This window comes from Dendrobates tinctorius, unplaced genomic scaffold, assembly GCF_039654945.1.
Source record: "Dendrobates tinctorius isolate UK_male_01 unplaced genomic scaffold, ASM3965494v1 ptg000203l, whole genome shotgun sequence".
In the NCBI taxonomy this organism is placed as follows: Eukaryota; Metazoa; Chordata; class Amphibia; order Anura; family Dendrobatidae; genus Dendrobates; species Dendrobates tinctorius.
In genome coordinates, this window is record NW_027361870.1 from 8,452,881 (window position 1) to 8,511,772 (window position 58,892).

General features: G+C 43.7%; 1 protein-coding gene and 1 long non-coding RNA gene across 2 annotated transcripts; one reads left to right on the forward strand and one right to left on the reverse strand.

The window, feature by feature from the left end:
* Window positions 1-10,926: 10,926 nt before the first annotated feature.
* LOC141057208 (uncharacterized) lies at window positions 10,927-30,025 on the forward strand. The gene is made up of 4 exons (XR_012222004.1): window positions 10,927-11,025; window positions 25,893-25,951; window positions 27,391-27,492; window positions 29,844-30,025. It is a non-coding gene; the product is annotated as an uncharacterized lncRNA (long non-coding RNA).
* Window positions 30,026-32,598: 2,573 nt separating this feature from the next.
* On the reverse strand, window positions 32,599-49,303 carry OTOR (otoraplin). Its single transcript, XM_073553749.1, has 4 exons — window positions 49,062-49,303; window positions 48,316-48,458; window positions 44,297-44,407; window positions 32,599-32,779 (listed from the first exon to the last, which is right to left on the reverse strand). The coding sequence occupies exons 1-4, from the start codon at window positions 49,183-49,185 to the stop codon at window positions 32,756-32,758; spliced, it is 402 nt and encodes a 133-aa protein (XP_073409850.1). The 5' UTR covers window positions 49,186-49,303; the 3' UTR covers window positions 32,599-32,755.
* Between the last annotated feature and the right edge of the window lie 9,589 nt (window positions 49,304-58,892).

Here is a 58,892-nt window from a genome sequence, read left to right on the forward strand (position 1 = left end):
AGAAGTGGAGTTTTTCCAAGCGATATCGGTGGGACTTTGGACAGTTCGAGGGGTGGAGGTGGGGCTGGAGTGGAGCCTTGGCGGAGTCTCAAGGGGGCCCTGAAAATTTTACCAGTATGGGGCCCCGAAATTCCTAGTGGCAGCCCTGGTCCTAAAGACTCCTGTGGGCACCAGGGCCCGGGGTGACTGCTACCTCTACACCTCTATAACTGCATTTATAGAGGTGAATAGTAAAGGGTATTGATGACTTTTTATATGAATGTTCACATGAAGAGTAACAGATAGCAGAACATAGATGAGGATGTACAACCGAGGGGTTATAATATTTTACCTTCTTATCAAACACGGTTCGGTTGCAGAGTTTGAACATCCATGTTACCAACTCATGTTTTGCCTCCTGGAAATCCATCATGAAGGAGATGTGGACAATGTAATATCTTTTAGGAAGCAGCCGTGGATGTTACACAAGGTCTGCAAATAGTGTAAGATCATATAGCAAGCCTGGAATAATGTCTCAGAACACACAGAACATGTGCGGGTGCAGGACGTGTGCAGTGTGAATTAGGCTAATGGCTGAGGGTGTGTACCAGCAAACTTCATAGCTATGTGTCATGGTCCAGTCCGGAGTTTATCTTCTGCTGTCTTCACTCCGGACTGGTCATGCGGGGGATAATCTCATCAGCCTCGTTCTGGAGCTAGCTGGGCTATTTCAATCCCTCACAGCCTGCTGACCAGTGTTAGTGATAGCTCAAGCTTGCAGTTTAGAGCCGCAGACCCTTGTACCCTGGTGATCCTCCTGCCTTGGACTGATATTCACGTGTATGACCCGGACTGATTTCTGACCCCGTCTCTTGGTATTCGTTTCTGCTGTTACGTTCCCTCTCTGGCATCTGACTCCCTGGCTTGTGTCATGATCTCAGTGCGGGTTTGACTCGCACACGTGGGGTTAATGTTTGGAACCAGTGCTGATGACTGGCATTTCTGGGGTTAAAGGTTGTGATCCCGATGCAGGCTTACCTGCACACCTGGGGCTATGATTGTGGCCTCTCCCTGGTTCTGGGGGAGGCTTCTTATAGCCTCAGGACGCTCCCATCCCTGTCAGTTATACTCTTGCCCTTGGCATTGTGTGGTGACCCCTGAGTGTGTTTGTGCTGTGTTCTTGTTACTTGATTCTCTGTGTATGACTCGGTCTGTTCCCTGGATATCGCTTTGGATTCTGCCTGGTACCTCCTATGTCTGTTTGGTTTTGATCTCTGCTTGGCCCTGATTATCCGCTCTGTCTCATCCCTGGTACTGTACTGTGATCCTGTGTATGACCTTTGGCTTTGTCTGACCTCCCGTCTGTTTATTCCTCCTGTACCTCGTTTAGCACTGCTTCTGTACTCGGGACACGCGCACTGGCTCTATGAGCAAGTGTAGTGCGGTGTCTGTGACATTATAACTGACCCTTTCAGTTTTTTTTGTTGTTTTTTTCTGAAGGAAAAAAAAAAAAAAAGTGTGTTATCCTCATGGATCCCATGCAAGCCTTGGCTGATCAGGTCAAGCACCTGACCCAAATGTTCCATAAGCTCAATGTGGAACAACGCACGATGGCCCATACCCAGCAACAGTTAGTGGTTACTGTGCAGGGGGCTGTCGATGCAGGGGCTTCTGGTTCTGGGGGTAGGGATGTGTCATTAGCGTCCCCCGAATCTCCGGTCAAATTACCAGACCTTTTCTCAGGGGATAAAAAGGAGTTCAGGTCTTTCAGAGAAGGATGCAAGCTTTTTTTTTCTCCAAGGCCCCGCTCCTCCGGGGATAAGTTTCAGAGGGTGGGGGTCATTATTTCCCTACTTCGGGGGGCTCCGCAAGCATGGGCTTTCTCTCTGTCTTCCTCTGCTCCTGAACGTATGTCAGTGAACGCATTCTTTGAGGCCCTCGGGCACATTTATGATGAACCTGACCGAGTGCGATTGGCAGAGGACATGGTGATGAGTGTCTGTCAGGGGAAACACACAGCTGAGTGGTTTTGTTCTGAGTTCCGCCGCTGGGCGGCAGAGGTCTCTTGGAGCGACGCCGCACTCCGAGGACTCTTTCGCAGAGGCTTGTCCGAGCGGCTGCAGGATGCCTTGGCGTTACATCCCCCACCTAACTCTCTCGAGGACGCCATGACCCAGGCCGTCCGGATGGACCGCAGGCTGCGGGCCAGAGGGGTGATGCAGGTGGATACTCCATTATTCCCCAGTGGAAAAGAGACTGCCCCTGAGCCCATGGATGTAGGCGCCCTCTCCCTGAAGGATACGGAGAGGAAACGCCGGAAGGACAAGCAGTTATGCTTTTACTGCGGTAAAACGGGACATTGGAAAAGGGAGTGCCCGAATTGCCCGTCTTCAAACCCGATCGGCGGGAAACGACTAGGTCTGGGTAGTCAACGGGGAGGCTGCTCAGACCCTCAGGTACCATTTTCCTCGTTTTCTAAAGTAGTACTGCCTGTGGAACTGTTTGTGGATGGTAGTTCTTTTTCCTCTACAGCCTTTGTGGACTGCGGATCATCTATTAATCTTATTGACTCCCAATTGGTCACACACCGCAAGATAGGGACAGTTAGGCTCAAGGTTCCGATCAAGGTGATGGCCATTGACTCATCTCCCCTCACTAAGGAGGGAATTCGCTTTATGTCTGATGTGTTTTCGCTCAGAGTGGGCGCTACTAATGTGGAAAACATAAGTTGTTTTGTGCTGGACAATCTACCTGCAGGGTTGGTGTTGGGCATGCCCTGGTTACAACACCATAACCCAGTTATTAACTGGAAAATGGGGGAGATTGTACAATGGGGGTTAAATGATTTTGAGTTATATGATAAAGCCGCACTGCTGGTTGAACCTGTTAAATCTGTGTCTGTATCATCTGTCGAGCTGGAAGGTATTCCGGAATGCCTGAAGGACTTCGAAGATGTATTCTCCGAAAGCGAGGCCGAGACGTTACCGCCACATAGACCCTTTGACTGCGCTATTGAGCTGGTCCCGGGGGCTAAATTACCCAAAGCCCGTCTGTTTAATTTGTCCGGTCCTGAGCGCTTGGCTATGAAGGAGTACATTACTGAAAGTCTGCGCAAAGGACACATACGTCCTTCAGTCTCACCTGTGGCGGCAGGTTTCTTTTTTGTAAAGAAAAAAGATGGCGGGTTACGTCCCTGTCTCGACTTCCGGGAGCTTAATCAAATTACTGTACGGAATACGTACCCCCTTCCGTTGATTCCCGATTTATGTAACCAACTCTCAGGGGCAAAGTGGTTTTCTAAACTGGACCTTCGGGGGGCATATAATTTGATAAGGGTCCGAGAGGGGGATGAATGGAAAATCGCGTTCCTCACGACCGAGGGACTATTTGAAAATTTAGTCATGCCGTTTGGTCTTACCAACGCCCCTGCCATATTTCAGAATTTCATCAACGTGGTATTCTCGGATCTCATTGGTCGTTTTGTCGTTATCTACTTAGATGATATTTTGATATATTCCCCCCGACAAGTATTCTCATTTGGAACATGTACGAACTGTGCTCCAAAGGCTGAGAGAAAATCATTTGTATGCCAAATTGGAAAAATGTGTATTCTGTGTACAAGAGTTGTCCTTTTTGGGGTTAATTGTATCCGGTGAGGGTTTTCGCATGGACCCCAAGAAGGTGCAGGCCATTGCGGATTGGGTGCAACCCCGAGATCTTAAGGGTCTTCAGCGCTTCTTGGGGTTTGCCAATTATTACCGCAAATTTATCCTGGGGTTTTCGCAAGTGGTCAAACCTCTCACGGATCTAACATGCAAAGGTGCGGATGTGAGAAATTGGTCCTCGCTCGCAAAAGCGGCCTTTGCGACGCTGAAAAAATGTTTTATGTCTGCTCCTGTGTTAGTGCAGCCAGATCCGTCCAAACCATTTGTCGTGGAAGTGGATGCCTCTGAGGTGGGGGTGGTGTTGTCCCAAGGGCCTGCCACTCTAACCAACCTCAGGCCATGTGCTTTCTTTTCCAAGAAGTTCTCTGCTGCGGAAAGAAATTACGACGTAGGCAATAGAGAGCTTCTTGCGGTCAAATTGGCGTTTGAAGAATGGAGGCACTTTTTGGAGGGGGCCAGTCACCCGGTTACGGTGATCACGGATCACAAAAATTTGTCGTACATTGAGTCTGCTAAAAGACTAACGCCCAGACAAGCCCGTTGGTCACTTTTTTTTTTCCCGTTTTCAGTTTACAATTACATTTTGTCCAGGGTCTAAGAATGTCAAGGCTGACGCCTTATCACGCAGTTTTCAGCCGGTGTCGCCCCCTGAGCCACCGTCCTCCATTCTTCACCCTGGGGTTGTGATAGCAGAGGTCTCATCTGAATTGGAACGGGAGATTCAGGGGGCACAGTCGCAGGCCTCGGCGGCCAAGCCGGAGGGGAAGTTGTTTGTCCCAGAGCAACTTCGCCTGAAACTCTTGCAGGAGTTCCATGAATCCAAGCTGAGTGCTCACCCTGGTATTTCAGCCACACGTCTGGCGGTGGCTAGGATCTTTTGGTGGCCTACCCTTGGTTCGGACATAAAAAAATTCATTGCTGGTTGTGGGGTCTGCGCTCGTTCTAAAAGCTCTCATAGCCGGCCGGCAGGGGAGCTGATACCCTTGGCAGTGCCCGAAAGGCCATGGACTCACTTATCCATGGATTTTGTTACCAATCTCCCTCCATCTAAGGGTAATACAGTGGTATGGGTAGTGGTGGACAGGTTTTCTAAGCAGGCTCATTTCGTACCCCTGTCCGCACTACCGTCAGCTGAGACGTTGTCCAGGTTGTTTGTGCAGCATGTGATCCGGTTGCATGGGGTACCCCTGAATGTGGTGTCTGATCGTGGTGTGCAGTTTGTGGCTAAGTTTTGGCGTGCTTTCTGCAAAAAATTAGGTATGTCTCTGTCCTTTTCGTCTGCATACCATCCTGAGAGCAATGGGCAGACGGAGCGCACTAACCAGTCCCTGGAACAGATCCTCAGGTGTCTAACCTCTGCTAGACAGAGTGACTGGTGCGATGCACTGCCGTTAGCTGAATTTGCCTTCAATAGTCGGGTGAGTCAATCCACTGGTAGGTCCCCTTTCTTGATTAACTATGGGTTCAGTCCTCATTTCGGTGAGTTTTCTCGTCTGGATTCGGGGTGCCCCGGGGCTGAGGACTCTGTTCAGCGGTTAAAAAATACATGGGCAGAAGTCCAGCGGCGTATATCCAGGTCTCAAGGCAGGTATAAGTATTTCGCGGACAGGAAACGAACACCTGGTCCCATGTTTCGGGTGGGAGAGAAAGTTTGGCTCTCCACGCGAAACATTAAGTTAAAGATTCCGTCAGCCAAGTTAGGACCCAAATTCATTGGCCCGTACAAGATTGTGGAAAAAATCAATCCAGTGGCGTATAGGCTGTGCCTTCCACCCTCTTTCAAGATCCCTAACGTCTTCCACAAATCTCTACTGAAACCTTTTGAAGCAGTCCGGGGAGACTCCGAGTCTGCTGCTTCTCCTGTTTTGGTCGAGGGGCAGGTGGAGTACGAGGTTGGTCATATCGTAGATTCCAGGTTGGTACGGCGGTCGGTACAGTACCTGGTTCATTGGAAGGGGTATGGACCGGAGGACAGGTCCTGGGTACCGGCCCGGTTGGTGCATGCTGATCGCCTGGTACGGGCTTTCCATGCTAAGTACCCGGGCAAGCCTGGGGGTCCAGAGGCCCCCCGTTGAGAGGGGGGTACTGTCATGATCTCAGTGCGGGTTTGACTCGCACACGTGGGGTTAATGTTTGGAACCAGTGCTGATGACTGGCATTTCTGGGGTTAAAGGTTGTGATCCCGATGCAGGCTTACCTGCACACCTGGGGCTATGATTGTGGCCTCTCCCTGGTTCTGGGGGAGGCTTCTTATAGCCTCAGGACGCTCCCATCCCTGTCAGTTATACTCTTGCCCTTGGCATTGTGTGGTGACCCCTGAGTGTGTTTGTGCTGTGTTCTTGTTACTTGATTCTCTGTGTATGACTCGGTCTGTTCCCTGGATATCGCTTTGGATTCTGCCTGGTACCTCCTATGTCTGTTTGGTTTTGATCTCTGCTTGGCCCTGATTATCCGCTCTGTCTCCTCCCTGGTACTGTACTGAGAACTTGTGTATGACCTTTGGCTTTGTCTGACCTCCCGTCTGTTTATTCCTCCTGTACCTCGTTTAGCACTGCTTCTGTACTCGGGACACGCGCACTGGCTCTATGAGCAAGTGTAGTGCGGTGTCTGTGACAGCTTGTACCCCGACCACGTATTTCGTCTCACGTTTTGGACCCTGTGCTCATGTTCTGGCTTTCTGACTCTCGGCTTTGGTATTTTGACTACGTGTATTGCTGCTCCTTCTGGTACGTCTGCTCCTGTTAGTTTCTGACTCGGTTCGTCTGACTATTCTCTCTCGTTACCTGTGGCACCTGTGCTGTTCCTCAGGGTTGCTGCTCTTAGTGTATAACCTCTCTTCCCTCACCAGCTCCCCCTGGTGGAGGTTTCACTACATTATCACTAACCTCACATTTAAACAGGATTTTGCTTTTTTTTTTTCTCTGGCCATGGATCTGCTGCATAACTTGGCAGATCAAGTGTCCAGTTTGACACAGATGGCGCAGGACTTTTCTGTGAATCATCAGTCCCTTGTCGTGTCTCAGACCCACTTACAGAAAGAACTGACTGAGACTATTAAGACCATGCAGGGAAACACCTCTCATATTGTTTGTCCACCAGGTGACTCTGTAGATGTTGTTTTGCACTCTCCTGAACCCTCAGTTAAACTTCCTGACACATTTTCTGGCGAAAAAGATAAATTTCATATATTCAGTTGTAAATTATGGTTTTCTCTTAGACCCCGATCGTCTGGGGATGAGACTCAGCGGGTGGGGATTGTTATCTCCTTACTTAGGGAGGGTCCCCAATCCTGGGCTTTTTCATTGCCCCCTACTGCCCCTGAACGGATGTCGGTAGATAGGTTCTTTGAGGCCCTAGGACTTATCTATGATGAACCAGACCGTGTTAGGGTGGCAGAGGACACTATTTTGGGTCTGGGGCAAGGGAAGCACTCAGCCGAATGGTACAGCTCCGAATTCCGTCGATGGTCCACTGAGGTGTCCTGGGACGACTCTGTACTGAGATGTCTGTTCAGGAAGGGATTGTCGGATTGCTTGAAGGACGCTCTGGCTCTCCATCCACCTCCCAGTTCATTGGAGGAGGCTATGACTCAGGCTATCCGTATGGATCGGAGACTGCGGGAGAGAGGTGTTACTCAGCGAGGGGTTCCGTTTTTCCCTGCTAACCCTGATATTTTGCTTCCATCTGAACCTATGGAGGTGGGAGCCACCAACCCCCAGGAGAAAGAGAAGAGACGGCGACGTGATGGAAAATTGTGTTTTTACTGCGGAGATCCCGGACATTGGAAAAAAGACTGCCCCTCCTGTCCTCCGACTAACAAGCGGCTGAGTCTGGGTGATAATCGTGGAGGTCACCCAGACTCTCAGGTACCTTCTTCTTCCTTTTCAAGAGTACTGCTAAAGGTGGAACTTGGTGTTGAGAACGGCTTTTTCCATACTTCGGCTTTTGCAGACTGTGGGTCATCTCTGAACCTGATTGACTCTAAGCTGGTTGCTCGCTGTAGATTAGGGACAGTTAGGTTGGAGACTCCCTTAAAAATTGTGGCTATTGATTCTACACCTCTCACTAAGGATGGTCTCCATTTCAGTTCTAAAGAATTTACCCTCAGGGTGGGGGCCCTACACCAGGAGCGCATGTCATGCTTTGTTTTGGATAACCTCCCTGCTGGCCTGGTGTTAGGGTTTCCCTGGTTGCAACGGCATAACCCAGTTATTGACTGGGGGTCCCGGGATATTGTTAAATGGGGACCTGGGTGTTCTGAAAATTGTCTTGCTACTGTGTCTATGTCATCCGTCAACCTGGAGGGTATTCCGGAGTACCTAAAGGGTTTTAAGGATGTGTTCTCCGAAAAGGAGGCTGAGGTTCTACCACCACACCGCCCATTCGATTGTGCCGTGGATCTTGTTCCCGGTGCCAAATTGCCCAAAGCCTGGCTGTACAATCTCTCCGGCCCTGAGCGGGCTGCTATGAAGGAGTATATCTCTGAGAGCCTCCGTAAAGGGCATATACGGCCATCTGTCTCTCCCGTGGCAGCGGGGTTCTTTTTTGTAAAAAAGAAGGATGGTGGTTTACGCCCATGCCTCGATTTTCGAGAACTGAATAAAATAACCATAAGAAACGCTTATCCTCTCCCACTGATACCTGATTTGTATAATCAATTGTCGGGGGCCAGGTGGTTCTCTAAGTTGGACCTCAGGGGAGCATACAATCTCATCCGTATGCAGGAGGGGGATGAATGGAAAACTGCGTTTCTCACCTCTGAGGGTCTGTTTGAAAATTTGGTTATGCCCTTCGGTTTGACTACCGCACCAGCGGTATTCCAGAATTTCATTAACCATGTTTTTTCTGATTTTATTGGACGTTTTGTAGTTGTTTATCTTGACGATATACTTATATATTCTTCTGATAGACAAAGTCATATGGGTCATCTTCATGCAGTTCTCCAGAGGCTCAGGGAGAACTCACTCTTTGCCAAATTGGAGAAGTGTTCATTTTTTACTCAAGAAGTGTCCTTTCTAGGGGTCATCCTGTCCGCTGAGGGGTTTCGTATGGACCCTAGGAAGGTACAGGCCATTGTGGATTGGGTGCAACCCAGAGATCTGAAGGGTCTTCAGCGATTTCTGGGTTTCGCAAATTATTACAGAAAATTCATCAAGGGGTTCTCTCAAGTGGTCAAACCCCTCACTGATCTCACCCAAAAGGGAGCGGATCTTAAAAACTGGTCAGCTCCAGCTGTGGCGGCGTTTTCTTTGTTAAAAGAACGTTTCATGACTGCTCCGGTACTGGTGCAACCTGACTTGTCTAAACCATTCATCGTAGAAGTGGATGCCTCTGAGGTGGGAGTGGGGGCTGTGTTGTCCCAGGGGCCCACCACATTAACTAACTTAAGACCCTGTGCCTTCTTTTCTAAAAAATTTTCCTCTGCTGAAAGGAATTATGATGTGGGTAACCGAGAGTTGTTGGCCATTAAATTGGCTTTTGAAGAATGGAGGCATTTTTTGGAGGGGGCTGTCCATCGTATCACTGTCATTACAGATCACAAGAATCTGTCTTACATCGAATCCGCCAAACGTCTGACTCCGAGACAGGCAAGGTGGTCACTTTTTTTTTCCCGATTTCAGTTTTCCATCACTTTCAGACCAGGTTCCAAGAATGTGAAGGCGGATGCCTTGTCTCGCAGCCTAGATCCGGTATCGCCTCCGGAGCCTCCTTCCTCCATTCTTCAGCGCGGGGTGGTGGTGGCCTTGGTGTCCCAGAGATTGGAGCAGGAGATTCGTGAGGCCCAATCTCTAGCTCCCCCATCCATACCTGAAAATAAGCTCTTTGTGCCTGTCCAGTATCGGTTAAGGGTGCTTCGGGAGTTCCACGACTCGGCTCAGAGTGGGCATCCAGGAATCTCGGCCACTCGTAAAGCCATCACTAGGCTGTTCTGGTGGCCCTCGTTGACTTCTGACATCACTGGTTTTGTGTCCTCCTGTGAAACTTGTGCCTGCGCTAAAGCCTCCCACAACCGGCCGGCCGGGGAATTGGTGCCACTGCCAATTCCGGATAGACCATGGACTCACCTGTCCATGGATTTTATCACCGATCTCCCACCCTCTAATGGCAAAACCGTGATCTGGGTAGTTGTGGATAGGTTCAGTAAACAAGCACATTTTGTACCCTTAACGGGCCTTCCTAATGCTGAGACTCTATCTAAGCTATTCATTGAGCATGTGATTCGGTTGCATGGTGTGCCTGTCAGTGTGGTGTCTGATAGAGGGGTGCAATTCGTGTCAGAATTCTGGAGAGCTTTTTGTAAAAGGCTGGGCATCAGTCTGACCTTTTCATCGGCCTACCATCCCGAGACCAATGGTCAGACTGAAAGGACCAATCAGTCTTTAGAGCAGATCCTGCGGTGTCTTGTCACAACCAGACAGGATGATTGGTGCTCTATGATACCTATGGCGGAATTCGCCTTCAATAATCGTGTCAATCAGTCTACTGGTACTTCTCCTTTCTTCTGCAACTATGGGTTTCACCCTCATTTTGGTGAATTCTCCAGACTAGATTCAGAGTGTCCAGGGGCTGATTCAGCCTTTTTGCGGTTGGAGGAGGTTTGGAGGGAAGTTCAGAGAAACATTGGGGAGGCTCAGGGCAAATATAAGTTTTTTGCAGATAAACGACGCTCGGTGGGGCCGACTTATCAGGTGGGGGATAAGGTATGGTTATCCACCAAAAACATAAGGCTGAGAATTCCCTCTGCTAAGTTGGGTCCCAAGTTTATTGGTCCGTATGAGATTTTAGAGGTGATTAATCCTGTGGTCTGTCGCCTGCGGTTGCCTCCGTCATTACGGATTCCTAATGTGTTCCATAAAGCGCTTCTGAAGCCATCGGTGCCTTCCTCTGAGTCTCCCTCGCACCCGCCGCCTGTTATGGTAGATGGGCAGACCGAGTACGAGGTGGAACTGGTGGTGGATTCTCGTATGCTCCGTCGTTCACTTCAGTACTTGGTCCATTGGAAAGGATACGGTCCTGAGGATCGGTCATGGGTGCCGGCGCATTCGGTCCATGCGGATCGGTTGGTCCGGGCCTTTCACGCTCGTCATCCAGGGAAGCCTGGGGGTCCAGTGGCCCCCATTGAGAGGGGGGTACTGTCATGGTCCAGTCCGGAGTTTATCTTCTGCTGTCTTCACTCCGGACTGGTCATGCGGGGGTTAATCTCCTCAGCCTCGTTCTGGAGCTAGCTGGGCTATTTCAATCCCTCACAGCCTGCTGACCAGTGTTAGTGATAGCTCAAGCTTGCAGTTTAGAGCCGCTGACCCTTGTACCCTGGTGATCCTCCTGCCTTGGACTGATATTCACGTGTATGACCCGGACTGATTTCTGACCCCGTCTCTTGGTATTCATTTCTGCTGTTACGTTCCCTCTCTGGCATCTGACTCCCTGGCCTGTACCCCAACCACGTATTTCGTCTCACGTTTTGGACCCTGTGCTTATGTTCTGGCTTTCTGACTCTCGGCTTTGGTATTTTGACTACGTGTATTGCTGCTCCTTCTGGTACGTCTGCTCCTGTTAGTTTCTGACTCGGTTCGTCTGACTATTCTCTCTCGTTACCTGTGGCACCTGTGCTGTTGCTCAGGGTTGCTGCTCTTAGTGTATAACCTCTCTTCCCTCACCAGCTCCCCCTGGTGGAGGTTTCACTACACTATGGTCCTGATGCTACTTACATTTGATAATAAATGGCTTCTGTTTGGTAGTCCGGCTACAATTACGTTTCAATGGGTTTGGTGGATTTTTCCAGATTTAGGTCTTATATCTCAACTCTTTGTCTCACTGAGACATAGATGATCCTCCCTAAGGTGGCTGGTCCTCATCTTAGGTGAGGTTTTGTAAGAGAAGTCTACCTCCACATTTTTGGCAATGTCCCTTTTCTTCACAGATCTTTGTGAAACGTCCGACTCTAAGGAGAAAGAAAGCCCTAGCAAAGCTGTTCTTATAATCCCATTACTGTTAGGGCAGATATCAGCAGACTAGATTGTATCGGGGGTCAGTACCTGGGTCTATAGATGTTATCCCAATATCAAATCCAGCTTCCTTTTGATGGTCCGGAAGTCTTGGTCTCTTTTTAGGATGGGACTAGAAAAAGAGAAGAAATATAAGACCCCCAATGTCACATAAATCATCAGAAACATCAGTAAGGGAATGAAAATAACACAAGGACACATGAGGTAACGGATTCGGAGTGGGGGGGTATGTTATTCTTATTTAATACTAATAATGTTAGTGACGGTCTAGTAAGATGGATGTAAACTCTTTTGTGATTTCCTAAGGTCGCAGCTTATTAACCCAACACCCAAACAGGAATATTACTCTTCATTATCAGGTATTAAGGCGTCAACAATCAGCAATATTGATCATTCTAACGAGTCGTCACCTAAATCATCATAGACCATAGATTAGTAATATATAAGAATAATGCAGAGAAGTGACGGCTCACCTGATGGAAATCCTCATCACTGCTGGTCTCTGAATCAGATATAACACAATTAAATCGCTTTTTGTTCGCCATATTCACACTCACTAAACACCACGATCCTCTCTCTCCAACGCCTTCAACAACCCTCAACGGAATTACGCGTTACACGGAATCTAGAACTGTCCGGTAACTGTGACCTCACTGTAGTGACTCCATCAGCTCTGGCCATCGTCACTGTGACCTCAGCACATATACAATTATAAGCAGCTCTATATGTATAGATAGGAGGCTGCACTAATACCCCAGATAATTATTCTAATCACATGCAGTAATAATGGTGGGGATATTTGCAATGAAGTCTGTTTGCAAAAAGTGTTGTTGTGTATTAGTAAAAATAGCTCAGATTTCCCCCTTTTATTTTCCTCCCTTCTTTCCCTTAGTGTTCCCCATTTTATCATTGCTATTATAATTTATAAGTTTCCATGTCTGTTTCCCAAATCTTATTGTGCTGTTTACCTTTTCTGGAACTTCAATAAAACTTTACAGTTTAAAAAAAATTGCAGAAATTTATCAAATAAGACCAATATTCTTCTGTATGACCAGGGCTGCCGTCAGGTCATAACTGCCCTTACTGGTGTATGGGACACGATGAGCAGAGGGAGCCCGCAGTGGGCCTCCTCTCTTCTGCTCACCGGGCACCAACAGCAGGATCCTGCCTCTTCAGTAACTGATCGTGCATCCCCAGACACACGATCAGTTAAAATCTGCTGTGGTGCAGGAGATTCCTCCCACATGGCAACAGTTAACAGCCACCAGCCAATCACAGGCCGGTAGCTGATGTCAGTTCGCACGCCGCCAACGTATGACATCACTGTCATACGCCAGAACGATGATGCACGCCTCAGCTGAATCGTAGCAGAGGACACTGTTGGACCTCGGCCAGGTAAGGAGAAACTTTTTTTGGTAACGGCGCGGTATTGGGTGCATTATACTGTATATGACTATGGGGTGCATTACACTATATATGAATATGGGGTGCATTATGCTATATATGACAAGGGGGATGCATTGTACTATGGGGGTGCATTATACTATGGGGTGCATTATACTACTATTAGAGTGCATTATACTACTATGGGGGAGCATTATACCACAATGGCTGCATTATATCACTATGGTGGTGCATTATACTACTTTGGGGTGCATTATACTACTATAGGGTGCATTATACCACTATGGGGTGCATTATACTACTATGGGGTGCATTATACAACTATAGTGTGCATTATACTACTATGGGGCACATTATTCTACTATAGGGTGCATTATACCACTAAGGGGTGCATTCTAGCACTATGGGAGGTGCATTATACTACTATGGGGCGCATTATACCATGATGGGGTGAATTATATGACTATGGGGCTGCATTATACTACTATGGGGTACATTATACTACTATGGGATTCTTTCATTGTTTGATTTTATTATCCTATTTGTCCCCTTTATTTTCCATGAGTGCGATATTTTTATTATTATAAGGTGATTCAATATTGCACTGTTCCGTGAGTTATTTTAATTTATTATGGGATGCATTATACTACTATAGGGTGCATTATATCACTATGGGGTGCATTATACCACTATCGGTGGTACATTATACTACTATAGGGCTGAATTATACTACTATGGGGTGCATTATACTACTATAGGGTGCATTATACTACTATGGGGTGCATTATACTACTATGGGGTGCATTATACTACTATGGGGTGCATTATACTAATATGATGTGAATTATACCACTATGGGGTGCATTATACCACTATGGGGGTGCATTATACTATATAGAACAAGGAGATGCATTAAACTAAGGGGGTGCATTATACTATACATGACAAGGGGGTGCATTATACTACTATGGGAGTGCATTTTACTACTATGGGGTGCATTATACCACTATGGGGCTGCATTATACTACCATGGGGGTTCATTATACTGCTATATAAGACTATGGGGTACATTATACTATTATTGATGACTATGGGGGCAGTATGGAGAGACATGGGAAAATTATGGAGAGACATGAGGCAGAATGGGAGGACCTGTGGGGTCCAGAATGGGAGGACATGTGGGGACCAGAATATGGGATATTATTACTGTAGGGCCTAATTTAAGAATATTAATCTTGAGGATACTATTTTCAGCGTGGGGAGGAGAAAACATGTTTCTGTGCAGGGCAACTTGATTGCTTTTTTCTTCATCTGACATAGTGTAAAGGTTGGGGAAAAATGTGGAAATGTGCTCTGAATAACGGTGTTATTTTCTGCAGAGACGAGTCCTGGCTGGAAGAAAAGATAGCGGTGTGCGCTGGATGAAGATGAAAAGCGAAGATGAAGGACTTCAACTAGAGATGTGACTGTACACTGACACTATATACAGAGCTCCAGTGTATGTCTCTGGAGATCACTGTATATTACCTGTACACTGACACTATATACAGAGCTCTGGTGTATGTCACCAGTGATCACTGTATTACCTGTATACTGATAATATATACAGAGCTCCGGTGTATGTCACCAGTGAGCAGTGCATTACGTGTAGACTGAGACTATACACTGTGTACTATATACAAAGCTCCTATGGATAATGGCAATTATGGTAAGATTAGTGTTATGATTGAGTCACCGTAGGAGGCAAAAATAGAAATGCTAGCTAAGTCCAGAAAACCAGAGAAGTTGGCAGCTATCGGATTGCAGACCCCTGAACCTATCAACACAACTAGCAGTAGCCGTGGGGGGCTCCTACGATGCCCTAGGCCCCTCGATCACAGCTGGAGGACTACATAGCCTAAAGACAGAAAGGGAAATCTAAACTGCCCCAGAGCAGACCCCAAAGCAAAAGGCAGCCCCCCACATATAATGACGGTGAAGCAAGAAGAAAGAACAAAACACAGACAGAAAGATAGACTGAGCAAAGATGGGGCCCAAGCTAGCTTAGATAGGAAAGGACAGGAAGGCTGCTGTCTGCAATCCGTGAAAAAACCCTATGAAAATAAGAGCCAACAAACTGACAGTAAAAAAGGCCCTGAAGACGCTAGGCTTCAAAAAAGGCTATGTCAGTACTCAGGAATATTCTGAAGACAGAGCAACAGGCAAAAGGAGATTCAGCTCACCCCCAGCAGGGAATGGCAGAATCCAGAAAAGCAAGGAAAACAAAACACTAATGCCAAAAGGCAAAGTCGAAAGCTTAGCTTTAGATGAGCAGGAATCAGACTGGTTTCCTAGAAGTCCACAGAGAAATCACCCGCAGGCCAGAAGGGCGTCGGCAGCCTTATATCCAGTCATTAACTCCACTCAGCCAGTCATCATAATCAGCCCCAGGTGTTTGACAATCAGGCTCACTACCTTTCTTCACCAGAAGAGGGAGTTCCTCGGGCCTCAGTAGTGAAGGGGAAAATTAACTCACAACAGATTAGTATTGCTATTTATTAATGATCAGTATTGCAATATTCGGTCAACTTGTAGTTGTAATATGTGGTCCAGCCATGGTGTGGCCGTATTTGTCCCTTGTATGTTGTATTATTCGGTCACTATGTGGTGGTAATATGTGGTCTAGTCATGGTGTGGTGGTGTTTGTCCCTTGTATGTGGTATTATAGGTCACTACGTGGTGGTAATATGTGGTCCGGACATGGTGTGGCAGTATTTGTGCCTTGTATGTGGTGTTATTCGTTCACTATGTGGTGGTAATATGTTGTCTGGTACCGGTGTAACAGTATAACAACAGTGTTTGTTCCTTGTACGCGGTGTTATTGTTCATTTCAAAAATTGTATATGACACTTTCCCTTAAAGAAACATAAATAAAGACATACCTAAAAAGTGTATTGGATATGTTAGCAAATCTTTAATAGATTAGAGTAGAATAGGGTCCGACCAAAAGAGTCTACCTGGTCATGATGGTGGCTTAAAAAAAATCTTTTGGTGAAAACAAAAGTTGATAGATACATATGTGATCTGGTGTTAGATGGGATGTGATAATGTGTGATTGGTAAGGACGTGGTGCAGATGTGAAGTTTTTCTATAAGTGGGCGATGGATCTGTGGAAAGTTGGCGGTGGAGCTGGGGTGGAACCTGGGGGGAATCTCAAGGGGGCCCAAAAATTTTGCCAGTATGGGGCCCTGAAACTCCTGGTGGCAGTACTGGCTCTGTCACCCAAAAAAGATGTCTGCATCTCCTGCTGTGCTTTGTTGATGGCTAAACTAAATAGTAAAGTTGAACTTGCTTTTATATACTCTTGTGTATCCTGTTCATGAGGTCATGGGAAATCATGAAAACGCTAAGCGGCATTGACTAGAGGAGTCAGGACGTGTCTACAGAGTTTCTGTGGACACCTCCTTATTCCTTTGTTCCACGTCGCTTAGTGTGGCCATGATTTCCCTTAACCCCATGAATGGGAAACCACAAGAGTATATAAAGTTTCTGTCTCTACATTATGCTGCTCTCAAATTAGGCAGCAAAAACCTGGTGACAGATTCCCTTTAATGTATATAAATATACAGCAGGTGAAAAAATTATTGAAAACAGCTCCAATTTTCTAATTTCCAAAGGTGCTACCAACATGAAATTCTCACCAGATGTTGGAAACAACTCATTCAATCCATATGTAGGGGGTGGACTGACCTATGGACCTGTCTGATGAAGAAGGGAAATGTAAAAGGTGATGTGTACAATGCTTTATTCTGACTTGAATGTGCATGTGTGGGATACCAGCTAGAAATAGGAAAAGATGGTGTAGTACTGGGTTTTGGCCACAAGATGGAGACATAGAGTAGTGTGAAGAGGACTTAACAGCAGCTTTAGGCTAGGGAAACTGCAAAGTCACGGTGGGCGGAGTTACAGGGAACTGAGAGGGGATTTCCCAGAATGGGAGATAAAAGGAAAGAGAGTCTCGGGGGCAGGGCAGACCCCCAGGAGGAGACAGAAGAGAGAAGCGCTCAGGAGAGGACGGCGGAAAGAAGAGCTCAGGAGAAACAGAGGAGAGAGACGGATACTCGCAGTGGGTGGCCCTGATAGGACAGCTGCTGACTAAAGGACGCCTGGGGTACCGAACGGCTGGACACCGAAGGGGCAGTAAGTGTCGCAGGGGGCAGACTTGATCTGGGGAAATGCTGTGGCCGTGGGCCTAACGGCAGCCATGGTGGAAGGACCCAGGGGTCTTCGCCAAACAGGAATACGAGGAGGTGACTGGTACCCGGGCCTAGGAGCATAAGCTGTCGTGTGTGCTGTGGATGTTGACGAGGACACCCAATAAAGTTGGACCTGATTGAACGGATTTCTGCGTCTGTCTCCAGTCTGTCTCGCAGCCGAAAGGGACCACCCCCCCAGTCGGCACACGTACTACACATGCATACAAAGAAATCAAACCATAGATTACCATAAATTAAATTGTGATAATAAAGAGAAATGACACAGGGAAAATTTATTGAACACGCTAACTGAAAGGTATTTATTACTTCATACAAAAGCCTTTGTTAGTGATGACAGCTTCAAGACGCCTCCTGTATGGAGAAACTAGTTGCATGCATTGTTGATGTGTGATTTCGGCCCATTGTTCCACACAAGCATACCACATCCTGAAGGTTCTGTGGGCTCCGTCTACGAACTATGAACTTTAGTTCCTGCCGGGTCATTATAGCAGATTTATTTTCTTTCTCTGAAAACAATTGGGGGTTTCTTGACTGTGTGTTTGGGACTATTGTCTTGCTGAAATGTCCACCCTTGTTTCGTCTTCATCATCTTGATGGATGGCAGCAGATTTTTAGCAAGAATGTCTTGGTACATATGCCCGTTCATCCTTCCATCAATCATATAAAGTATGCCAGTGCCGTACTCTGAAAAATAGACTTCACTCCAGACTTCACTGTTGGTATGGTGTTTTTGGGGTGATATGCAATGCCTTTTGACCTCCAAACATGGTGTGCATTATGACATTCAAAGAATTCAATTTTGGTCTCATCTGACCAGACTATATTCTACCAGTATTTGTCTGCTTTGTCTAAATGTTGCTGAGTACACTTTCAACACGCTTGAACATGGTTTTTGTTCAGCAACAGAGTCTTCCATGGTGAGCGTGCATACAGGCCTCAGAGGTTGAGTGCATTACTTAGGCTATGTGCCCACGTAGCGTTTTAAAACGCTCACTAAAAACCGGACTCCTTCCCAGAAATCACGCGTTTTTTTCCGCGCGATTTCACCGCGATTTTACCGCGATTATGATAGCGATTTTCGCGTGCGATATTCAAGCACTTTCCAAGCGATTTGAAGCATTGCTTGGAAAGTGATTGACTGGTTGGTCACACTCATGAAACATAGTGTTTGACGAGTGTGAGCAGCTTTTTACTATTGAGGCCGCCTATGCGGCATCAATAGTAAAAGACAGAATGTTAAAATGCTAAAAAAAAAAAAATCGGGGTATATTTACCTTCCGGCATCCCGCCCTGCATTCCCGGGCCTCAGCGTTCCCAGTAATGCCTTGCGAGACCTGTGATGACGTAGTCTCGCGTTGCTATAGCGATCTCGCGAGACCGCTAGAGTCACGCGAGACTACGCCATTACAGGGCCTTGCCGCAAGGCATTGCTGGGAACGCTGAGGCCGGGAATGCAGCGCGGGACGTCGGAAGGTAAATATACCCCGATTTTTTTTATTTTTTATTCTTTTTTTTACAGGGGTATGGTACCCAGGGCCTGGAGGACAGTCTCCTCTCCTCCACACCGTGGGTACCAACCGCACATGAGACGCTTAACTTCCCGCATGGTGGGCATAGCCACATGCGGGAAGTAAGCGGTTCTCATGCATTCCTATGGGTGCGGAATCGCGGCAATTCTTTGCGATTCCGCACAAAAGAATGAGCATGCTGCGATTTTTTCCGCGATGCGGTTCCGCCGCGGAAAAAAGCGCAGCATTAGCACAGCATGTGCGAATGCCATAGGAATGCATGGGGGGCGTTCTGTACATGATTTTTAAATGTTTTCGCGCCAAAAATCACTGCAAAAACGCTTAAAAATCGCTACGTGGGCACACAGCCTTATAGTTTTCTTTGAAACAATTGTACCTGTTGATTTCAGGTCTTTATGTAGCTCTCCACAAGTTGTCCTTGGCTTGCCCTATAATTCTTTTTACTCCTCTGTCTGAGATATTGTGGGGAGCACTTGATTGTGGTTGGTTTATGGTGAATTTGTGTTCTTTCCCTTCCATTAGAAATTTTTGTGTAACCAATGCCGTCGTTATATTTTGTACCACTACCCATCTGAGAAGTTTCTTGTGTGGCAACTTGGTAACTGGTCACCCTTTTATAGGCTAAAATTCCAACCAACTGGTATTATTTTTCAGGAAGTGACAAGACTAATTTTTAATAACTGATTTCAGCTGGTGTCATGCGTTTCCATAGCTTTTTGCAACTCTCTTTCTTCATGTGTTCAATACTATTTCCCTGTGTCACTTCTTATTATTACACATGACTTAATTTACGGGCATCTATGGCTTGATATCTTTCCCTGTGTGGACTGATAAATTGTTAACAACATTTGATGAGAATTTCATGTCGAGAGCACCTTTAGAAATATATTTGCTTAGAAAATTGGTGACGTGCTCAATGCTTATTTTACTCGCTTTATATAGTGTTGTGTGAAAGTGTTTGCCCTCTTCCTGATTTCCTGTTCTTTTGCATGTTTGTCACACTTAAATGTTTCAGATCACCAAACAAAAGTTAAAGATTAGCCAAAGATAACACAAGTAAACACAAAATGCAGTTTGTAAATCAAGGACTTTATTATTGAGGGAAAAATAAATCCAAACCTACAGAGCCCAACACTCCATATAGTGTATCTGCACTTATTTTCTTATGTCTCTCATGGAACTGCAGTACATCACAAAAGTGAGTACTCCCCTCACATTTTTGTTCTTGGCCACCGTGCTGCAGGTCAGTGTCAGGGTGTGTTAGGAGTCGGATTCCTGCGTTTACTCAGCAGGGATCCAGATCCTCACATTCTGCACTCTCCTCCTATTTTTCCACTGTAGAGGAGATTGCCTTGCAGCAAATCTCTCCTGAGGCTAAGTCCTTCTGTCCTCTCACTGGGCATGCTCATGGGACGATCTCCCATTGGAGATCGGGAGTCATGTGCTCAGGTCCCGCTCCAGTTCTCATTGGTCCATCTCAGAGATCTGGAAGTGTGCAGAAGGTCCCGGCTGCTATAAAAGGCGCGCATGGCTGTTCCGCCATGCGCTAGTATAGTCATACTTGCTGCTGTGTGTATGAGGATGGATGCATGATTCTGGTGACTGGCTCATTTGAAACCCTTTCCCTCTGATATTACGTAGGTGGTTAGGGACTGAGTTAGTTTCAGCGCCAGCGCTCCTCTGCTTCAACTTGCACAGCTGCTAGCGTCCGACATTGCGCTTGCGCCTTGCCTTTGTCGTTTGGCGGCAGTGTCCACGCCGCGCTGCAGTAGCAGCCTCCTTTGCGTTCGCAGTTGCAATGCCACGCACACGGTAGGTCTAGACGGACGTAGTTCTGCCCTGTTGGGCTACTCCTGTGACCGTATACCGTGTGTGCGTTTTTTACTGAGTACTGTGACTACAACAGGCTGTTATTTGTGTTTTGTACTATTGGCATCTCTGTGAGTTTAACTGAGATTGCTCGGCGCACCTGGGTGGAGTTTAACCCTGTGTGCAATTCAGCCATATTGCTCCTGCCACTACTTAGCAGCGGTTATTTCAACTACTGCACGGTGGACCCCGAGCAGCGAACGCACTTTATGTATATTTTTATTTAGTACATTCCGCCGTTCCTAACAGGGTGTTGGCAGAGGCGTATCTAGGCTTTCTGGCACCCGGGGCAAGAATTTGGTTCGGCGCCCCCCCCCCCCCCCAGTACATATGCGACTTGCACTCTTAGCCATGTACCCATGAGTTGCTCTCCCTAATGCTCTCAATGTTCAGTAAAAAACTGGAAAGCAGGAAGAGAAGCTCGTTGTTACAGGACCATAACTATGAAAATCGCATATGAGTGGAGTGTCCGTGTGATAACACTGGAACCTGCAGAGCTGAATCCTGACATTGCAGCTTCTGAATTCTCACAACGAATGCACTGCACACTTTTAGGATTCTCCCTTGCCGATATACAGTCATGTCAGCACAAGTATGTGATTTGTATACTTCTGGCCACATTCCGACTAGACGTGCCCGGTCTCGCTCTGTTCATTATCATGGAGTGAGGCCACACATGTCTAGTCAGCATGTGACCGTATGTATGTAAATTACCGGTACGAGAGAATCCTAACAGCGTTCAGTGAGCACTGTGAGAATTCAGAAGTCTGCAGTCACATAGAATGTCTGCAGAATCCGTACAAACCTGGACAACCCCTTTAATGCTCCTAACAAATAAAAACAGGAGAATTAGTCAGTATCACAAATAATATTTACATCCAGGTACCTTATAGATGACGTCGTCTCTGAAGTCGTTCTCCTTTTCTTCTTCTTGTCCAGACCCCATGATGAGTTTTCTCATCCACAGCGGCCTCTGCAGACGTCCATCTTCTCCGGTCTTCTGCAGCAAATCTCCACATGATGCCCTTAAAGATAGAAATGTCATTATAATGCTCCTGAATAAAAATATCTGCAATATACTGTCACCTCACACTATTCCCCTCCCTCCTCTAACATCCCTCTGTTCACCATACTGTCTCCTCATATATTTACCCCCTCACTCTCTATATTGTCTGCTCACACATACCCCTGACTCCCCATACTGTGTCTGCACACATCCCATCACCCTAACTCCCCATACTGTGTCCACATACATTCACCCGTTCGCACCCCTTACTGTCTGCACCCATCCCCCATACTGTTTCCTCATACATACTCTTCATTTTGTGTCCTCAAATCTCCCCTCACACATTAAATACCATCCCCACTCCAAATCCCCCCATCCCTCACACACATTAAGTACCCCCCATCCCCACTCAATAACCCCTCGTCCCTACTCCCAAATCCCCCCACACATTAACCCCCATCTCCACACATTAATCCCCCATCTCCACTCATTAATCCCCCATCTCCACTCATTAATCCCCCATCTCCACTCATTAACCCCAATCCCCACATTAACCTCCACTCATTAACCCCCATCCCCACATTAATCCCATCTGCACTCATTAACCCCCATCCCCATACATTAACCCCCATCCCCATACATTAACCCCCATATCCACTCATTAACCCCCATCCCCACTCATGAGCACCCCCCCATCTCCCATCTTCGGTGGTTCTTCAGCTCCACAGTGGAGCACACTTACCACCAGCGTTCGCTCTGGGCACCGGGAGTGACGTCAGCAGCGTGATCACATGACCTGATCACGCTGCTGACGTCGCTCTGACCCGGCGGTCAGAGCTTCAATTGTACTGACATCTCTATAGACGCCAGTACAATTGCTACCTGGGAGTCGGCGCGGCCTCCTTCTCTGCGCCGGCTGTCAGAGAACCGCTGACTCCCAAGACTGGTAGCGGCAGAATGCACCCGCCGGGGGGGGAGACACTGCGGACCGCTGCATTAGGCGGCCGGGCGGCCCGACTGCGCCCCCCTGCTGCCTGCGCCCGGGGCAACTGCCCCGGCTGCCCCCCCCTGGATACGCCTCTGGGTGTTGGCAATCTTCTTATAACCTAGGCCATATTTATGCAGAGCAACAATCTTTTTTCAGATCCTCAGAGAGCTATTTGCCATGAGGAGCCAGGAACTTCCAGTGACCAGTACGAGAGAGTGTGAGCGCTACAACAAAAAATTAAACACACCTGCTCCCAGGGCTAGACTGGCCATTTGGTAATTCTGGCAAATGCCAGAAGGGCCTGTCTGGTTGGGTTGTGGGCTGTCTTGTCTGCTACATTGTTAACAGAATTGGTGTTCTCAAGATGCCCATACTGTTAAGAGTTGTGACTACTCTACATTGTATGAAAGTGTCAGATCTTCAGTTTTGGTCAATGAAAGGATATCATAAATTATTTACAATGTGAAGGGTGTACTCACGTTTGCGATATGCTGTATGTACATGCACTGTAATCTCAAATTATGATTTGATACATTGGATGAACATGTGTGTTGCTCCTTTTGAAAATGCAATAAAAGAGATGTAGTAATGAAAAAAGAAACCGAAAAAAAAATCAATTCATCACATAAAGTTAGCAGGTGCGAGTCAGGCTGCTAGAAGTAATAGGAAACTATAGTATATGAAAGCTTTAGCTGCAGAGGTGTACTCTGACGTCCACCTTCTGCTGTAGTTCTACTATCATGACCTATTCATCAAAATTGGTTTAAAAGTAAATATATAAAAATGCACGAAAAGTTTATGTCGATAAATACAAGTCATCCAGGTATACAAGTATATACATGAAAAAATAGTCTCCAATTCTGTCTCTAGATGGCAGTAAAGATCCACGACTGAGGCTTTGCCTTCATCACAGTATAACCGTTTTCTACTATCGTTGGCGAAAAAAAATGACATCGTTCTTTTACTATTAAAAAAAGCTTTAGAAGGTTACTTATAGTAACAAGGTATTTTCTGAAATCAATTAGTTACTCTTTGGCTAGGAACGAGGAATTGCCATCAAATTCTGAAACATTGTAGAGGAGATCTTCGCTGTATTGTTTCCATTGTTTTTCTATGTTTATCTCACAAGGAGAAGGTCAACATTCTTGTAGCAATAAATGTAATCTTTCAAAGACTCCCAGTAATCCACAACACACACAAATCGCAATCCTTCTAAGCCACTTGTGTTTCTCCGAATTTTTAGAATGCTGCAACTGAAGAACAAGATTGTGAAGACCAGGCAGCGAAACTTTTTTTTTTTGTTTCTTTTGTATCTATAAAAACACATTTATGATTGCACCCAGCTCTGTGGTATTGACACAGATATACATAATTAATATGAAACAAGTAAAACGGAAGAGCATTGCCCCAGAAATGTCTGATTGGTGGGTGTCTGATCACTGGGACCCCAACTGATGACTGATGATAACAGGAATCTTAAATACTCTATCTGATTAGAAAAGTGATAACGTGCCACTGCCACTTCATTCAATGTCTAAGGGACTGATAGAGATAGCTGATCAGTATACATGGCTTCTTAAAAGGAATCTGCTGCCATGTTTTTGAAACCCATCTGTGAGCAGCATAATGGCATAATGTAGAGGCAGAGACCCTGATTCCAGTGTCACATACTGAGCTGTTTTCTGCCATTTTGATAAAATCGCAGTTTTATCTGCTGTAAATCTTGCAGTTCTCTGCATGCTGAGGTCTGTATAACCATGCCCACACCATTGATTGGCAGCTCTATGTGTACACTGTGCATAGGCAGAAAGCTGCCAACCAGTTGTGGGGGCTAGGTTATACAGAATCACCTGAATATGAAGGACTGCATGGCAGCAGGTTTACTAGTCCTCTAGAGATAATCTCCTGCTGATAAAATAAGGATTTTATCAAAACTACTGTCACAGTTCCATCATTCACTGTGGATTAGAGACGATGTGAGTGACAGCTCAGCCGCTCTATGGGATCTGGAGTGTGCTGGACTGTCAGTATTGTGAATGACAGCCCAGTTGTCCAATCTGAGGCTGGGACATGCTGGGTGATCAGCATTTTGATTGACAGCCCTGCTGCTCAGTCTGGCCTAGCCTGCTGGCATTCCTCCAGGGGCATCCAGGCATTATCTGCAAGCTATTTAGCTTTTTATCTATGAACAGACCATTGTCAGCTGTAGCTCTGCTTTGGTGCGTACTTTGCTCTTTGTCTGAGAACCTAATCTTGTTGCTGGACCTAGGATTTATCGTGACTATTCGTGAGTGTTATCCCTTTTGCTCTTGACACTCTGTGACCTCAGGAACCTGACCCTGGACTTGGCCTCTAACTTTCTCTTTTCTTATCCCATTTTCTTGTCATACCCTCCTGGCATTGACTCCGGACTGTTACTTGAACACAACTTTGTCTTTCCTCTCTGTACTATGAGCCATCCTGGTATCAGATCTCAGACCTCCTTACTATCCTGTCTCACGACTTGTCCATGAGTAGTGACTCAGCGTCACAACAGCGAACAGCCTAGTCATTGGCACATTGTTGGAATCAGGGTCTCTGTCTCTATCTTATGCTGCTCTCAGATTACATGGCAAAACCGTGTTGATAGATTCCCTTTAAATACATTGATATTTGATAGGTGATGAGTGCCTGATTGGTGGGTAGCCAAGCATGGGACAATCACCAGGACCCCACTGATCACAAGTACAGATGTCTCAAATCCCTCTTGAATGTAGCAGTAGTTGCACATGCACACTGCCTTTCTGTTCAAAGTCTATGGAACGACAAGAAATAGCAAGTGCTCAACTGGTCTTTATCCAGCAGTATTAAAAGCAAGGCCTGGATCATCAGCCTGTGTATGATACCACTGCTCTATTGCAACATGGCACTCAGGAAGCCCATTCTCAAGAACCGTAGCAGTCAGACCCGAGCAATGAGAACGTTATCGCTATTTCTGTTGATCGGAGAGAAGTGTTGTTCTTGGGAAACATGTTAATCTTTATATTTCTGGACCACAATATGGAAGAAAACAACATACATTTTAGAGCATGAGACATACACTACCCCTTACGATTATTGGCAACGTTTTCATTACTGTATGTAAAAAATGTTCATGAATGTGGTACAAAAATTTACAGTTTTGCCTGTTTTTGGCTTTTGTTTTGTTTAGCTCAGTAAATATGCACATTAGAATGAAGTGAACGGGCTCTCCAGACTCCCTTTGAATAGGTAAGGAACTCGATGAGGTAGATGGAATGAGTTACAGTTGTGTGAAAAAGTGTTTGCCCCCTTCCTGATTTCCTATTCTTTTGCATGTTTGTCACACTTAAAGGGAATCTGTCACCCTTTTTTTGCACTATCAGCTGCCGGCATTGACATCAGGGGCTTATCTACAGCATTCTGTAATGCTGTAGATGTGCCCCCGATGTAACCTGAAAGAGAAGAAAAAAGATATAGATTATACTCACCGGAGGGGGCGGTCCGGTCCAAAGGGTGTCACGGTCCGGTCCGGCTCCTCCCATCTTCATATGATGCCGTCTTCTTCTTCCCTTCCTGTAGTGGCTCTGGCGCAGGCACACTGCTCTACCCTGCTGAGGGCAGAGCAGAATACTGCAGTGCGCAGGCGCCAGACCTCTCCCGACGCCTGCGCATTGCAGGACTGTGCTCTGCCCTCAACAGGGCAGAGCAGTGCGCCTGCAGCAGAGCCACTACAGGAAGGGAAGAAGAGGACGGCATCGTATGAAGATGGGAGGAGCCGGACCGGACCGCAACACCCATCGGATCGGACAGCCCCCTCCGGTGAGTATAATCTAGCGTGTTTTTTCTTATCTTTCAGGTTACGTCAGGGGCTTATCTACAGCATTACAGAATGCTGTAGATAAGCCCCTGATGTCAATGCCGGCAGCTGATAGGGCAAAAAAAGGGTGATAGATTCCCTTTAAATGTTTCAGATCATCAAGCAAATTTAAATATTAATCAAAGATAACACAAGTAAGGCTTCTTTTACATTTACCGTGTTTTTGCGGCCCCAATAGATTTCTATGGGTCCGCAAAAACGGGCAGCAATAATTCCACGGAGCGCCATGTGCCGTATGGCCGTGAGAGCCGTATTTACGGCCGGAAAAAAAATCGAGCCTGCTCGATCTTTTTCATGGCTTACGGACACTGCCCCCATTGAAAATCAATGGGTTCACAAATACAACAGAAGTTTGTTTCTGCGGTGCACCGTGACTTTCGGTTTTACGGAACGCCTTTTTTTTCAATACTTTTTCCATAGTATTGGAAACCCAAAAAACGGCGATCTGCAAGTTTTTTTCGGTCCGTCATTGCAGTATACTGTGCAAATTGTGGCGATGTGGCCCACAAAAAAGGCCCGCAATAACGGGACGCAAAAAAACGGTAAGTGTAAGTCAAGCACAAAATGCAGTTTTTAAATGATGGTCTTTATTATTAAGGGAAAAAGAAATCCAAACCTATAGAGCCCTATGTGAAAAAGTGATTGTTCCCCGCAACTTAAAGCATAAATTAACTGTGGTATAAGACTAAGAATAAGACTAAGGGCTACGGTCAGAAACGCGCCAGATATTTGATACCTTTTAACTTGTCTGGACCACGATAACATTTTTTAATGGAATGAAATAAAGCAAGTGATTTTTATTTATATCCAGCTTTATGGATCCTTTTTTTTCTTTTGTTTCTACTTCATCCGATGGTCAACGGTTTTGGATCCCGGCTCTACCATTAAGAAGCAACCAATTATATATTACACGGTGAGGCTTTTTCCTTACTTCTTTTTATTTCTCTGGAAATATACATGCTTCCTTGATAGTGGCATTACGAAGTTTGTTTAATGAATGGATTAAAAAGGTTACCCCGCCGATTGAAATGTTGGTATCCCAAATGAAACACCTTTTGGGTACAAAAGTCGTTGCAGCAGAGAGACATAAAGAAAAGTTGGTAAAATAGGTTTTCCCATTCTGGAAAAGTTTTATTGCTTGATATTATGATGCTGCTGATGAAATAATGATTCTGGTCAGGCCATTTAGACATACAGAATTATATTGTCTAGAAGATCTTGGGGTACTTTAGGGATTATCAAAGTACCACTCTCTGATTGATGGAATGTACAGTATATACCTGTAAAGCTAACATATGTGTGTGAAATATAGTACTCCCATCTCTTTTCCTCTTCCCAAACCACTCCGTCCTTTTTTTAACTCCTCCCAATCTGTCCTATTTTGATGTGACAGATTATTATAATACATTTTCATGTTCAAAATTCAGTTAATTTGGCAAATTGGACTCAGGTTATGGTGCATCTCTGTGTCCCAAATACCAGCTGATATACTAAAATGTATTTTGTATTTTGTTTGATTGTTAAATTAAAAGTTTGAATAAAATGATATATAAAAAAAATTACAGCTTTAATGATCTTATTACTGTCTCCTTTCTAAGAAACTGTAATCAAATATGTTAATTAGGGCATTTGGGGAATCCTGGGTATGACCATGAGGCTGGGTGAACTGTTTTCCATTGGTTTTGTATGACCCCAACTTCCGTCACTGGTGATTGACAGCTCTGGCATTCCTGAAGAGAACACTGTCTGCAGAGTAAACTCAGGTCAATTACCATTAAGGGAGGTCATGAAAAACCAGTGGGCGGGACGTTGCCTTGAGCATGTTGGTCACACCAAGGGTGCACCAAGCACCCGAATTATCCTATCTGATTAAACTTTGGTTTCTGCAAAATGGAGGCAGCTATTAGAACACTAAAGGGGCCATTTTTTATTGGGGTTATATCCCAGCGTGCGCTGGGAGGATTCACAAGTCTGCAGGCACACAGAGACTGCAAACTTTTCTTTTTAGAACGGACAACCCCTTTAAAGGGAATCTGTCACCCCATTTTTGGCCTATAAGATGTGACCACCACCGTCAGGGGCTTATCTACAGTCCTCTTCTTTGCTTCCCATCGCGGCTCCGGCGCCTGCGCACTGCAGTACTCTGCTCTGCCCTCAACAGGGTACAGCAGTTCACCGGAGCAGCGACGGGAAGCATAGAAGAGGACGTCATTGCTGCAAGATGGGAGGCGCCGGACCGAACCCCGACACCCTCCGGACCCGGACCGCCCCTTGTGAGTATAATCGAACTTGTTTTTCTTCTCTTTCAGGTTACATCAGGGGCTTATCTACAGCATTACAGGATGCTGTAGATAAGCCCCTGATGGCGGTGGCCACATCTTATATACCAAAATATAGGTGACAGATTCCCTTTAACAAATGTGCACCCATCTCCATATAGTTCAGAGCAAGCAGTGTGAGAAGTGTCTCAAAGAGAGTAATCCAATACATACTGTATGATATTAATGACATCAATCACAACCACAACTCAATCCGCAAATAAGAAAACAAGCCTTGATATGTCGATATGAATGTTTAGCTCTTGGAAGAACAGAAGGAAAAAAACAAAAGCGAAAACATGAAAAATCATCTGGTCCTAATTGTTAAGGTTGGTGCAAAAAAAGTGTCATAATAAATTTGGTGCATACCAAATACTTTTTTTTTTTTAAGGATTTTTAAAAGTTTTTATTCTTTTTCTTATATCCCCTCTATAGAATAAAAATAAAATGTGAAATCCTACATTGGGTGGTCTCTAGCAAATTAATTGAAAATAATAGGAATCTGGGTAATAGGTATAATTATCAATTTACAGCACTAGCAACTACACCCCATGGTTAAAAATAATTTGGGAAAGTTGTGCTCAATATTAAAAATAACATTTAATTTAATATTTTAAAATTGTACTTTACATAAAAACAATTCTTTGTAAGTGTCAAAGGATTGTAAAAAAAAATTCAGTCCCGAAGTTAAGCTATAATTAACGCTTTACATACTAAATTTTAATTGCTTTACATAACCTACCTGTTAAATATTCAATAAACGGCTGATTGCTTTCCCCAGCGAATATTCTTGTTCTAAATAAAAAACCCTACGAAATTAATACATTTCATCTGCATGATTTCAGGCCCACAGCAAACATTCAGAGCACACTATGCGAAAATCTTTTCACCTATTAAATTGTATTAATATCGCAGTTGATTTGATTCTTTTTCTATTTTTTCTTAGATCTCTTGCTGTAGGCAGAATGAAAAAAAATGAGATAGACTGTACAAGAAAAACCCAGAAATGAATAAATGTTTTTGTCGCATATCGGCACGAAACAGTCTCCACTCCAGTTTTCTTCCCATTCACTGTGTAACTGACTGTGCATATGTAAGATTAAAACACTGATAGCTTTTCTACAATGAGATTTGCTGTGGCCCTGAGATATTCTCTGCTCCGCTGTTCTAACCAGAGACTTGTTACCGGAGATAACTTATTTAAGTATAATACTTCTCAAGCCAGTAGAGTGAAGAAAATAAGATTGGTTGGCAAGGTTCTATGTGAGATACATATTATCTTTCACGTCATCGTTCACGGCGGATTACATTTGCAGATGGAGATGGGCAAAATTCCGGAAAACTGCATTTCATAGCCATGTATAGACCGGCAATTTTATCTTTGGCGTTTATCTTGTTTGAGGCTGTGTGAAGAATTCTGCATGAAGAAGTCCGAGGAGTCGTAATATATTAGTCAAATGTTCACTATGGTGATGCTCCTTTGTCCGTCGCACCTTATGACATTAAATTGTATAACTATTTGGTTATATTAGGAATATTACTTACAATAATGGTTTATTATATGTAAATGATATATTTCATATATTGATGAAATGCTTGTTTTATGAAGTGCTATTTCTAGAACTGTAATAAATGAATTGTAGCCAACCCCTTTAAATAAAACACACAAAATGAGTGCCAAGGGTAGAACAAGTCGTTTGATGCTCAAGGTTAACTTAACAATATATCTACATCATAACGAGGCCTTGATTCTGCAATTGTGTTCCCATATGTCACAGCCACAATTTCCTATAAGTAAAGCTGGAGTCACACATAGCGACTTACCAGCGATCCCGACAACGATATCAACGTGTCAGGATCGTGTCAAACAGACAGCTTCACCAGCGATCAGCACAGCTATGCCGAGCGCACGGCATCGCTGTGTTCGTTAGCACTGATGCCATATCCCTGTAAAAAAATAGAATTAAAATAAAAAATATTGTTATTCTCACTTTCCGACGTCCCGCGCAGCCATCCAGCCTCTCTCCACACTCCGCTCCCAGTAATCCTTTGCGAGAATGACCCTGAGAATGTCAGTCTCGTGGCAGTGAGACGTCTCGCGGTCATTCGTGCAAAGGATCACTGGGACCGGGAGCGTGGAGAGAGGCAGGATGGCTGCGTGGGACGTCGGAAGGTGAGAATAACAATATTTTTCATTTTTTTTATTATTTTTTACAGCTGATCGCTGGTCTCCTGCCTGTCACACGCAGCGATGCGTGCTGGCCAGCGGGAGACCAGCGACGAAAAATATGTCCAGAGGTTTCTTGCAGCGATCAGCGATACCGGCAGGGGGGCTGGTCGCTGATTGCTGTCACACACAGCGATCTCACTGGTGAGATCGATGTTGTGTCACAAAAGTTGTGACTCAGCAGCGATCTCGCTAGCGAGATTACTATGTGTGACTCCCTCTTAAGATGCCACCAGTTTCAGTCCAGATTAGTGCCATTTGTAATGCCCTACAATTCTGTTGTCAGCCACAATGCCTCTTGTAGCATGAGCAACATGCTGTATTACTATCTGAAGTTCCTCTATTATGTCCACCTGTAATGCTCCCCAGCAAGCAGCTACAATACCCCATTTGTACTATCCACAATACTACACATGAATTTTCCACAATATTCTCCCAAAATAGCACAATTCTCAATAACTCAGTGGTATGGGTGACAGTAACCAGCCATCGTGACTCAAATGGTCTCATTGGCAATGTTCCCCAATAAGCAGCTCCAATGTCCTCAGGACTGGAGTACTACTGCCTCATTTCGATCACCTGATAGAAAACAACATTTGATGCATTAGGTTGTAGCAAGTTTTCTAGCAATGAAGTAGTGGGTAGCTTCTCCGGGCACAGTCACATTGAAGGGCCCAATAGCGAGTGGACGAGCTGGTGGATCCTCTGATTTCTCCTTTCTCCACATTGCAACCTTCTCCCGATGAGCAGAGCACTTAATACTTTTGAAGATTTGATCATGATTAATACTGTTCTCAATGCTGAGAAATACAAGCAGATACTTGTCCATCTTATGCATCTTTTGTCTCATTTTTCTCATTTCCAAAGAGTTTTCCAACAATTTTGGCCGTCGTCAGAGTTTTGGAGGGTTTTTCCTTGGTTTTCATGACTTTTATACTTTTGCTTTCCTGTCGTTTTTTATCACTCCATTGAATAATGAAGAATCAACAAGTGTTTTTTTAAAGGGAATCTGTCACCGGAAATTTGCGGGCAATGTAAATGCCCTGTGTCCAGTCTGATGGGCGGTGTTTCTTCTTCTTTTCTCCACCCCATCCGTGGCCAACGTCCACAATATTTTCAGGAATTAGAGTAGCTCTGCACCATATTTTGTGCGTGCGCAAAGCAATCTTGGCTCGCGCACGTGCAGTATGCTTTGCCCAAATGCGGGCAAAGCCGAAAATCATTACTGCGCATGCGCCGGTACACTATGTCCTGGAAGTATTTCGCTGCGTTCCAAGACATAGTGCACCTTTAGGTCTTGAACAAATGTGAAGAATGAAGGACATGTTTGTTCTCAAAGGAAGAATTACATGATTAGAAATAATGGCACAAACATACAGTATAAGCATGCTCTAGTATGCAGGAACCTGGAGCTCCATTCAACGGAAATAAAGTTAGAGGATTCATTCACAAAAAAAAAATCTTATTGAAGTAATTCAGCACTGAGTATACAATACTTTATTTGTATTGGTTTATATGAAGTGATAGTTAAGACAGGATGTAACACAAAGAGAAAGGTATCTAAAAGCATGCAAATCATCCTGATGTCCTACTGCGGTTGTTTCATATCTCTTCTCTCCTCCATGTCCACTTTAATCACAGTAGAAGTCGATAGCCTGTATAAGAGAAACATTAAATGTCAGGAAGTGCAACAAGTTCAATTCAACAATAAAAGATTGAGCAAAGTTCTCTACTACTTGATCGGATTAACAACTTCGCCGCTGAGCCTGGTTTCACCTTCATGACCGGGCAAATTTTACAATTCTGACTACATTGGTCGGGAAGTCCTCTCCGATCATGACACATGTGCTGCAAATGTCGGGAAGGGGTTAAAGAAGAATTCCTATTGTTGTTATTCTCTTAATATATTGCAATCATATTATATAGCATTGTGTACTTACAATTGCTCAATTTGCCTTTAGAGGGCATTATGACTTTCTAGGGGCAAAATGTGGCCACTATTTTCTAGGGCACTTACACAGGGTATTCATATTTTCTAGGGGGTAATGTTAACATCTATAGGGTACAAAACAGGCTTTTTATTTTTCAAGGGGCACAGTGGTGGGCATTAACAGGAGTAATGTTATTGTACCACACAACAGGTACAGTAATAGGGCGACATGGCAGGATGAGGAGTTTGTACAGGTTGGAAATAGATGGGGACAGGCTTGGAAATGTGAGAAGTCATGTGTGGTTTTGTTGTGATCCCTGCAGTCGAGTCGTGGCTGGAGTACTCGTCATGTCGAATTGTACCAGATTGAAAAGATGGCAAAAGTGAACCACTCCATCAGAAAGAAGGTCTGCTGTAAGGCATCTAAAATATCACTGTAATCACTGTACCGTAATCACTTGTATGATCTGCAGAACTGTTGTCTACCACTATACAATCACTGTATGGCGGTAATATCAGTTTGGACTTTGTATAGAGTTGTATTTTTAGCCTGGTCATCTGATGAGGTTCCTCTATACCCATAATTAGGGTGCACCACCATAGCTATAACCAGGGTCTACTCAGAAGTTTTGACCACCTTGATCTGAACTCCTAGCTACGCCTCTGATCCTACTGATAGGATTCCCTTTAAGAACTCTTTTCAATATAAACAACAATAAGGAGTCCTTGAATTGATGATATGGCCCCCACAAAGCCCTGATCCCGATATCATCGATTCTGTGTGGGATTACATGAAGAGAGAAGGACTGAGTAAGCCTACATCCACGGAAGATCTGCAACAAGTTCTGAAAGATCTTTGCAACAACCTCACTGCTGTGTTCCTTCAGAAACAGTTCTTTTTTTAAAAGCATTCTTAGGTCTCAGCATTTTTTCACACCCGTCTAAAACTTTTGGTCAGTGCAGTATATATTTTCCAGTTATGAGCAGAGCTAAGAAAAGATGAAAAGAAGAAGAAAAAACATCCATCTCAATTACATCATGCAAAGACAGAAATCTTGTGTGAAGAAGCTTTGCTGGAAGTGGTGGAAGATAACAGTTTCTACATTCTCATCTTAGACATACAGTAAAGTACAAGTATACTCTAAAGGCCCCGTTACACAGAACGATGTCCCAGCGATCCCACCAACGATCCGACATGGATGGGATCGCTGGGACATCGCTAGGCTGATCGCTGGTGACCTGTCACATAGACAGCACCTCCAGTGATCAGGACCAGCAAGCAAGCTGGTTTCCAATGCAAACAGCGGGTATCTAAGAGCCGCGCGGCTCTTAGATATTGTTTACATTGGAAACCAGCGTGCAGCGTCGCTGATCGTTGCTCTCCTGCTGCCACACACAGCGATGCGTGCTGGCCAGCGGGAGACCAAGGATCAAAAAACGGCCCAGGACGATCCTGCACGATCAGCGATACCCGGCAGGGGGGCCGGTCGCTGATACATGTCACACACAGCGACGTCGCTGGCGAGATCGCTGTGGCGTCACAAAATCAGCGATCTTGCTGGCGATATCGCTGTGTGTGACGGGGCCTTTAAACTATACAAAGTCATAAAATTCCAGCATCAAAATGTATATTAAAGAGAATGTATTTATGGATTTTGTACAGGTCGTTAAGCAGGCAGGTAAGTAAGTCTTACTCATAAATCTCATATAGTCCTTGAAGTTATGTTAACAGTTCTCCAGGGATATGTGGAGAAATGCATAAAATAGTCTTATACATAGATTCAGTTATCCATCTGTCTAGAACTTGGAGATGTAAGTAAAGCTGCCAAATCCAGCTTCATTTCTACTTGAGTAATAAAAAAGACCCAAATAAACAACTGTTCATTTTCCTCAAATTTTGCATTTGCTCAATCTGCAGAGTGATTTGCCCTTCCTATTGAGATCGTTGAGATGGAGGCAATCTGATGTGACTTTTTATGACAGATAAATATATTTTCTAAACATATATTTTTTATATTTTTGGGGTAAATTTATTAACCCCTTAGTGACCGAGCCAATTATAACATTAATGACCAGGCCAATTTTTTGTTTTTAAATCTGACCAGTGTGACTTCATGTGTTAATAACTCTGGAATGCTCCAACACATCCCAGTGATTCTGAGAGTGTTTTTTCGTGATACATTGTACCTTATGTTAATGGTAAACTTTATTCGATATGATTTGTGTTTATTTGTGAAAATAACGGAATTTTGGTGAAAATTTGCAATTTTCAAACTTTCATTTTTTTTTTATCCTTAAACCAGTTAGTCATGCTGTACAAAATAATTAACATTGTTTGTCTTTTAAATTATTTCTAATAAAATATTGTAACTTTATTGCTCATCTTAAGCCTCTTCTTATATGCTCTCTCGGTTGTAGCATAGAGCAGCTTTTTATACAGTCCTATTTGGATGCTAGAAAACTTTTTGTTTCACAGGACCATATAATTATTTTTGATTATTATTAGCATCATTTGCTAGGGATTCAGTCTCTGCTTTTGTAAAATAATTAATAAATAATATTTCCCATATGTTTATTTTACATTTGCATCATTTTTCAAACATCATTTTATTTTTGTTAGGATGTTAGAAGGGTTAAAAGTTTAGCTGCAATTTCTAATTTTATCAAGAAATGTAGAAAACCTGTTTCTTTAGGGACCTATTCAGATTTAAATGGACTTTCAGGAGTCTATATATTGGAAACTCCCCAAAAGTGATACCATTTTAAAAACCGCACCCCTTTAAAGCTGCTGTCAAGAATAAAATTATATAAATACATACAGTGCCTTGCGAAAGTATTCGGCCCCCTGGAACTTTTCAACCTTTTCCCACATATCATGCTTCAAACTTACAGATACCAAATGTAAATTTTTGGTGAAGAATTAACAACAAGTGGGACACAATTGTGAAGTTGATCGAAATTTATTGCTGCTCTGTGATAGTCTCAGGGTTCTGTTTGAAGTACAGAGAGCATCATGAAGACCAAAGAACACAACAGGCAGGTCCGTGATACTGTTGTGGAGAAGTTTAAAGCTGGATTTGGATATAAAATGATTTCCAAAACTTTAAACAACCCAAGGAGCACTGTGCAAGTGATCATATTGAAGTGGAAGGAGTATCATACCACTGCAAATCTACCAAGACCCGGCCGTCCCTCAAAACTTTCATCTCAAACAAGGAGAAGACTGATCAGAGATGCAGCCAAGAGGCCCATGATCACTCTGGATGAACTGCAGAGATCTACAGCTGAGGTGGGACAGTCTGTCCATAGGACAACAATCAGTCGTACACTGCACAAATCTGGCCTTTATGGAAGAGTGGCAAGAAGAAAGCCATTTCTCAATGATATCCATAAAAAGTGTTGTTTAAAGTTTGAAACAAGCCACCTGGGAGACACACCAAACATGTGGAAGAAGGTGCTCTGGTCAGATGAAACCAAAATCGAACTTTTTGGCAACAATGCCAAATGATATGTTTGGCATAAAGGCAACACAGCTCATCACCCTGAACACACTATCCCCACTGTCAAACATGGTGGTGGTAGCTTCATGGTTTGGGCCTGCTTTTCTTCAGCAGGGACAGGGAAGATGGTTAAAATTGATGAGAAGATGGATGGAGCCAAATACAGGACCATTGTTGAAGAAAACCTTTTGGAGTCTGCAAAAGACCTGAGACTGGGACGGAGATTTGACTTCCAACAAGACAATGATCCCAAACATAAAGCAAAACCTACAATGGAATGGTTCACAAATAAACGTATCCAGGTGTTAGAAAGGCCAAGTCAAAGTCCAGACCTGAATCCAATCGAGAATCTGTGGAAAGAGCTGAAAACTGCTGTTCACAAACGGTCTCCATCAAACCTCACTGAGCTCGAGCTGTTTGCCAAGGAAGAATGGGCAAGAATTTCAGTCCCTCGATGTACAAAACTGATAGAGACATACCCCAAGTGACTTGCAGCTGTAATCGCAGCAAAAGGTGGCGCAACAAAGTATTAAGTTAAAGGGGCCGAATAATATTGCACTCCCCAATTTTTTTAGTTTTTGAATTTCCACAAAAATTTAAAATAACCAATAAATTTCGTTCAACTTCACAATTGTGCCACACTTGTTGTTGATTCTTCACCAAAAATTTACATTTGGTATCTTTGGCATGATATGTGGGAAAAGGTTGAAAAGTTCCAGGGGGCCAAATACTTTTGCAAGGCTCTGTAGTCACATGCTAAATCATAATAATGTGGAGCAAAATCCTATATATCTGAAATAGATACATACATAAAAGATAAAAAAATATGAATTAATGTGCAAAATGTGTGTCATAGCAGCATGTCAGGGTGCAGTATATACAGTTGTGCTCAAATGTTTACATATCCGGCAAAATTTTTGCTTTCTTGGCCATTTTTCTGAGACTATGAATGATAACACCAAAACTTTTTCTCCACTCATGGTTAGTGATTGGGTGAAGCCATTTATTGTCAAACTACTGTGTTTTCTCTTTTTAAATCAACATGACAACCCAAAACACCCAAATGACCCTGATCATACAGTGGGGCAAAAAAGTATTTAGTCAGTCAGCAATAGTGCAAGTTCCACCACTTAAAAAGATGAGAGGTGTCTGTAATTTACATCATAGGTAGACCTCAACTATGGGAGACAAACTGAGAAAAAAAAATCCAGAAAATCACATTGTCTGTTTTTTTTTCATTTTATTTGCATATTATGGTGGAAAATAAGTATTTGGTCAGAAACAAAATTTCATCTCAATACTTTGTGATATATCCTTTGTTGGCAATGACAGAGGTCAAACGTTTTCTGTAAGTCTTCACAAGGTTGCCACACACTGTTGTTGGTATGTTGGCCCATTCCTCCATGCAGATCTCCTCTAGAGCAGTGATGTTTTTGGCTTTTCACTTGGCAACACGGACTTTCAACTCCCTCCAAAGGTTTTCTATAGGGTTGAGATCTGGAGACTGGCTAGGCCACTCCAGGACCTTGAAATGCTTCTTACAAAGTCACTCCTTCGTTGCCCTGGCGGTGTGCTTTGGATCATTGTCATGTTGAAAGACCCAGCCACGTTTCATATTCAATGCCCTTGCTGATGGAAGGAGGTTTGCACTCAAAATCTCACGATACATGGCCCCATTCATTCTTTCATGTACCCGGATCAGTCGTCCTGGCCCCTTTTCAGAGAAACAGCCCCAAAGCATGATGTTTCCACCACCATGCTTTACAGTAGGTATGGTGTTTGATGGATGCAACTCAGTATTCTTTTTCCTCCAAACACGACAAGTTGTGTTTCTACCAAACAGTTCCAGTTTGGTTTCATCAGACCATAGGACATTCTCCCAAAACTCCTCTGGATCATCCAAATGCTCTCTAGCAAACTTCAGACGGGCCCGGACATGTACAGGCTTAAGCAGTGGGACACGTCTGGCACTGCAGGATCTGAGTCCATGGTGGCGTAGTGTGTTACTTATGGTAGGCCTTGTTACATTGGTCCCAGCTCTCTGCAGTTCATTCACTAGGTCCCTCCGCGTGGTTCTGGGATTTTTGCTCACCGTTCTTGTGATCATTCTGACCCCACGGGGTGGGATTTTGCGTGGAGCACCAGATCGAGGGAGATTATCAGTGGTCTTGTATGTCTTCCATTTTCTAATTATTGCTCCCACAGTTGATTTCTTCACTCCAAGCTGGTTGGCTATTGCAGATTCAGTCTTCCCAGCCTGGTGCAAGGCTACAATTTTGTTTCTGGTGTCCTTTGACAGCTCTTTGGTCTTCACCATAGTGGAGTTTGGAGTCAGACTGTTTGAGGGTGTGCACAGGTGTCTTTTTATACTGATAACAAGTTTAAACAGGTGCCATTACTACAGGTAATGAGTGGAGGAAAGAGGAGACTCTTAAAGAAGAAGTTACTGGTCTGTGAGAGCCAGAAATCTTGATTGCTTGTTTCTGACCAAATACTTATTTTCCACCATAATATGCAAATAAAATGAAAAAAAAACAGACAATGTGATTTTCTGGATTTTTTTTTTCTCAGTTTGTCTCCCATAGTTGAGGTCTACCTATGATGTAAATTACAGACGCCTCTCATCTTTTTAAGTGGTGGAACTTGCACTATTGCTGACTGACTAAATACTTTTTTGCCCCACTGTAAGTTCACATGCCCTGGTGATTTTGGCCTGATAGCATGCACAGAAGTTGACACAAATGGGTTTCAATAGCTACTAAAGATAGAATCTGTGGAAAGAGCTGAAAACTGCTGTTCACAAACGGTCTCCATCAAACCTTACTGAGCTCGAGCTGTTTGCCAAGGAAGAATGGGCAAGAATTTAAGTCTCTTGATGTACAAAACTGATAGAGACATACACCAAGCGACTTGCAGCTGTAATCACCGCAAATGGTGCTACTAAAGGTAATGTCTTCACCTGTGACCTGTTTGCTTGTAATCAGTGTGTGCATGAAAACTGAGTGAGTTTCGTGGATCCAGACAGACTCTTGCATCTTTCATCCAGCCACTGATGTTTCTGGATTGTGAGTCATGGGGAAAGCAAAAGAACTTTCAATGGATCTACGGGAAAAGGTAGTTGAACTGTATAAAACAGGAAAGGGATACGAAAAGATATCCAAGGAATTAATAATGCTAGTCAGCAGCGTTCAAACTGTGATTAAAAAATGGAAAATCGGGGGCTCTCTAAAAACTAAACCACGGGTAGCTAGACCAACAAAAATTCCGTCCACAACTGCCAGGAAAATTATTCGGGATGCAAAGAAAAACCCACGAATAACATCAGCTGAAATATTGGACACTCTGAAGACTAGCAATGTGGCTGTTTCAAGATGCACAGTAAGGCACTTGAAGACAAATGGGCTGCAAGGTTGAGTCACAAGAAGAAAGCCATTTTTGTGCAAATATCACAAAATATCTCACCTACAACATGCAAAACAGCACAGAGACAAGCCTCAAAACTTCTGGAACAAGTTAATTTGGAGTGATGAGAACAAAATTGAACTTTTTGGCCGCAACCATAAATGTTACATTTGGAGAGAGGTCAACAAGGCCTATGATAAAAGGAACACCATTCCTACTGCAAGGCATGGAGGTGGATCACTGATGTTTTGTGGATGTGTGAGCTATAAAGGCACAAGAAACTTGGTCAAAGTTGAAAGAAAGATGAATACAGCATGTTACAGAAAATTTTCAATCATCAGCCCAGAAGCTGCGCATGGGACATACTTGGATGTTCCAACATAACAACGATCCAAAACAAAAGGCCAAGTCAACCTGTCATTGGCTACAGCAGAACAAAGTGAAGGTTCTGGCCATCCCAGTCTCCTGACCTCCATATTATTGAGCCACTCTGGGGAGATCTCACGTGCACACTTCATGCTAGACAGCCCAATAATTTACAGAAACTGGAGGCTTTTTGCCAAGTAGAGTGGGCAGCTTTACCATCTGAGAAAATAATGAACCTCATCCACAACTGCCACAAAAGACTTCAAGCTGTCATTAATGTTAGAGGGGGAAATACACGGTATTAAGAAATGAGGTATGTAAACTTTTGATCAGGGTTATTTGGATGCTTTGGGTTGTCATCATGATTTAAATAGAGAAAACACAGTAGTTTGACAATATATGGCTTCACCCAACTACTAACCTTGAGTGGAGAAAAAGTTTTGGTGTTATCATTCATATTCTCTGAAAAAAAGGCCAAGAAATAATAAAAAAATCTGCCGGGTATGTAAACTTTTAAGCACAACTGTAAATTCAATTCAATCTCAAATTGTGGAAGATAAGAGATTACATACATAAATTATATTCATGGATGTCTCCAAATTCAAAGTGATGTGGAACAACGTCCTATAGAGAACTAGCATATAATAAATATATACATAATTATCACTAATTAAATACTGTGCAAATATAGCATATAAACATGGGCCCATGCAAAATTATTATTATTATTTATTGTTATAGCGCCATTTATTCCATGGCGCTTAACATGTAAGGAGGTGTATACATAATAAAAACAAGTACAATAATGTTAAACAATACAAGTCATAACTGGTACAGGAGGAGAGAGGACCCTGCCCGCAAAGGCTCACAATCTACAAGGGATGGGTGAGAATACAGTAGGCGAGGGTAGAGCTGGTCATGCAGCGGTTTGGTCGATCGATGGTTACTGCAGGTTATAGGCTTGTTGGAAGAGGTGGGTCTTCAGGCTCTTTTTGAAGGTTTCGATGGTAGGTGAGAGTCTGATATGTTGTGGTAGAGAGCTCCAGAGTAGGGGTGATGCGCGAGAGAAATCTTGTATGCGATTGTGGGAAGAGGAGATAAGAGGGGAGTAGAGAAGGAGATCTTGTGAGGATCGGAGGTTGCATGCAGGAAAGTACCGGGAGACGAGGTCACATATGTATGGAGGAGACAGGTTGTGGATGGCTTTGTATGTCATGGTTAGGGTTTTGTACTGGAGTCTCTGGGCAATGGGGAGCCAGTGAAAGGATTGACAGAGGGGAGAAGCTGGGGAATAGCGGGGGACAGGTGGATTAGTCGGGCAGCAGAGTTTAGAATAGATTGGAGGGGTGCGAGAGTGTTCGAGGGGAGGCCACAGAGCAGGAGGTTGCAGTAGTCAAGGCGAGAGATTATGAGGGCATGGACTAGGGTTTTTGCAGATTTTTGGTTGAGGAATGAACGGATTCGAGAAATATTTTTGAGTTGAAGTCGGCAGGAAGTGGAAAGGGCTTGGATATGTGGTATCAGCGTCAAGGATTACCCCGAGGCAGCGAGCTTGTGGGACTGGGGAGAGTGGGCAGCCATTTACTGTAATGGATAGGTTCGTTGGGGGGATCACGTGAGATGGGGGAAAGATGATGAATTCTGTTTTGTCCATGTTAAGTTTCAGAAATCTAGCGGAGAAGAAGGATGAAATAGTGGACAGACATTGAGGGATTCTGGTTAGTAGGGAGGTGATATCTGGTCTAGAGATGTAGATCTGTGTGTCATCAGCGTAAAGATGATACTGAAAGCCATGAGATTCTATGAGCTGTCCCAGGCCAAAGGTGTAAATGGAGGAGAGCAGGGGTCCTAGGACTGAACCTTGTGGGACTCCGACAGATAGGGGGCGAGGTGAGGAGGTGGTGTGTGAGTGGGAGACGCTGAATGTCCGGTCTGTTAGGTATGATGAGATCCAGGATAGGGCCAAGTCTGTGATGCCAAGGGATGAGAGGGTGTGTAATAATAGGGAATGGTCCACTGTGTCAAAGGCAGCCGACAGGTCCAGGAGGAGGAGGACAGAGTAGTGTCGCTTGCTCTTGGCGGTTAAGAGGTCATTGGTGACCTTAGTAATGGCAGTTTCAGTGGAGTGGTGTGACCGGAAGCCAGATTGTAAGCGGTCGAAGAGGGAGCAAGAAGAGAGATGGGAGAACAGTTCAAGGTAGACGTGTTGTTCCAGTAGCTCGGAGGCATAGGGGAGAAGTGATATAGGGCGATAGCTAGATACAGAGGATGGGTCAAGAGAGGGCTTTTTGAGGATAGGTGTGATGGAGGCATGTTTAAAGCTTGAGGGGAAAACATCAGTTGTTAGTGATAGGTTGAAAAGATGGGTTAGGGTTGGGATGAATGTAATACCTATGGATTTAATACTGTGCAAAATGTGCAAAGATACCACATAACCATGGGATCAAGCAAAATTTATACCTATGGATTCAATAAAGGTTTGGGTAGATGGGTGCAGGAAACCCCAATGCGTGTTTCGCACCTTCTTCTTCAGGGGGTGTTCTATTAGAAACCTGGGAACCCCATATATTTCCAGTGACAGATAATGGAAAGAATTGGGGGATCATTTTGTGTTGGATAAGTTAGGTTTTTATTGGTAACATTTTGGGATACCTAACATTTTTTGATCACTTTCATTATAAGGCTGGGATCACATGCTTGTGTTCTATACGGAGCACTTACATTGGGGTTTCTGTGTAAATTCTATATAAATAGGATTCAGACGAAACCCCCAATGCAATCACTCACTATAATGAGGCAGATGGCGACACTTTGGACTCCATTTGGCATCTGTTCCAGTGGTATACAGATATTGCAGTAACCAGGGGCGTAGCAATTGTGGTAGCAGGATGTGTGATTGCAACCAGACACGTACGAGAGGGGGGCCCGCCGACACCAGCGCCTATTTCTGCTTAACTGTAATGCTGCACTGGAACCCATCAGGAGAGTATGGCAGCTGACGTCAGCGTGCCTGTCTCAAGCAGCACATGGCAGTAATGTCATGCTCTGCCCGTGCTGGTACACTGAAGTCAGCAACTGAAAAGGATGGCGCATGTTGAAGGAGCAGAAGATGGTAAAAAAATTTTTGTATTTAATGTATTGAAAATTAGTGGCAGAATATTATACCTTTAAATGGGATGGGGAGCATTATACAAAGATAGGGGTCCAGAATGGGGAGCTTTATATAAGGAAGAGGCCAAGGATTTGAAGCATTATACAAAGAAAGGATGGGAGCATAATACAAGGAAAGGGCCCAGGATGGGGGTCATAATAACAGGAAATAGCTAAGTATGGAGGATATTACATAAGGAAGGGGCACAAGATGGGAGTCATTGAATCAGAATTTGGCCCAGGATGGGGGTCATTATATCAGGAAGGGATCCATGATGGGAGACATTATACTAGGAATGGGGGACATTATTCCAGGACGTGGCCCAGGATGGGTACATTATAACAGTAGGAGGTCTAGTACAGGGGATATTATAACAGGAAGGCACAGGATAGGGGACATTATACCAGGAAGAAGCCTAGGATTAGGGAATTTATTACAGGATGGGGGCCACGATGGGGGGAGATTATTACAGAAACAGCTAGGACGGGGACATTATTACATTATAGGATCTAGATTGTTACAAGGGCCCAAATATCTGACCAACATGCAAGTGGGGACTCAGGTCCAATTTTTGCACAGGCGCCCATGAGACCCTAGCTATGCCACTGGGCATAGCACTCCTAATAAGTATCGTTACAACAAAAAAAATCTGTTTTTAACCTTTCATTAATACATGACATGAAGTCAGTGAAGCAACATAAATTTAATTTTCTTCAGCTGCAGATTTTTTGGGAATCGACAGCCACTTTGCTCTTCTGAGATCCTAGACCCAAGACAGCTATCTGGTTGATCATGCAAACACAGAAGAACTGCAATAACTTACCGTTGTGGGAAATTCTAGAAGATCATCCTGGTAGACATTCAACTCCATGATGAGACTGCTTGGAAAATAACCAATAAGTCCTATCTGATCCCTGTAGTGCTCAGTATAAACCTATCAGAGAGAAGATATAGTTAGAAGAACATTGGGAATGTGTCATCAGAAAATTAACTATTGTTTAAATTAGCTTTTTGTGTTAAAGGCATTTTTAGAATAAGCCAATAGTGGGCCAATGTTTTCAAGTTATGTGCTGAAAACATGCTAATAAATATAAACAAATGAGGAGAAAATAGTGTAAATGTACATTTTTCTCAAATTAATTTGGTTCTCATTTAAATTCTCTTACATAGCAGTGTAGTACAGGAACAAATCTGTTTTAGGCCAAGTCAAAGACCAAAAAAAGGCTAAAAGAAAATCATTTATTAATACTCCACGGTTAAAATTGAAGTTAAAGTGTCATAAGATAGGCACCATATTACACTGCGATAAGGTGCACACTGAATAAAAATAAATGCAAATTGTGCAGCCACATCCAGAGCCCCAAAATTGTAACATCCAGCTCCTGTCGCCTAACAGTAGCGACACCCCAAGCCCCCATTATTGGTATAATCATAGCCAAAGCTTCTGCATACAAATCACACCAAGGGTTTCCCATTTAACTCTCATTCGCTATTTTTGCATCAAGCACTCCCACTATCACATACAGCTGCAAGCACCCCCTCTATCTGCCAGTATCATCCTATGCCCAGCTTAGCACTCACTTAATTTATCTCTCAAAACCCAAGAAAAGATGCAGTGGGGGAAAAAAGTATTTAGTCACCCATCAATTGAGCAAGCTCTCCCACTTAAAAAGATGAGAGAGGCCTGTAATTGACATCATAAGTAGACTACAACTATGTGAGTCAAAATGAGAAAGCAAATCCAGAAAATCACCTTGTCTGATTTGGCAAAATTTATTTAGCAAATTATGGTGGAAAATAAGTATTTGGTCATTAACAAAAGTCCATCTCAATATTTTGTTATATATCCTTTGTTGGCAATGACAGAGGTCAAACATTTTCTGTAAGTCTTCAGAAGGTTGGAACACACTGTTAGTGGTATGTTGGCCCAATCCTCCATGCAGATCTCCTCTAGAGCAGTGATGTTTTGGACCTGTCACTGGGCAACATGGACTTTCAAATTCCTCCAAAGATTTTCTATGGAGTTGAGATTTGGAGACTGGCTAGCCCACTCCAGGACCTTCATATGGTTTTTAAAAAGACCTCCTTCACTGCCCTAGTGGTGTGCTTGGGATCATTATCATGCTGAAAGACCCATCCATATTTCATCTTCAATGCCCTTGCTGATGGAAGGATGTTTGCACTCAAAATCTCACGGTACATGGCCCAATTCATTCTTTCATGTACACGGATAAGTATTCCTGGTCCCTTTGCAGAGAAACATCCCCAAAGCATGATGCTGCCACCCCCATGCTTCTCAGTAGGTATGGTGTTCTTTGGATGCAACTCAGCATTCTGTCTCCTCCAAACACGACGGGTTTTGTTTCTACCAAACAGTTCTACTTTGGTTTCATCAAACCATATGACATTCTCACAATACTCTTCTGGATAATCCAAATACTCTCTAGCAAACTTCAGACGGGCCCGGACATGTACTGGCTTAAGCAGGGGGATACGTCTGGCACTGCAGGATCTGAGTCCCTGGCTGCATAGTGTGTTACTGATGGTAGCCTTTGTTACGGTGGTCCCAGCTATATGCAGGTCATTCACTAGGTTCCCCCGTGTGGTTCTGGTATTTTTTCTCACCGTTCTTGTGATCATTTTCACCCCACGTGGTGAGATCTTGCGTGGAGTCCCAGATCAAGGGAGATTATCAGTGGTCTTGTATGTCTTCCATTTTCTTATTATTGCTCCCACAGTTGATTTCATCACACCAAGCTGCTTGCTTATTGCAGATTCAGTCTTCCCAGCCTGGTGCAGGGCTGCAAATTTGTTTCTTTGACAGCTCTTTGGTCTCCACCATAGTGGAGTTTGGAGTGTGTCTGTTTGAGGTTGTGGACAAGTGTCTTTTTTACTGATAACAAGTTCAAACAGGTGCCATTTCTACAGGTAATGAGTGGAGGACAGAGGAGCCTCTTAAAGAAGAAGTTACAGGTCTGTGAGAGTCAGAAATCTTGCATGTTTTTAGGTGACCAAAAACTTATTTGCCACCATAATTTGAAAAATAAATCTTACTAAATCAGATTAGGTGATTTTCTGGATTTGTTTTCTCATTTTGACTCTCATAGTTGTGGTCTACCTATGATGTCAATTACAGGCCTCTCTCATCTTTTTAAGTGGGAGAACTTGCACAATTGGTGGCTGACTAAATACTTTTTTCCCCACTGTATGTGCTGAGATTAAATCAGTCGTTTCCAGGGTCTGGGTTTCGGAGAGTAGGTGAGCGATGGGTGGGGCACCTACTCACCATATCTCCACCTCAAGGGTGTGGTTGGAGGGGATTAAATGTCTAGTCTCTGTTTTTTTCTGTGTGTGCTGAAGCGCATGTTTGTTCCAGAAGGCAGGAGCTATACTGGGAAGTACTTTGCATCGACTTTATATTTTAATTTGTGCCAGAAAGGCAGCTTTTGTTACTATTTTGGGCTTTATGGTTTATGAAGTAATAAACCACCCAGAGACTTTAACCTAAAGTGTGACTGTGTTTACCTCGGGAAGCAGCTGAGTAAGCTGACCTTCCACATCAGATATAATAGTATTCTTCATGTACACACCATCTACACATTATTTGGAAAAGGTACCTAGCTGGACAAGTTTTCAATTGGTCTTACGGTGAAGAAAGCCACAAAAATACTAACTTAAGGCAACATTTTGCTTGCACCTACTACCAAAAAAGTACATTAATGAGGTATACATCCAACAGCAGCCAGGTCTTGATGGATGCCTTAGCATCTGTCCACCATAGGGCTGCATTATAAAACAAATAGTAGTACCATATGCTATACTATTTTGGTAGTGTCCCACTGTATAGGCTGCATTCTACTAAACAGCTAAACAAATAGTATGCCAAAAAACACAGGGGAGCCAGCGAAAGTAAAAAAGAACACCGTATGGCCTCCATCTGGTGAATGCGGAGGTGTGAAAGTGTTAACATGTATGTGGCAAAGCTTGTTAAAGATTCAATATTGACTTTTAGACTTGCGTCTTCTTAGGCTATGTGCACATGTGTGGAATTTCCGTGGGAATTCCGGAATTCCATTCTGCGGGAAATATGGAAGAAAATCGCATTTTAAATTACCGCCTATTTCCCGCAGAAAAACTAGCGTTTTCCAAGCGATCTGCAGCATCACTTGGAAAACTGATTGACAGGTTGGTCACACTTGTCAAACATAGTGTTTGACGAGTGTGACCAACTTTATACAATTGAAGCTGCCTATGCGGCATCACTAGTAAAAAGATCTAATGTTAAAAATAATGAAAAAAAATAAAAAATCGTGATTTCACCTTGGAAGGTGAGAATATGATGATTTTTTATTTTAATTCTATTTTTTACAGGGATATGGTACCCAGAGCCTGGAGGAGAATCTCCTCTCCTCCAGACCCTGGGTACATCCGCAAATGTTCTGCTTACTTTTCGCATGGTGGGCATAGCCACATGCGGAAAGTAAGCAGAACAATGCATTCCTATGTGTGCAGAATTCCCTCGATTACGCACAAAGAATGAACATGCTGCGTACTTTTCCGCGATGCAATTCCGCCGCGGAAAAATACGCAGCATTAGCACAGCATGTGCGGAATGCCATAGGATTGCATGGGATGCTTTTTTTTTTGCGTTTTTGCGGCAAAATTGCATGTTTAAAAATGCCGCGCAAACGCAAAAAAACGCTATATGTGAACACAATAGGTAGCACTGGAGTTCAAGTCCTCTTTCCTCTCTGAAGAGACAATTTGAAAAGTCTACAACCCAATGACTTTATTACAAATCAGATCAATTTTAAAAATAAACATTATCAAATCGAAACTTACACTTCCAGACCAAAACTCTCCTGCATCATCACCTTCCTTCACCAGCTTAGTGTAGACATAGACCAGCTCGTCTCTCTTGACGTTTATGAATCTGCAATCTGGAGCATTATAATCATCCAACGCCTTCCCCAAGGATATAGCATCTAAAAGACAGAAAAAATAAGGAGCTTTCAGAAAATTTCTTTCCGTGACCTTAACCTAGCCAAAAAGTTTGCTTACACTTAATTAATATTCTGAGCTTGCCCCCCCCTTTGCTATGTACATAAATCTGTACTGGAGAAGCGGAAACAAGGCTACAGTGAAAAATCCCTCTGGCAATAAGTAATATCTTTAGTACATACTGTGTAAAAAAAAGTGAATAATTAATGCAGTCAAATAATGGAAAATAATAAAGTTCCTTAGGCTCTTAGGTCCAAGCTGTACACATATATACTCCACTCGTAATCTTACTTCAAACACACAGACATTACAAGAAAGAAGAAATGTGACCTCAGAAAGATATATTTTTATTTTGTACTTGGAACGGGAAAAATGAGAAAAAAAAATAATCTCATAGATATTAAATTTAAAACAGGGAAATTAGAAAGATCCAATTTTAATACAGTCGAAAGAAAAAAAATTAAAAAGGTCTGGTAATAAGCCACTGAAGATTTATCAAGAGATTACCGATCCAGGAGAATATAAAGCACCAGTAACTTAATGTAAAAAAAAAAATACATTAATATTTACGTTCTTGGCAGACTTACAAACACATTCGTCGTCGGCACAAAGTTTCTTCTTTGCCAATTTCTGCATGTAAGCTCCATTTGCCTCTTGATCCATAAATCCAAGACATAAGAATATGACCACAAAATAAACAACCAGAGACATTTTCTCCCAATATTTCCTCCCTCGTTCTCTGTGGATGTCTCAGAACTAAATACAGTGTTTCTCGGCGCCCTAAATCATCAGCAGTAAGCTTTATGCAGACGGTGAAAACATCTGGAAAAATACAGCCAGCCAGTAGGAAATGACCTGGACGGCATTCCATTCACTCACTGGGCCCAAGGATACAAGAGGATTCCTGTGCGCCTGTTTATCAAAAACAAAGAGAGGATTCACATACTAGGCTCTCAAAAATAATCCCATACTTGCTGAATGTCCATTACTACATTAACTATGGTACTTAGATGAACAGGTAGGAAGAAAGATGAGAACATAGACATAAAGTGGATATATAAACAAAATGCTGTTGTGTCAAGATTTTAAGCACTAAAAAGTTTTATTGTAATAACATGCTATAGTAAGTCAAGGACACACATTAGAAAGACCCAATGTTGGGACCCTTAAGCTTACCTGAAATTGACGGATCCTGATATTGATTTCCTGCATTTGCATGCCTACTCCTCCATGATAATGTGTGAAAACCTATACCCGAGAATAATCTTTAAAGACGACCTGACATTTTTTCAAGAAAATTAAACCCGACACCTGGTGCATGCTGCCTAATCCGTGGGCAGAATGTATCAAGCTCCAGCTGTATGATCTCTGCCAGGTATGTCTGACATACTGGAAATAGCTGCCGGGGACCGAACTGCACGGCAGACTAGTCGGTGTGGCTGGTCACCACCGACTTCTCCCCGGCCGCTGCCCTGGATTGACCTTTACCTATATACAGGTAGAGACCTTTCAGTCACTGGCAATGTTTCAGAGTAAAACATACAAGGCTGAGATCATACAGACAGTGCCTTATACTGTCATGAATGTGCCGCATCCTGCTGAGACATTTGGGATCAAAAGGTCGCAACGGTTCACAGGTCCTCTTTGGAGTCCGCTCTGCATTTAACTTGAGTAGTGCAGATTGATTTTCACTTGGTGTGAAAAGGGTTAAGAGTTCCTTTTTGATCCTGCTGGGATTCCATATGGCTCTAATCTCAGCTGCTGCAGCTTGCTGCTTCTCCCTTTCATTATGTTAACCCACTTCTTGTTCTCTCCTATGTCAGTTATAGGTTTCCCATGCTGACCTCCTTGGAGAAGTTGTTCCTGTTTAAGTGGTCAAGTTCCATTTTTCCCTGTTTATTTCCCTCCCTGTGTTTCCTTACTTTAGTAGTGATACAAGTGTCTTGCTGCCCTACTCACTAGTTAGGGCTAACACAGGGCCAGCCAGGGCTTAGGCACATGAAGGTGCACAGGGGGAAGGACCTGTCTAGGGAGCGCATGGTGCAGTCTCAGTTGAGTTCTAAGGGGTGTCCCTTCTCCACTTTCCCTATTGTAAAGGGAACATTTTACCTTCTTTCCCTTGCGTCGCACTCCAGGTATTTCCTTGCTCCGGGGTGACAGATACATGCTGCCCAGATATTGGAGAGCTTGTATCAAGTGTCACTGTCACATTAAATACTTTATAATCATCTCTGAGGTCTCAAGACTCTGATGCTTTTTGAAAATTTGCACTGTGTCGCTCCATTGCAGAGGTATTCACATTTGTTGCTTTTAGAGCGCAGTATGTGAAATCTCTGCTTGTAGTGCAACTGGGTGTTTCTTCAGCGTTTTCTCTGGTGGTAGGTCCTTTCACTCCTCCCAGATGTTGCCAGTCAAAGCTTGGCAGCATCTGAGACTGATAGATGTAGTTTATAAAGCTTTTGCTAGCAATATTTTAAGGGTAAAAAATAAAGCAAGTGCCTATGAATAACTCTCAAGTTAGAATATGGATAATGATCCATATAAAAGCAGCTTTTAAAATGCACATATAATTTTGCCCAAAACAAGTGTAAAAGCATGGTTTTGCTGCTTTCATGCCCCACAAAATTTCAAACTGCTTTGAAGCATAAATCTAAATTTGTCTATAAACTCTTCCAATTTCCATGATCTGTAACTAGCCATAGGCCAGCGTTATCCTGGTGCATTAGGTGCAGGACTTTCCTGTCCCTCACTTCCCAGCATGCACAGTGCTTGTCATTGCTCAATGGCTTGCTTGCCCCACCTCTCTATTGTGTTTGCATGCAGTGTGACAGACAAAAGAGCAGCATGAGACACAAAAAGCTGCCCTGACTTCGTGTAATTTGTCTTGGCCTGTCTACTGCCAGAACAAATTGTAGATAAGCCCTGAAAATATTTTTTGACAAAGACTTTTGGCTGTCTTTTTATACATCTTAGCCCCTTTGATCACAGGGGTCTCAGTCTGATTGCAGCAGTCAAAGGCTTAAACCACTGCCCTGGGTGGATGTCCACCATTGGTCAGATTTTAAGCCAAAACCTGAGTGGTACAAAAAGTTCTAACATCATGTTGTTTTGTTATATTTATGTACTGGAATCATACAGTTTAAGGGAAAAGTCAGATTGGTGTATAATTCAGATGAGGATTGGAACACAATGCTCGGATTGACCAATGGCTCCCTCGACCCGATTGTGCCTCAGCACGCAGCTGTCACGCTTGGGTCTGGAGAGCAGCCTGCCAGTCCTAGTATTACATTGCGACCCTCGCCAAAGTTATACGGCTGTCTGACTCTTCCTTAACACCGGCAAGTCATATCAGCAATGAGACATAAGCTCTTCTGGAACGGACCCTTTTTTAAGGTTGTCTATATACAATGAAGCTTTCTGGCAGAACAAGGAACAGAAAACAACAAATCTTGTTCTAGTGTAGATAGAAAATAATCTTCCCTGTCATCAGTGATAAAGAAAAGTCATTACATGCATGGGAAACTAGAATGATTTCCACAATGACTTACACAAAACCGGTGTCAAAGAACCTTATTTCCAGCTTGGTGTAGGGGCTGGTAAGCTTTGAAGTGCCGTGATTATCTGTGATTGCAGTATAAATACATCCCTACCTAGAAAAATAAGCGGTAAACGCAATAAGGGAGAAAAACGGAGGGAAGACAACGACAATACCTTTTTTTTATGTGTTCAGTATTATCATGAAAAAAAAAATATGCGTATTGACTATACATTTTTATCGGTTTAGTGTTTCATGCATTATTATTAATTGGGAACAAAACATAAATAAGATTTTAATCCTACCTGTCCTTTCACACCAAACCTATAGAAAAGGAAAGTCATGCTGCCTTCGTTCCTCACAAGCAGTTAAAACTGCTTTTGGACCAACACACCAGACCAGGAGCTGTCCTTATTCATATGCTCTGTAACTTGCCACCTGTTTTAAACGTTTTTTTTTAAATCAGCATTCTGCCAGCACTATAAATGGAAAAGGTCCGTTTCCTTCGGTTCCCTGTATACATTGCTCCTGCCATTGTACAGTGCCTTGCCTGCTATAAACTCCAAGCCCTCTTCTCTGTTTTGTCAGTAACAAGACAGTGTTTCTGGTGCTGGATAAGGATTACACTTGACAACAGGCAGAGGGCAGCAAGTTAGACAAAAAGGAGACCTTGGGAGAGATTTTTGGGGGAGTTAACACATCATTTAAAAAAAGTGATTTATATATTGTCCATTGTGTGCATTTTCTTGATTAAAAACACAAGTTTAGTTCTGTATATGATATAAACACATAAAACAAAAGTTTTGTTAGTTCTCCTGACATGTCTGTTCTTCGTGGAAAGTCAATTCTGAAGCATCTTTTTTATAGACTTCTGCGTTACATTGTTCCTCTGGTATGGATAAATTACAAACAGGGTGATACAATTTTGGGAGGTGTTTGAGAGGTGTTCCTGCACACTGTCACTGCTCAATCAGTAATGACAGTGTCGGAGTTCATAAGGCTACACCCTTGATTTTATATATCAACTAGCTGAAGAGCCCGGCGCTGCCCAGGCATAGTAACTAACTACGGTTAGTTATAACAAATTATAATGATTATATATATACATATATATATATATATATATATAAAAGCTGAGTGTACTGTCCCGCCCACTCCGCACACATTCACTATAATATCCCACATCATCCCGTCAGCCAGAGCCACCGGACTACTACCCCTAATATCCTAATTCCTCCCATCAGCCAGAGCCACTGGACTACTGCCACTAATATCCCACATCATCCCGACAGAGTCACCAGACTACTACCCCTAATATCCCACATCATCCCGTCAGCCAGAGCCACCGGACTACTACCCCTAATATCCCACATCATCCCATCAGCCAGAGCCACTGGACTACTATCCCTAATATCCCATATCATCCAGTCAGCCAGAGCCACCGGACTACTACCCCTAATATCCTAATTCCTCCCATCAGCCAGAGCCACTGGACTACTGCCACTAATATCCCACATTATCCCGACAGAGTCACCAGACTACTACCCCTAATATCCCACATCATCCCGTCAGCCAGAGCCACAGGACTACTACCACTAATATCCCACATCATCCTGTCAGCCAGAGCCACCGGACTACTATCCCTAATATCCCATATCATCCAGTCAGCCAGAGCCACCGGGCTACTACCCCTAATATCCCACATCATCCCGTCAGCCATAGCCACCGGACTACTACCACTAATATCCCACATCATCCCGTCAGAACCACCGGACTACTACCCCTAATATCCCACATCATCCTGTCAGCCAGAGCCACCGGACTACTACCCCTAATATCCCACATCATCCCGTCAGCCAGAGCCACCGGACTACTACCACTAATATCCCACATCATCCCGTCAGCCAGAGCCACCGGACTACTATCCCTAATATCCCATATCATCCAGTCAGCCAGAGCCACCGGGCTACTACCCCTAATATCCCACATCATCCCGTCAGCCATAGCCACCGGACTACTACCACTAATATCCCACATCATCCCGTCAGAACCACCGGACTACTACCCCTAATATCCCACTTCATCCTGTCAGCCAGAGCCACCGGACTACTACCCCTAATATCCCACATCATTCCGTCACAGCCACCAGACTATTACCCCTAATATCCCACATCATCCTGTCAGCCAGAGCCATCGGACTACTACCCCTAATATCCCACATCATCCCATCAGCCAGAGCCATTGGACTACTACCACTAATATCTCACATCATCCCGTCAGAGCCACCGGACTACTACCCCTAATTTCCCACATCATCCCGTCAGCTAGAGCCATCAGACTACTACCCCTAATATCCCACATCATCCTGTCAGCCAGAGCCATTGGACTACTACCACTAATATCCCCCATCATCCCGTCAGAGCCACCGGACTACTACCCCTAATATCCCACATCCTAACTTCCATACCGGGGATCCCTTTAAGAGAGGCCTGGGGTCAAAACCAAATCGCTGGATGATTTGCCCTGGCTTCCATAGCAATGATCCCTTTAAGAGGGAAGATGTGCCTATGGGATGGAGGATGTGTGATTGGTATATGGGTGGGGGGGATTCATTTCTGTCATGTGCTCTCTGCTCCTTTCTGGGGGGTAGACAATGGCTGGGAGCTTATGTTTACAGGGATGCTAGATTTCTCCCACCATGGCAGTGTCTGCTGAGGTGTTGTCGTGGAGTGAGAAAACTATTGCTCATAGCAACCAATCACTGCTCAGCTTCTTTGCTTAGTGATTGGTTGCAAGGAAAACTGTTGCTGATAGCAACCAATCACAGCTCAGCTTCTTTTAAACAGCTCTGGTGAAACGAAAGATGCTTCGTGACTGGTTAGTGATACACACACATACATACATTCACTTTTATATATATAGAGATATATATATATATATACAGTATATATAAAAATTATTTCAGTTTATTTAAAAAATAAATAAAACAGAGGCATGGCACATCGCAGAGCTGTACGAAAAGAGGTTTCGGAACTGACAGGTCATCTTTAAAGAGAACCTGTCACCTGAATGGATTTTTTCTGCACATGGGCATATCATATTTCTACCATGAGCTTAGTATTCCAGAAAATTGACCCCAGAAGTTATATGGGAACCAGAGCAAGTGCTGAGCAAAATGGTCCCATCAAAGAAGCATCACCTTGTCACAGCTGTTGGGCTCACATGAAGTGGCCAATTTGAATTCTATTCAGTTATTTTCATTTTCATAAATATATTCCAGTAATGCAGTCCAAATTCCATATATTCAATGTTTGCAGACATCTTAGCGCTTACAGAGGCTGCTGTATTCTATTGTATGTATAATATGCAGTCATAGCAGCTCGTACCTGTTCACACTTACTGTATTTTATTCTAAGGTGCTGATCAGTTTTTTTTTTTGCTTTTTTTTTTATAGATAGATACATAGATAGATATTATTGGAATTGCTGGGACTGAAGACAAGCGATCCGGAGTTAGCAGAAGTTGACTATAGGTACTGTCACACTTAGCGATGCACCAGCGATCCCGACCATGATATGACGCGGTCAAGATCGCTGGTGCATCGCTAAGTGGTCGCTAGTGAGCTGCCACACAGGCAGATCTCACCAGCGACATAGCAGCGGTCGGGGGTCATTACTTACATGTCAGACGAGGCGATGAAGACGTCCTCCCGCCCGCGTCCACGCGTCGCTCGTCGGCGCCACAGGAAGCCCAGCAGGAAGCTGACATCAAGAAACGGTCCAGGATGATCTCACACGATCAGCGATAACCAGCGGGGGAGCTGTCGGAGGTAAGTATCAGACATAGCGATATCGCTAGCAATATCGCTGCTGCGTCACAAAAACCAGTGACGTTATAGCGATATTGCTAGCGATATCGCTAAGTGTGACAGGCCCTTATACTGCACTCCTTTGAGGTTCTGCTGCCTCCTGATCACATAAGATAAGCTGCTGCCCACCCATGGATGTGAAAAGACCAGAGCAGAAGAGGAAAAGTAGGGAGGCTCAGATAAGTTAAAGTGACACAGAAATGTGTCTCGTTTTTGCATTGATAGGGATAGAATATTGGCATGCATTACTCTAGAGAAGTGGTTCCCAAACTCCAGTCCTTGCGGACCCCAACAGGTCATGTTTTCAGGATTTCCATTACACATGTGAGAGAATTCCTGATGCCTTGATGATACTTCCATCACCTGTTGAAACACTAAGGAAATCCTGAAAACATGATATGTTGGAGTTCACGAGGGCTGGAGTTTGGGAAACACTGCTGTAGAGCCTTTTTTATTTAATTTTCATTTTGTGGGGAACCCTCTTTAAATACTCCCCAAAAATTGATCGCTTGCTGATCATTGGGGATCCCACGGCTTTGACACGAATTGACCCTGAAAACGGAGCTCTGGAGACTTCCAGTTTGATGGAGCATTGAATCTGCATGTGTACCACATGGCACCAAGGTGTTTAGCATAAATATATATACTGATATAGTGCTATTAATCCCACAGTGCTTTACAGTCACTATTATCACTGTCCCCGTTGGGGCTCACACAATCTATATTCCCTATGCAGGGCCGGCCCGAGAGATTACGGCGCCCTAGGCAAAACTATTTTGTTGCGCCCCTACTATTCTTGGCAGTAGATGAAAACTTGGGATATAAATTTAGGAGCTAAATAAACCACAACAACAATGATTAATTAACTCTCTCCTAACTCTTTAATCTTCTGAGAAGTTGTATAGGACAAATATAAACAAAGTAATCAATAACACAAAACAAAAACGACCATAGGTAATTAAAATTTTTGTTTCCTTGCCCTTTTTTTTTTAAAAGGATGACACTAAGTCACCGAGATTAATTTGTTTAGCAACTTCAGATTCTATCAAAATTGTTGCCAACCCAACCAACCTCTCTTGCGTCATATTTGCCCTTAAATATGTACACTTTTCTTTCCATTCCTAAAACTTTTTGCCTTTTGAAAAGATTTTTTATAATTTTTTCTATTTTTCCTCTGGCGCCCCCTTTGGGTCAGCGCCCTAGGCGGCCGCCTAGTTCGCCTATACGTTCGGGCCGGCCCTGTCCCTATGTCTTTGGAGTGTGGGAGGAACCCCTGCAAATACAATTTGTCCTATACTGAAAAAAACTGGGAATGTTCAATCATACAGCAAAATAATCCATTCTGATTTTACATTTGTGAGAGACTGTCATTCGTATTAACATTTTTTTAATACATTGAAAATTGATATAATTTCATTATTAGTTTTCCAACATCCTTCCTGAAAATTTGCCTTGATCCAAGATCCAAAATTCTGAACTTTGGTGGAACTTTGTGAAGGGAAGAACTTTAAGATATCAAGTTCACCTTGAATGAAATGCAATATCCAAATTCAAGAGACATAACGAGTCCCCAGGAGCCAGACCCAGAAAATTGTTCATAAAGCCGAAAAGAAAAAATGCAGTAATAAATTAACAAAATGGAAGTCAGCTCAGAAGTGAAGTAAACACAATCTCCTGTCTTAATATTAAACTCCATTTTTCAACGTTTTTGATGAGAGAACATCGAAGCGGAGAGGCCTTGTATGTCATCATCACAAGAGATTTTCTTTTAAGGGAAAACTCGGGAGGTAATTCAGTAGCAGCTAAACTTCCAAGGCCGTGATCATGTGCCTGTGACTGAGACATGGAAGAGTTGCTGCTCCTTGAAGGGCACAGACAGTGAAAAGCGGAATATATATTTTTTTTAATATCTGTAATTTATTTACAGGGCCTGGGGAGAAGAAACTGAGAAATTCAGGATTGATGAGAAGGAGAAGGTTGAGCTTAGCATGCAAGAATGATTAAGAGAAAACAACATATGTTGAGATTTAAACTTAATTATGGGAAATCATTTTTCTGAAGTTTCAACATCACGTCAATGATTTCGCTGGAGAAATTAGCGCGGCGACGTGTAAGAATAAATTTAGAAAATATAGCGGCGCATACTGTACTTCTTCCACGCATGAGCAACTTGTGTAAATTCTGACAGGTGTCAAGATTGTGATTGAACAATGGTATCAGCCGGATGGCACATGTGAAGAGCAGCAATGTAGAACATTTTAATAAGACAGAGCAAAAATTGAACTTAAAGGCGCAGAAAGCCGGTATTTTATTCTAGGGTTGTAGATGGGAAAAATAACATTGAGGTTCTCAAAGAGCCATTAGCAGGATGAAGAATTTGCTTACTCACACAGCAAGAGGCAACAAAATTGCAGTGAGTCAGTATATAATGCAGCTTCAATATTGTTCATAAAATAATTATCTGTCTGCCCCCCCTTCCAGAAGTTTCTTTAAAGGATTATCCGGGACTTAGAGGCTTTTTGCTATTGGGATAAGAACTTGCAGGCAGGTTGACAACCTGCCTCTTCTGCCCTGCTCTGCCAGCTCAGACGGTGACCCTCCTGCTTCTTTTGCCCTCACTTCAACAGAAAAGCTTATTCTCTTCCACTCTGCTGTCTGTGGGGCATCACTACCGATAGCATGCTGTCAAAGGCCCAGCTCCCCCTCAGTTAGGCAACAGGAAGCCGGCAGTCAATCATCATGATATCGACAGAGATGCCCCATGGACAGAGCAGAGTGGAAGAGAAAAAGCTTGTCTGTCGACAAGATGTCAATGGAGGAAGGAGAATTGCCGGCAGGAGTGGTCTATGACCACTCTGAATTAGAACGGATCGTTGCACGGCAGAAGAGGCAAGTAGTTAGCAATTACCTGCCAGCAAGTTCTTGGCACCATCACAAAAAAAGAAAAATAGGTCCTGTATAATCTATTTAATACTACAAATATAAATAATTTTTGATCTCAGCACAAATTTAAGC

Bases quoted from the DNA above. Each gene is read 5' to 3' on its own strand.
- OTOR (XM_073553749.1), bottom strand. From the start codon at position 49,185: ATGTCTCTGGTTGTTTATTTTGTGGTCATATTCTTATGTCTTGGATTT. The intron at 48,459-49,061 runs GTAAGTCTGCCA...TCTGTCTTTTAG, and splicing joins TGCCGACGACGAATGTGTTT to ATGCTATATCCTTGGGGAAG. The intron at 44,408-48,315 runs GTAAGTTTCGAT...TCTCTCTGATAG, and splicing joins GAGAGTTTTGGTCTGGAAGT to GTTTATACTGAGCACTACAG.